This window comes from Pleurodeles waltl, chromosome 4_1 (assembly GCF_031143425.1).
Source record: "Pleurodeles waltl isolate 20211129_DDA chromosome 4_1, aPleWal1.hap1.20221129, whole genome shotgun sequence".
Taxonomy (NCBI): Eukaryota; Metazoa; Chordata; class Amphibia; order Caudata; family Salamandridae; genus Pleurodeles; species Pleurodeles waltl.
The window spans coordinates 638,414,874-638,486,962 of record NC_090442.1 but is presented as its reverse complement, the minus strand read 5'-3'; the positions used below and the strand labels follow the sequence as shown (position 1 = coordinate 638,486,962).

Sequence of the window (72,089 nt, the reverse complement as noted above, 5' to 3'; positions counted from 1 at the left end):
CCAAACAGAATTACACCAAATTCGTCAGGAAGCTAGATCGTGTTACGCAGATTGTCCTTTTTTGTGATTTGGTGTAAATTTGTTCAGTAGTTTTTGAGAAATTAAGGTTTAAATTTAAAAATAGAGTATTCCTAGGCCAATAGAGTATTCTGATTGACCTAAGGAGCTTTATTTACCTTTGTCCATCTCGCTCCCATGGGAGACAGAATCCAGTGAGAGCGAGCGCTCTGATTGACTGCCAGCATCATGAGAAAACTGTAGCTATCAACCATTACGGAACCCGGGAACTTAGGACCCTGTCCTGAAAATAAAAAAGAAATAATATAAGGGGTCAGGGTATGGATAACCTGAAACCCTAGGCCCCATGGAGGGGACCCAGAGGGATCCCCCCTTTGGGGTCAAAAAGAAAAAAAAATGGTAAAAAATGCTGCGATCCTGCAAGACTCTTGCAGAATAAAACAAACAAAAAAACAAAATGGCAGCCAGGCTGCATTTACTAACTTTAAGCCCTGGGAGCCCACCCCTGGGGCTGAATTAATAAAAGTGAGGGTGAATGTGTGGTCCACCTCCCTGTGCCCCCAGAGGCCCACAGGAGCCCACCCCTGGGGCCCAAATACAATGTTTATGTGGGGAGGGTACACACAGCTCCCCTCCTTGAGCCAGTAGAGGCCCTGCAGGGCCCACCTCCGGGGCTGAACATTTTATGTTTGGGAAGGGGGAACGTGTGCCCCCCTCCCTCGCTGAGCTAATAGAGGCCCCAGAGAGCCCCCCCAGGATGAAACATATTGGGCTTCATTTTAACCCTGGCGGTCACTGATCACCAGGGTTAAAGTGGCGTTCGTACCGCCAACAGGCTGTATACCGCCATGGTGGTCCCGGCGGTCGCAAACTGCCAGGGCACCCCTTACCGCCAGCCTGCCCATTGCGGTAGACACCACCACGGAAAGGCTGGCGGTAAGGGGACTCGTAGGGCCCCTGGGGCCCCCTCCACTGCCTATGCACTTGGCATGGGTAGTGCAGGGGCCCACAGGCACAGCCCCATCTCGATTTCCACTGTCTGGTTAGCAGACAGTGGAATGCGCAACGGGTGCTGCTGCACCCGCCGCACCGCCACATTGCCACCGGCTCCATTAGGAGCCGGCTACAATGTTATGGCCCACATCTCCGCCGGCCCAGAAGGGATGTTGAAATGCGGCCGGCGGGTTTGCGGCCGCATAGGCGGCGTTTTGGTAGTTCAACCTTGGCGGGCGGCGAAGGTTGAAATGAGGGCCATTGTCTTTAAAGAAGGGAGACATGCAGCCTCACTCCCCGGGCCATCAGAAGTCCCGGGAGCAAACCCCTGGGTCTGAAATCACTGAAGAAGGATAAGGGGCTGTGCAGCTCCTCCTCCCCCTCCCCTGCTGAGCCTCTAAAGGCTCCGGGGAGCCCACCCCCAGGGCTGATTAATTGAAGGGAGGGGGCAACGGGGCTCCCCTCCCTGAGCCATTAATGGCCCTGGGGACCCTATCCCCATGGGCCAGCTCAGATGCTATCTCCCGAGGAGCCCCCCAGGACATTGTGGATTCCCTGCCCTCAGCAGGGCGGACAGGTAAGCATATGGTTGCTCTCACTTGTCTGGAGCATTTTCAAAACTTCTACATAGCAGGAGCAAACACCAAGCCAACTTCCAGCTGGTGGGAGATTTAAAAATGGTCCTGCCAGCTGGGGGCTGACGTTTGATCTGTTTTCCTGCCTGTAGTATTGTGGGCAGGGAAAAAGATCAAAATATTGCTCCCACCCACAGGGAGCAGCATTAGTCGGTAAATCCTGCTGTATGCTGGGAGCCAGCTGGGGTTGGGGTGGTCCTCAACGAGACGATGATGGGTGCCCTGGGTGGGCACCAGGGTGCCCACCTTTAGCAAAGGTGGGCTTCGGGGATAGGGATCCCGGGGAGGAAAGTGGCCCGGGAGGGGGGCGCATGCTTGTTGGCTACATGTGGTGGGTCGGAGTCAGGGCCTGGCCACAGGCCCTGCACTTAACTCCACATCTGGATACGGCCGAAGCCCATTTGCAGCAGGGGTTTGGATTTACATATCATATTTAGGTATTACTTTTTGGTTAAAAAAACTTAGAAATTCACTGAAAAAAGACAAAAGATTAATTAACGTTATAGTTAGGTGTGATAAAAAGATTTTTTTTTTAAACTTGGAAATTCACTGAAAAAACCCAAACATTATAGTTAGGTGAACTTGTCAATGGTAAACTTAACATTTTGAACTAAAAAAAACACAGAAATTCACTAGTTACAGTTAGGAGCGCTAACTATGACTTGTGCCTTCCATGCACTACTCATGGCCCCCATATTACATCACTCATGACATGTTCTATGGCATTATTTATGACATCAGTGATGAAATCTTCAATGATATTAGTGATGACATTATTGATTAGTTCATGAGCTGCAGTCGTTACGGTTCAGAAACAGGCTGAAATGATTGCTTCTCCTACTTCTAAGCTGTACTGACAGTAAGCTTTATAGTAGCTTGCAGAATTTCTAGGTAAAGTACATTGTTGGAAGTGGGCAGACTCTATTGGGATCTATGTCAAATCGTTTTTAAAGTTAGAGACAGTTCCCCTAAAAAAACAACCCTTCCTAGATGAGTAATGCTGACTTTGAGGTGCCTCTGGCTGAAACGGAACGGACTTGGGTCTCCCGTACTATGAAGCCTAGGTAAAGGCGGACAGTGAAAGAAGAAAAAAATCTTCTTCCTAGGCTGCCTGCTATCTGAAAGAAATGTAAATGTGAAGGCTGCTTCAGAGCGAGTACATGACTTTAATTGATCAAGTCATGTGAGGTTCTAAGGTGACAAAGATTTTTTTTTTTTAGATATATTGTAAGCACTTGTATTTTAAACGCTGTGGCCATTACTACAAGCTTGGCAGAGGGGTTTGCTCCATCACAAATGGGGCGGCTGACCCATCCGCCGTATTATGATTCCATTCCATTAAATGAAGATCGTAATACAGCGGACGGGATAGCCGCCACATTTGTGATGGAGGAAATCCCTCCGTCAAGGTCGTAATAAGAACCTAAACCTCTTTGCACATTCTACACAGCCTATCTTTACTGTGTCTAATACTATTTTAAAATAGTGACTATCCTTTTCACGGTGCACTCAGTCTCAGGCTGGGACCTCCTAGCAGTATAAATGTATGCCGCTAGTCCTCACTGCTCCAATCAGGATGCAGTTCAGTGCCTGTAGTGACTGCTTAACCAAATGAACTTTCATAAGAATGCATTTCCCATCATCTACTTTAACTTTCATTTATTTTCAATTTAAGGGTGTGTGTGTTATATTTTATAACTATTTACCGGAAGGTGAAAGGCCACAAAATAGTTACAGATGTTTTGTTTCTTTTAGCCCTGACTCTGACTTTGCTCCACACTAACTGACGCTTCCCTCTATTGCAGTCAGAATCATAGTTTCCATACTACTGCATGCAGTAGAAGGTCTTCTGTACAAAGGCACTTAAAGTCTTTGCACTGACTACCTGCACACAAGTAGTTTCTGTTTAAAGGTATGTGCCTGGTACACAAAGCAATTTTTGGTAAAGCTCCCACACAGTTGAAGAACAAGATCCGCATAAATATGCCCATGAGACACATATAATCCAGTTCTCAATGATGCCTGATTCCTCCAACAATCCAACTAGAGTCAGATCTTTCCAAATGAAATATGCCAAGAAATGCAACAGGCATCTGATTAACATTCGGAGGTCTGACAACCTTAACAGCTTTAGGAAATTTCACAAAACTTGGCTTTTCAACCTTTGGGCAATATTGCTTTTTCCCTTCCTCTGAGCAAGATATTTCCTCGGCATCAGGACCAGGATTTTACAGGGGTATCAGCATATTCTGAAAATATTATTTCATTATTTTATTCACTTCAACCGTTATGTACTTTAGACACTGAAGCGTCTTAAAAATAGGTGTACAGCTCTCCTCAGGGCCAGTGCACCCATTCATGATACGGTTCAGGAGCATGCAGCATTCAGCACAGCCCTGTCAGTTGCAGAGATGATTTAAGGTGCATAGCCGCTAGTGCATTTTAGAAATCAAGTGGGACGAAGGCAGGAGTCTGGACCACTCCCCTCAAGTCCACCTTTGTAATCAATGCTTTAGTGTGGTGTAGCTTAATGAGTTGATAAGTGAAACATCTCAAAGGCTTTAATGGATGTCTGATGAGGCACCTGATATACAATTAGGTGTATGCACACATTGATGCACTCATTTACTAAACTGGTCAATCAGCACTCACTGCATCTTTATATGGGAGAAAATATGGGGACTTGTGGCACTCCAGAGGTTCAGGGGACATCATGAATAACAGAATTGAATGATCTGCAAACTTCTTCCTTATTACTTATATATCGATGCTATGGAATTAAGACAATAAAGTTGAGGCCTGGTGGTTCTTATTCAAATGAGTCAAACAGCATGACCAGGAGTTAGTCCTCCTAAAGTGTTGACCTGCTCATGTGAAGCAAAATGGAGTTGATGTGACAAGAAAGTTTTTCTCCTTAGGATTAGGACATGTGTTCTTGATGAGCATGAAGAGGTCCACAAGATATGCTCATTCTGCTGAATTTGTTGTCTTCATTTGGCACAACTGACCATTAGGACTCCAAGCAGTTTGGTATGTCAGTCCTCAGCTGGCTAACAGCTTTCCTTATTAATGTTTCCTTGAAGGTGAAGATTTGCTTCTTTTTCCACAGTCAGGTGCTGAACTGTAGGTAGACTTCCTCAGAGCCCTTAGTTATCACCTCTGTTTGCCAAAGGTTATTTGTGACACCAGAGAAAGTGACCCAGTGATTTAGTCATGGACATCAAAGAACAACCAAGTTTAGAAAGGCTCATCTGATCTTCTTGTTTCACAGTTTACCAGCTGACCATCCATGACTAGATGATATAAGATAGGATTAACGCATTAATGATAAGATAACATAATTTTATTTGGATCCTCTTAACCAACCAGACTACCTTTCTGAAGACCAGACATATTGAGTTGTTACTCTTCACCATTCACAACTAGACACAAAACCTAAATTCTTGTTAATTCCCAAATGTTCTATAATAAAGCCAACTAATTGACATGTCACATCCCACAACTGCCAACTTAATCTGCCATGGTACTTTCTTGTCATACAATGAAGGAATCTCTCACAGGGGCCTCCATTCTTTTCAGATTGATGTACACTAACATCTTTCTTGTTAAGCAAACAAAAGAATCTGTCATCATGGCCCTTATCCTTTGCAAAGTTGGTTATGGCAGCATATTTTACCTTGTTGTTTCTCATCACACTACCACTAAACTTTAGCTCATGCAGCCAGACTCATTTATAACACCAAATTTCTTGAGCACACTAAGCTCCCGTAAAGAACTCTTCTTCAGCTACCAGTAGACGGTAAACAAACTGTAAGGAAATCTGCACTTCCGCAAACTTTACACTGCAGAGGCCCTGACGAACTACTGTCAAAGATCGCCTTTTACTGGCTTCTTCTATTGCACAATACCACTCATTCCTGGATTTCTCAAACAATGGACTGTGTTGCGTAAAACTGCTTTCACTGACCTCTGAAAACGTAACTTTTAATATATACACACGAAAGAGAAGCATTCATATTCAACATGCTTTCAGAACTTACTGCATCCATTGGTTCTTTACCGCTGGAGCTGTTTCTTCCCCTTTCCTGATTCCTCTCCAGTCCTACCTGCCTCTCGCCCAACTGTCTGCCTACCCACATTTTGAACTGCTAAAAAAAACTCCATATGAGCAATACATTGTATTTTATTGTATTTTAACATTTGTATAGCATTTACTTTCCCTCTGTGAGATGCTGAAATTTGTACCAACATGGACAGTATGCTACACCTCGTAGGATGTGTGTAGGAAGTTGGCTCTGTATGCACTATTTCAAAGTAAGGAATAGTATGCACAGAGTCCAAGGGTTCCCCTTAGAGGTAAGATAGTGGCAAAAAGAGATAATACTAATGCTCTATTTTGTGGTAGTGTGGTCGAGCAGTAGGCTTATCAAAGGAGTAGTGTTAAGCATTTGTTGTACACACACAAGCAATAAATGAGGAACACACACTCAGAGACAATTCCAGGCCAATAGGTTTTTGTATAGAAAAATATATTTTCTTAGTTTATTTTAAGAACCACAGGTTCAAGATTTACATGTAATACTTCAAATGAAAGGTATTGCAGGTAGGTACTTTAGGAACTTTGAATAATGAAAATAGCATATACAGTCTTCACATTAATCACATATAGCTATTTTAAAACTAGACACAGTGCAATTTTCACAGTTCCTAGGGGGAGTAAGAGTTAGTTAGTTTTTGCAGGTAAGAAAACCACCTGCGGGGTTCCAGTTTGGGTCCAAGGTAGCCCACCGTTGGGGGTTCAGAGCAACCCCAAAGTTACCACACCAGCAGCTCAGGGCCGGTCAGGTGCAGAGTTCAAAGTGGTGCCCAAAACGCATAGGCTTCAATGGAGAAGGGGGTGCCCCGGTTCCAGTCTGCCAGCAGGTAAGTACCCACGTCTTCGGAGGGCAGACTAGGGGGGTTTTGTAGGGCACCGGGGGGACACAAGTTAGCACAGAAAGTACACCCTCAGCAGCACGGGGGCGGCCGGGTGCAGTGTGCAAACACACGTCGGGTTTCCAATGGAAATCAATGGGAGACCAAGGGGTCTCTTCAGCGATGCAGGCAGGCAAGGGGGGGCTCCTCGGGGTAGCCACCACCTGGGCACGGGAGAGGGCCTCCAGGGGGTCACTCCTGTACTGGAGTTCTGATCTTTCAGGTCTAGGGGCTGCGGGTGCAGGGTCTTTACCAGGCGTCGGGATCTGGGAAGCAGGCAGTCGCGGTCAGGGGGAGCCTCGGGATTCCCTCTGCAGGCGTCGCTGTGGGGGCTCAGGGGGGGCAACTCTGGCTACTCACAGTCTCGTAGTCGCCGGGGAGTCCTCCCTGAAGTGTTGTTTCTCCACAAGTCGAGCCGGGGGCGTCGGGTGCAGAGTAGCAAGTCTCACGCTTCCGGCGGGAAACGCAGTTGTTTTAAAGTTGCTCCTTTGAAACAAAGTTGCAGTCTTGGGTGAACAGAGCCGCTGTCCTCTGGAGTTTCTTGGTCCTTCTAGAGCAGGGCAGTCCTCTGAGGATTCAGAGGTCGCTGGTCCCTGGGGAAAGCGTAGCTGGAGCAGTGTCTTTAGAAGTGGGGAGACAGGCCGGTAGAGCTGGGGCCAAAGCAGTTGGTGTCTCCGTCTTCTCTGCAGGGTTTTTCAGCTTAGCAGTCCTCTTCTTCTTAGGTTGCAGGAATCTGAGTTCCTAGGTTCTGGGGATCCCTTAAATACTAAATTTAAGGGTGTGTTTAGGTCTGGGGGGTTAGTAGCCAATGGCTACTAGCCCTGAAGGTGGGTACACCCTCTTTGTGCCTCCTCCCAAGGGGAGGGGGTCACATTCCTATCCCTATTGGGGGAATCCTCCATCTGCAAGATGGAGGATTTCTAAAAGTTAGAGTCACCTCAGCTCAGGACACCTTAGGGGCTGTCCTGACTGGCCAGTGACTCCTCCTTGTTATTCTCATTATTTCCTCCGGCCTTGCCGCCAAAAGTGGGGCCGTGGCCGGAGGGGGCGGGCAACTCCACTAGCTGGAGTGCCCTGTGGTGCTGTAACAAAGGGGGTGAGCCTTTGAGGCTCACTGCCAGGTGTTACAGTTCCTGCAGGGGGAGGTGTGAAGCACCTCCACCCAGTACAGGCTTTGTTACTAGCCACAGAGTGACAAAGGCACTCTCCCTATGTGGCCAGCAACATGTCTCGAGTGTGGCAGGCTGCTAAAACCAGTCAGCCTACACGGGTAGTTGGCTAAGGTTTCAGGGGGCACCTCTAAGGTGCCCCCTGGGGTGTATGTTACAATAAAATGTACACTGGAATCAGTGTGCATTTATTGTGCTGAGAAGTTTGATACCAAACTTCCCAGTTTTCAGTGTAGCCATTATGGTGCTGTGGAGTTCGTGTTTGACAGACTCCCAGACCATATACTCTTATGGCTACCCTGCACTTACAATGTCTAAGGTTTTGCTTAGACACTGTAGGGGCACAGTGCTCATGCACTTGTGCCCTCACCTATGGTATAGTGCACCCTGCCTTAGGGCTGTAAGGCCTGCTAGAGGGGTGACTTGTCTATACTGCATAGGCAGTGTGAGGTTGGCATGGCACCCTGAGGGGAGTGCCATGTCGACTTACTCGTTTTGTCTTCACCAGCACACACAAGCTGGCAAGCAGTGTGTCTGTGCTGAGTGAGGGGTCCCCAGGGTGGCATAAGATATGCTGCAGCCCTTAGAGACCTTCCCTGGCATCAGGGCCCTTGGTACCAGGGGTACCAGTTACAAGGGACTTACCTGGATGCCAGGGTGTGCCAATTGTGAAAACAAAAGTACAGGTTAGGGAAAGAACACTGGTGCTAGGGCCTGGTTAGCAGGCCCCAGCACACTTTCAAATCAAAACTTAGCATCAGCAAAGGCAAAAAGTCAGGGGGTAACCATGCCAAGGAGGCATTTCCTTACAATGTGTGATTGAGAAGGTGTTGCCTTTGTTTTGAGACTATGTGGGAAGTGTTTTCATGTCTCTCATGGTGACCACCGAGGTGTTGTTATTGTGCTATGGGATGCAGCACTTGGCATTGTGGTGGATGATGATAGATGAGGGACAGACTTGCTTCTTATAATTTTGTGGAATACTGTCAGCTCTGGTTAGCGCTGCAGGTCCATATATTATACTTGTATTTTTTTTCTCATGTCAGTGCCCCCTTGTGGCTGTGGCAAAATGTCATCCACTCTGTGATCTTATGGTTTCAGGGGAGGTAACTTATAGGGAAGGAATGGAATGAGTCAGATATTGTCCCAGCAGGACTGTGTTACAATCATCTTTTATGCGATTGCCGACATGGGCATCAAGGAGCACGATTTGCGAAGATGCACTGCACTATTATCATCCTTCATATCATTGACATTATAAGATGGCAGTGGTCTGAGTATGTGACTATTGAAACCTTCAGAGTGGACTATGTTAGAGTCTTCTGGTGTACAAAGGTATAGTACATCTCTTCAGTCACATCAAACATGTTCAATTGGTATTGAATTATTATTTGTATAAGTGTCCTCCAATTGCCTTCAGAGTTCACCAACACCGTTCATGCATTATATACTTGTCCCATTAATGGTATGGATCAAGAACTTAATTGGAATATTCTGTCATACGATGACATAGAAATTATATCAGATTGAGATAAAGAGAACCTTCCAAATGATAAAGTTTCTGTCATTCTTCTTGCAGTTGGAAATAGGAGGTAGATAGACATAATTTCCTATGGTATTGGTATGTGCACATGGACTAAGGTGTCCATCTTGCCAGTCAGGAAGCAGCTATCAGGTTTTGAATGTTATCTGGCACTTTTAGTACTGGGGGGGCAGGCCTATCTTTCAGACGGTATTGCCTAGTTATTTCAATTCACCTGTATTTTCTGATCATTGCTGGCTATGGCACCAGGACAGTAATTTCTATCATGGTATGGCCATGCCTGTGTCTGTCTTCTTGGCATGGTCTGCTGGCCAGAACTTAAAGCACTGGACCTCACTGAAACTGATATGTGGGTTGTTCTTCTGTGTTTTGTTCTAGGGTTAGAGGCTTCCATAGTTATTTCATGAACAACCAGATTTTCAACTCTCTTCTGCACTTTGTGTTCCTCTGTACATTGAATCTTAGGTGGTAAGGAGTTCCAGAGCCAGGTCACATGAACAGACAAAGCGGATTCTCTTATGGATTTTTTAAAGAAAGTAGGTATTAGTATTTTACCACCCAGCCACTAGGTATCACTCATGAAGGACCTCTGGGGTTCTGCATTTATCTCTGAAAAGGATTAACTACACTTCTACAACTTGCATTTCCAGATCTACTTCATTAATCCAGTCCAGGCCTCCACATGACCTTCTTGATGCATCATAGTCCCTGTAGTCCTTTCTGATGCCAAACCCTACCAGATCAAGTCCTAGTGGAGGTACTCTATTCTTTAACTTGATTCCATCAATCCTACGCCCTTTCTGACCTCATACCTCTGCATTCTGGACTTATCTCTTGCATGGTTCTGACCCTTACTCCATTCCAAGCATTCAAATTCCCTTTCTTGTGCCTCCTGATTTCCCTGGTTTTCCTTTTCAAAGTCCCAGTTCTAACTTCCATTCATTCTTTGTTCCCTAATTCCTTCTGCCTGCTTTATTTGCACCTGGTCTCTCCTTGCACATGTGCTCTTTCCCTGAGCCTACTGCTATTTCTGCCTGGTGAGCCCATATTGCAGAGGCCTGCAGCTCACCTTGCTTCTGAGTCTACTTACGATCTGTTTGATCCTGCTGCTATTTTCCAGGTTTCCCTTTGATCTTTTTCCATTGTTTTTTTATTCCATGTTCCTGTACTGAATAGTTATGTGTGTCTGTTGCCTGTCTCTTGACCTTCCTGCCTCTTTGTTCCTGCATTTGTCTTATTCCTAGTTTTGATTGCATACATCATTATATGTCATGTATAATCATATTTCTTGTCTTGTATTCTGTGTTACTGTTCTTACTACATATTCCTGTCCTGTCCCAACTAATTTGCAGATTTACAGAGGTCGCAGTTCTGTGTGTTTCCATTCTGTCCCATACCCTTAATCCAGTCCATCTTTTCCCAGTTTCTGTTTCTATGTACCTTCCACTGTTTCCCATTCTCTTCATGTATGCTTATATTGTTATCCTGATGTTCATTGCTTCTCAGGGTGCCAGTTAGACCTCAAGGGTTGTGTCTTTGGCACAGAACACCACTCAGCCCTCCTTCTCCATAGGAGCTAACATGTGTCTACCTCACCTCTTGAGATTAATCTGCACGGTGTCTTCTTGGAAGACCTGTTTCACTGCACAGAGAAATCATTACAGAGGAGCAGACAAACTATCATTTATGATAGTATGTCTATCATTTCCCTTTTTTACCTTACTGTTATTGTACTTATATAATCTTCATAGTTCCCACCGCAGACTTCCCAGTTCCCTATTCACTGCTGTTACGTTGCCTTGTCCTGAACTCTGCTAGTGTCCTTGACAGATTGTCTCGAACTTGCTGGATCCCTGACCGTAAGATGATCCGATGTGCTAGTCTAGAGTGTAGACTCCGGCTTTGTCTGTATTATTTACATTTTCTTAGTATATAGTATTTATTTTCCAGGGGAGGCTCTGTAGATTATTCAGAATGTCTTGAACACTGATCATCTACCTACTAGTAGCCAGTGACATGCATGCAGAATTACTGCCATTTGTTCTCTGCGGTGAAAGTGGAGAAAGAGTCTTGTTGAAATGTTTTGGATCCATTGTAGTTGGTGTATGATGAAACAGAAGGCACCAAGCTATAGGTTATTTGTATCATCTATTTTGTAGATTGCAAGTGTGAAGATTGTAGTTTTTGTTGGTATCCAAGATATGGGAAGATCTGTCATAGTGTTTTCTTTGTAAAGAAGATGCGTCTAGTGTGCTTGATGACATATGATATATCAGTCCTTGATTACCCATAGGATATCTTGACATGGCTGATGGGGCATCAGTTTCCTTGGGGCATCTAAGGTTGGTATTTGTGCCATTGTTCATAAGTCATGATCTATATCTTTGTGGTGCTTAGCTTTAGATGGTTGCTCATAATCCAAGCATTGGTGGCGAAGTGGCGGTTATCAAATCTTGACTTGTAGAGGCCTTCTGGGCCACCCATTTTAAGGATACATATTGTACATTATAAACTTAGGCCATTATTAGGAGTCAGCTAGAACAAATTCTCTTTATTCGAATAACTGAAGGAAGTGAAGCATTATGTGGGCACTTATAAATGAGTACATTTGGCCGTGCTCATCAGTGAGGACGGGAACCTCAAAATGGCAGAATAAAACAGTGTTCTAAGTATACTGTGGCACAAAATGCTACAGCAGATTTCAGTTTGATTGTTGAGTATTTTTGAGTGTAGATTTTTTTGACAGATGTGTTGGAAAATGTCTGAATGGGGGTAGGGTGTGGCTCGTGTTAACATACACACAATTGAAGTCTCAATGTTTCTATAACTCTTCTGATTATCAATGAGATGTTAAGTTTTTAGACGATTGATTTACCACACCGTCAGGATGTAGTGGTTCAAGCTGTAGAGAGAATCAGCACATGAATCAGCAGTGTGTTTGCATAGGGTAAGAGGAAACATCATACACCCAAGTCTACAAAAGATGTCTAGGCTACTATTACTAATTCAGTCAACCACATCAGGCAGCACTTATGCTAGACCCCTTTTTAATGAAAGAAGGTGTCCACAACACCTGGAGAGATTGTAAACATGCACAAGCGTTAACCACTAGCACCTGGTAACCTCGCCATCTCTGATAGATCTTGGCACATCTGAAGCCAGCCAGGACACCATCAGACTGCAGCAAAGAAGGGTAAAAAAGGAAAAAAACAAGACAGAAGGCCTTTTCCATCTACCCACCCAGGAAGAGGAACAACATCCCTGTATCCATCAGGACCACCCCAACTCTGTTTCAATTTAGGAAAGAATTAACGACTTACCTCTTTAAATAACAGTATGTCACAATGCATTAACTGCCCACAACCCAACTTCCTCTCCTCTTACTCGTTGAATGGAAGCTTCTGTTTGACCATGAATAGTGCTTCATTGCCTTTTGGATAGGTCTGTACTATGGAAATACCATATGCATACATACTATCATACATACCTACAGGCATTCGGTAAGGCTGGTTGAAGGGTGGAGGGCTGAACGGTGAAGAAGGTAAAACGTTGTAGAACCGTGAAGAAGGTAGTCCCACATTAGGTTAGGACACATGACACACATGTAACTTTTGATCGACAAGTGCCTTCCTGAAATATGTTATTTGCCACTATTGCTAATAGAACATTACTTTGGGGGACTCAGTTATGACTGTGGTGTCAGATGACACCTAAAAACTGTCACAGGGGGGCGAGCCTGAAGGGCAGCAGTTGGAATCGACTAATGGAGCGCTGTGGCCATCAACAAAACATGATCACTTTCTCTGGCTGCAGGGTGAAAGATCAAAAAGCAGGCCAGTCACTTACTGGCACGGTGGTGCTCTTGCAATCCTGCACATATTCACTTTGACTGACACTTATGTCAGTCACTGTCTCTTCCGCTTGTCTGCTGCACACTGCTCAAAGCTTTGCACACCTGGGAAGTCTGTGGGTGGCTCAAGGACAGAAAATAGAGCCCTGGTGCACCTTAATGTCAAATTCAGTCATTTTCCTTTGGTGGGGCCAAACACTGGCTGGCTCCATGTCAGCTGTGGCCCTGCCACTGCCTTGGTCACAACCTCGCTGATTATGTTGATGACTTTAACCATGTGTCAGAGTTTGAGAATGTAGAGAGAGCTGGAGTATGTGCACCTAGTGGTGGAGAAGACATCAAGCAACAGATATAACTAGACCATGACAGTATTGAAAATAGCTGGTGCCAAACGTATATCCTAGTATTTAAAACCACACAAGAAGGATTAAAAAGGGGAAACAACTTACAGGAACCTGATTACAGTACCATTTATAAATTGGGTTAAATCTAGTATTAAAAACAAAGTATGAAAAATCTAGGCCCTTGGTCCGCCCTATGTTCCTAATGCATCTGTCTAACCCTGGTGGTTTCAGGTCCCAGAATCGGATTGAGATCAGTCCCTTGCAACACTGTGCTGTTGATCCAAAATGTGTGACACTCCTTCTCCCAGATAAAGGAGACCTCTAAGATATATTATATTAGTTAGACCCCCCTCAATTTGAGTCCTTTGTCTTGGGTCCTTGGTGCCCATTTTGTGCACTCATTCACTATACCTTCCCTTGCTTTTTGGTGCAGTCATAGCTAATTTTTGGAAATTAAGAAATATCCTGTCACCAGTCATAGGAAAAGACATTCCTGGTTCCACCATTATCTGGGCGGATGCTGCTGGGTCGAAAAAAAACCCATCCAAGATTCTCCTTTGTCACTCTATGGCTCCCTCTGACTTTTTCCATTTGACCTCACAACTGAGACAATGACCGTATGGGTGGGATGAGAAGAAGTGGGAGTGAGCCAAACTCACTTTTAGGTGCACATGCAGTGCTGCTTTCCGGCTACCAGTGGTGGCAGCACAGACACAAAGAAAATACTTTCTACCACCCATCACATAGCTCTCGAGCCTCCATCAATAGCATCTGATGCTATCAGTGCAGCTGAGCCCTGTTACAACTAGTGATTTAGATGTTGATGGGTGCAAGACATCCACCAAAAATTGGTAGATATCCTAGATGCTCTGTTTAGGGTCTATACCCAAGTATACATTGAATACTGTGAACAGAACATCTGAAAACTTTTAGCACATGCCCCGCATCTGCCAATCTCTAAATAACCCCTTCGTCCTCACAGTCCACCATTCCTGCTGAAGAGTGCATGTTGGAAGAATCATTAAACTAAGTTGGTAATTATAAATCATGACATCCACCCATTGCTTAATTTGTGCAAAGGTTTGCTGGTTCTTAGCACCAGCCCTTATATGTAAACACTAGCACTTTTTTTATGACAATCCACTGTGGGTGTTGTCTGTATATTTTTGAGCAGATCCCATGAACAATGTATTCAGTATACTTAAAAAGATACATGCAATGAATCCAGGCCATATTGACAGCGTTATGTGTGCTGGAAGAGTCAAAATGTCACACTTGTATGGTGTATTTGGTACTTGTATTGAGTATTCGGCAGTGCGTGGGTAGTGCCAACCACACAGGCCTCCTGAGACATTTCTAGGGCCATGGCGCTTACATTTTTACAAATTAAGCACTGCATCCACCCACAGGCATCTTGAAGCTGAGCCTAACTCAAATAGCAGAAGGATCAGGCAATCTGAACTGAACAAATGTGTTTTATGAGACTTTCTACATTTGCAGTGTTCCTCAATTTTAAGCAAGTATAGAGGGACGGTATTATATGGTGAAGAAGCCCTTACAGAGATAGTGTCCCCATGCCTAAATCTAGAAAGGCAGAATGCTGTGATAACGAAGGTCCAGAAAGAATTGTGTGCTTTGGAGAAAAGTAAATAAAGATTGACATAATCTGGGTCCAGGTTCATAAAAGGCTTTGTAAACTGAGCAAATAGTCTTATGCTGAATCCTTTGGTCTACTGTGACACAATGCATCTTCTGCCAATCAGCAGAGAATCTATAAAATTTCGTGAAATTCATGACAAGGCAAACAACCATCTTTCGCAGCCCTTGGAAGTTAGGTAGAGCGGTGTCTTCAAGACCTAAGTAGGAGGCGTTTGACTAGTCAAGCCTCGAGAGGATGATGACATTCAAATTGCAGATGTCGAAGAGTTTCGGGATGAAGGGAATGCTTTTTTCAAGATTTTCATTTGAAAACATCGTGATATCATACCACCTCGTTTACCTGGGTGGTTAGCCTAAGTTCTCTGTCCAAACAGAAGCCTAAATTATTTCCCTTAATAATTTAACTAGAGGCAAGTCACCAAGGCAAGAAGGCAGCGTCTCAGAACCATAACAGATCCTTACCAGGATGAATTACTTCAGTTTGAGAGGCATTACGCCTAAATACATTATTTCTCATACTATGTAGAATAGCAGCTAAGCACCTGGAGAGCATATCTTCAATCTCATAAAAGGGCCTGTTTAATCTCAAATCTGCATAAAGGAAACCTTTCAACCCAAAAGACGTAATTAAGATAGCTAAGAGGTGGAAGTAAATATTCAAGAAAATGGAGGGTAATGAAGAACCGGGAGGGACTTAATTATGTGCTGAATAACCTGGTCACCAGTACATTAATGTTTGTGCCTGTGAGCTTGCAAGCTTTCATGGGTGGGAAAGAGTTGCATGTGTCTCGGTGTGTGTATGTGTGCACAGGTATATGCGTAGCTCTGAGTGTCCCTGTGAGTATTTATTTATATGTCTTCACATATCATGTTTTTATGAGGATTGTTTTTGTACACGCTTGTGTAGACGAACATGTATGTATCTGTGTAAAAAATCAAATGTATTATTGCATAGTCTCCTAAATTAAATGCCATTCGTTTGGACTGCATATTTACATATTACCATAATACCAGACGTTTCCGAGAGTATTTGACATTTATTAGTTCTAAATTGCACCCTCATAGCAGAAAGTCTGACGTTGGTGTCATGGTTGCTGTAACCTCATACACCTAATAACGGATATTTGGTGCATAAAGCTATGTGAAAACAGTAAAAATACTAGAAATCTAAAATGAAACAGAGCCCAAATGAGTCAATGTCTCGGTGAGGTGCAATTATAAAACATGCATTTAAGTTTTAAAAAACGTGCTAGTCCGCGTTATAAAAAGGAAGCGTACCTATAGTTTCTCAAAGTTTATGTGGGGCATGTAAAGAATTGGGGTTTGGATTTTTATGAACTCCATCACAAAACAAACGAGATTAATTGTGATGCCGGAGTTCATTTATGAGCTTAATATAGCTTTCTGTAGCCCCACAGCCCGGCTCAGCAGTTTATTGTTGCCCACGTCCATCATGTTTAGTCCATTTCACACAATGAATGGCCTGGACCCACCTTCTACCCTACGAGAGCCACTTGCCTTATCTCAATAGAGAAGCCATTGATTCCCCTGAACTATTGCTACACAGAGTGGAGTCGCTCACCCACGGCAAGCCTTTTGAATGAGTTGTCCCCAAAACATTGAACATTTCCAATTAGCTGCTGGGAGAAGAATTGTGGATGGGCAATGAACTGAACGAAGCTGCTGACTGCCTCAAAAGTAAAAGGGGGGACTCTGCACGGAGGCCGCTTCTTCCTCGGTGGAGATCGCAAGGATGATGCCGAGCGTCGCGCCAGCAAACGGCCTCCACTTGGATGTCCTGGGATGCTCCACGTTCGTCAGGACACCGGGCTTCGGAAACTCGGGCACACGTTTTTTAATTGAGAACCTGTTGAGGGATCAGGATCAGCGCAATCCTGGAGCTCGTGCGGCTCCTGCCAATCCGCTTCCGCTCAAGCTGTGTCCGAACGCGGAACAAATCAACCCCTCGGGGGGTCCATATACGACAAGATGGGTCTTTCAGCTTGTTAACCCCGCCGACCAGCTGAGCGCTTTACCGACCGACGGGGAAAGAGGGTTTCACTGTCTAGCAGGTGAGAAACGTGTGCACTTTTACCGTTTACTAAATTCATGTTAAATCGATATTCCGCCGTGGGTAACGCTTCCAAACCCTTTAAGGTCAGTAACATTTCGGACCTGCATAGTCACAATCCACACCACAAAGGAGAGCAGTTTTCATATTATGTATTATTAGACCCACTCAAAGAATATTAATAAAAAGGAAGATCTATTTTATTTGGAGAGGCTGTTTTAATTCTCTCTTCTCATCCTTGTTTTTGTGTTCTTTACGCCTTTGAGTGGGTATATTAATATAAATGTGAAAGTATGCTCCCCTTTGTGTTAAGGATTTGTAATATATAATTTTTTACTTTTATAGGGTTATTTTTTCAAATGTCCGTTTTAAAGTTTGGTTGAACATAGAGGCCAGTGTGTGTTGTTGGAGCCGTGTATAATGTTCCATATGAAAAGAAGAATCCGAATAGAGTAAAGGTAGCGGCGCAAAGATGCAAGAAAAATAGGCAGTGTTGTGTTTTTTAACTGGGCCCTGCAGTTTACCTTCCGGGACAGAGGTAAAGGCGTCGGAACACCCTGCGCCAGATGACACCCTCGGTGGGCCATGTAGGAGGGCGGAGGGAGTGGACTGGGCATGCTCTATAACTATGTGTGTCAATAACGGGGGTGCTGCTAAAAAAAGCTAAATTAAACGAATTAAATGAGACTCTTCATGCTACACTGCGTTGGCACCTTTTCCCCACTATGATATGAGTGATGTAGGCGTCTGCACAGACACGTCTCCCAAGCAACTCAGGGACATTTTAGGGGGGGGGGGGAATGTCATCTTTTATGAAGCACGTGAGGCTACAAAGGACCATGCAGGTTCCTTCATCCAGGTGTTGGTTTTCTCCTGTCTTCTGGAATGTACAGCTCTGTTGTGGTTGTAGCTGTTTACTCCAGGCTGCCAGTACTGTGATGCCCTCTTTATGAAATGACAATATCTAATCAATGTGTCACTGGTGCGGTGATGTCTGGAGCATCTGCTATAGAGTGCTGCTTAATAATAACCAGATATTGATGAAAAAAGATTGCAAAATAGAGATGTAGGTCAGCACGGATAGGACTGTAAGTGAATACACTATACTGGGTCCTTATATCTTCTCCATAGATGCTTCTGCTACATTTTACTATTCTTTGCTGGGCAATTTAGTATTTTCCTTGCCACCTTCTTTCCTGGTGCCAACACTTTTAAGAGACCATCATATTTCATTAAAATGAGGCAGCATATGTAGTTTGTCTTATTTACCCTTTATACATTAAATCCAGCGCTTCCTGCCCAGATCCAAAGTGCGCATTTTAGCTGGGGTACATCATTCTTATCCAACCAGTGGCCCTTAAAACAGTCTTAAGCTATTACATGGAAAGCTAGAGAAGCCTGACACAACATATCTTATTTGTTCTGGTCTTTGGGAACCAAGAAGTCATTTGTTTCTGTGGTCACATCACATGGACACCGCTTTGAAGAAAATGAAGAATTTCATCGATATTTAACGCACCAAGTCTATCTTCATTTATTGATCCTAATCCATAGGTTTTCCATGATTATGGTATCACGGATGATAAAAGCTTTTTATCTTTCCTAAAACAGCGGTCTAGATTTGCATGCCACAATTGTGGAAAGGTACTCAGCCGTCCACCGACCTGCAACTGGATTCACACTAAAATAGGAACATTTTAAGTAGTGTTTTGCATAAGGGCAAACATAGAAAGGTTATACACATTTGCATAATAAGAAATACAGTGTGGGCATCATTCCTGCACGCACTGGGCTCTATTCACAGATGACAATTGTAAATGGGTTTACTATTTAATTTAATTCTGCAGATTTCTCCACTGCAAATACTTTATGTTTTTTGGGTGAATTGGGCCCATAGTTTTGCAGCAGCGCAAAAATAGTGCAAACTGATGGTGCAATGTTTTGGTAGTACCTTAATAGGAAAGGAAATAAGCTGTGGCCTTTTGTCTGAGTTGTTTACTCTTATCACTTTGGAATACCTTGGAAGATTGAAGGTCACAGATTCACAGGCCAGGAGGCCGTATTTCCAGTCAGTACAATGAGGAGCATTAAATTGGTTAACTAAAAAAATATTAACGAGCTCCTTGACTTGCTCCAGTCAGTGTATGGTATGAAAGTGAACTAAGTGAACTAAGTCACAAAGCTAAACGCAGAAATTAGGTTTGTGAAAAAGCGTGTTATATCTTATCACGTGAAAAGCTACAAAAGGGCAAAACTATTTTACTTCATTATGAAACTGACTTCTTTATTTCGTCCTAGTTCAAAACTACCTCTTTTCCCAATTGCTTTGATTTTTTAAATATATTTAATATTTTCCTTAAAAAGCATTCTTTTCACCTTCTGGTAGGAGCCCTGTCGAGCTCCTTGCTGGTGCTCACAATGCGACCTCTACATCTAGCAGGGTTACTTGAAACATAAACGTGTAGATTATTATGGTCAACATTGGTTGGTTGATCGTCAGTTGGGTTTTAATGTCATATGAGGGATAATGCCTCAGTTTACTAGCAAGCTGTCCAACTCCAGAGAGCTGACTTCAACTGTTCATGGTTGAAAGCCTGGAGGGCACGAAGCACACAACAATAAAAGTGAGCAGAGTAGTTTGACAAAAAATCTGCAAAAAATATTACGAAAAAAACCTTACCTGAAACATACATGCCTGAAAAACCTGTCTTCCATGTACGTAATTCATATTCTGACATATCTGTCCTAAAACATTTTGGGGCTCCACTGAAGACTATTCTAATGGCAATCGAGACATACTTGGATCAATAAGTTGTCACGAATGCTGAGTATGCTCTCCTTCACTATTTAAGAATTTACACATGAAAGAAAATTACGATCACACCAACAATAAAAATTATTGCAAACCCTTTCAGCATAAGAATTTCTTGCTTCTAACACTGACTATATCAGTATTATTTTTCGGATTGGAAATTCAGTTTAAACCATTCGTTCAAAATAGTAAACGAGCAATTGTCAAGATGGTAATTCTCATTCAACCTTCAGAAACATTTCTCAGTCCACTACGGGAACTTTTTTTACTCCCACCTTGAGGAAACACCCCTAAATAGGTCTAAATGGAGGATATATATCGCCTATTCACCTGTTACATCTTCAAGGAGGATGCATCCTTCTTTCCAGTTTCCTCCTGTTGTTAATGTCAGAAGGGAAAATTGCAAAAATATAAATTTAGAATGTAAAACATATAAGTATCGAAATGTAGACAATGCGATTTAGACACAATTACGACACAGAGGACAAAGTTACATTTCCAAACTTAAGCAAACTAGGCTACTTTTATGTTCTGTATGGAAAGGAAGGTCGTTTGAGGTGCATCTTACAGGGCTTGACCTTCCTGTGGCCGCATCATAAGTAATCCTCAGAATGGCCAAAACAACTCAATGTGAGAGAGGTTTTGAGGGAGCACACACACTAACCTGTCTGGTGCCCCAATGGTCCCAGCTAAGTATTTTAGGTTTGAATTTGACGAGGTGCATTGAAGGCTATGTTGTGATGAGATACTTCTACCGCTAAGGAAACTCTTGCCGTTCAAAGAGAGTTACTAAAACCTTTATATGAGATGCACATTTACCCTACACATAAGCAACAACATAAGTACATAAATGCTACTACAAACTTACAACTGTCAAGATACCAGTGACTGATTAACCGTGATCAAATCTCAAGAAAGTAGTAAAGCAATACTGTTGGTTAAGTTATAAAATCTATCTGAGATTTTACGATGTTCTATTGTAATTTTCAAATGTTCTTGTTTCTATTTTAGGTGTCTAAAGCAAAACGCAGAGTTAGTTTGGTGAATAGCACAATGTGCTATTTCGAAGTTCGTTTGATATCTGTTTCGACCTACATAAAAATGCAAGGGCATACATTTAACAGACATCAGCAATATTTAATCGCCACATGTTTATAGCGACACAATGAGCACTCTTCAGAAATGTTCTGTTAATTATTGACATTCTCTTTCATTTTTGTGTCTTTAAAACCACTGATTTTCTATTTGGATATCGCTTCACTAACACTACTAGTTCTGTTTAAGGCCTACTGATTAATTTGATCTTTTGCTACCTTCCCATCATTATAATGTTTTTCTATTTTTAGCTAAGTTATTCTACTGTTGCTTTTTAACTATTCTCGGAAGGCACATTCTTTTCGGCCACAATATGTCCTCATATTTTATTTCCAATGGTTCCTCATATTTTATTTCCAATGGTTTTTATTTGTGCTTGAAGGTACTTGATCACCTTGACCAGTTCATACTGTTCTAATTTATTTGTCTTGATTAGCGCTTGGCATGCCATTGTGCACCCACCCGAGATCCAATGAAACAGTGGTTAGTCGATAAGAATGACACTCACAGCTGTTCAAAGCTTAGGTTACTGTACCAGGCCAAGGGGGGATCTCAATTCTAAGAGCCTCGGTGAAAGTTGGGGAAGCTAGAGTTCACCCCAGAGAGGGGAGAGCCATTCTTCTCCCATGTTGCACCTTTGTTGCATCCCACGGGCGAGGTTGATTTTTGAAGCTTGTTCTCGATTACTTTCTCCGGGCTTAAGGGTTAGTAGTTTACAAATTCAAAAGTTACTTGTTAATAGCCACCGCCCTTGGGCAAGGTTGGCATTTAGACAGTTGTCTGCAACTATTTGTATCTTGCTTTTTTAGTACTCTCTTATTTCATTTCATACAACAAATAATATAAAGATGACTAACACGATTAAGTACAATAACAGAGATAAACAAGTTTTAATTTAGTAACATTAATGCCTAGCAGCACAGGCACAGCAATTATGTACTTTTCTGCAAAATATTATCCCTGCATATCACTGTCGCTATATATGCCTAAAAGGGACCAAAATAACGATAGCAGAAATATTTAGTGTGACCTGTTGTGTTTTTTAACAAGATTCCATCCATCATTTGGGACCCATTCAAATATTTATGATTCTGTTTTATTCTCATTGTTACAGATAGAATTTCCATTTCTATTGGATTTTATTGATAACTACTCTTTAGGAAACGATAAATTTCCAGTTCCAGCGAGTCAATAAATACATTTCTTAGGAAAGATTGACATTGAGGTTTTCCAGACAGAAATGTTACTTATCTATACAGACTTGTGGTAGACCATGGGTACTCACAAACTTTTTCTCGGGAGCCAAAATTGCAGTATGGTTTGCGGCCAAGTGACAGCCGGGGGGGATTAGAGGCGGGGGGCTTAGAGGAGGAACAACCACCCGCCCCCTTTTTCAAAACATTGTAACACACACAGTGCCATCTGCACACACCGCCATCTGCTCTCACCCCTACCCCAGTAACACACACACAGCGCACACACACAGCGCCATCTGCTCTCACCCCTACCCCAGTAACACACACAGCGCCATCTGCTCTCACCCCTACCCCAGTAACACACACACAGCGCCATCTGCTCTCACCCCTACCCCAGTAACACACACAGCGCCATCTGCTCTCACCCCTACCCGAGTAACACACACAGCACCATCTGCTCTCACCCCTACCCCAGTAACACACACACAGCGCACACACACAGCGCCATCTGCTCTCACCCCTACCCCAGTAACACACACAGCGCCATCTGCACACAGCGCCATCAGCACTCTCCCCTACCCCTGTAACACACACAGCGCCATCTGCACACAGCGCCATCTGCACACAGCGCCATCTGCACACAGCGCCATCAGCACTCACCCCTACCCCAGTAACACACACAGCGCCATCTGCACACAGCGCCATCTGCTCTCACCCCTACCCCAGTAACACACACACAGTGCACGCACACAGCGCCATCTGCTCTCACCCCTACCCCAGTAACACACACAGTGCCATCTGCACACAGCGCCATCAGCACTCTCCCCTACCCCAGTAACACACACAGCGCCTTCTGCACACAGCGCCATCAGCACTCACCCCTACCCCAGTAACACACACAGCGCCATCTGCTCTCACCCCTACCCCAGTAACACACACACAGCGCCATCTGCTCTCACCCCTACCCCAGTAACACACACAGCGCCATCTGCACACAGCGCCAACAGCTTGACACAAATGTCAGTCAGCACCTATGTTCCTTAACTAATGTTATGCTTAATTTATTAATTTCATGATTTGGAACTCCTAGGAGGTCCACATTAAAAACAAACGAAAAATAAGACATCACAATGAGGAAAATCAATAACAGACGAGACAAGATACAATAAAATGTAAGAATTATTACAAAGTGCAACACTATTAAAACTTCAAATATTCACTAAAATGGTCAATATACATTTAAAAATGCTCTAAATACGTTAAAAATCTGAAATCAAACCATTTCATTTGGGTTGTTATATAGCAACGTTACTCAAAGTACGGCTCGCGGGCAGCCAAGGTAGATCCGTGGGGCCGCTGGCAGCCCGCGGGCCGTACTTTGAGTAACGTCGTGGTAGACAGTATACAGACTTGTGGTTGTCAGGGCATACATACCCTCTAACTGTGGTTTGTAGCGCCTTATTTCTGTAGTAATAAACGCAGAGGCAATTCATCTCTATTTTATCCACTTTAGAGGACTGAGTACAAACAGTGATGTTTTATTTGTTATTTATCTTCCAACATGTGATTCCAGAAAAAATTATGAACGAGGAAACAAACATACATTTCACCCGACATAGCGCTTTGTGCCTTCGGTTTTCTGAAGGCTACAATTAGAACTGAAAAGGAACATAAATTCATGGAACACTATTTTATAGAAATTTTAAAAAAATGTGTGTTCACACATGATACACCAGGATCCATGCTGCCCAGACTAAAATTCTAAACCATACACTTCACCAAATGGGCGCACATTATTGTGTAGGTGGCACTATTTGGTTGAGTCTTCTATGCAATAAGCATATTGCGTGGCAGCCCTAATTTTAATTTCTAAAGTTGAAGACATTTCAAACCATGTTAAGCAAATAATGTGAAGATTGTGTAAAAAAGAAGGATTAGCAGACCACACTTCCTATGACCTTCTATGGTCACAAGTAAAATGAATGATCTGGTATAACCCTAGCCAGGATCTCTATTACCTAATATATTCTGAAATGTGAGTTGTAAACCCCAGGATGAATAAAGTATTGCCTATTTAGCACATTCATATTTTTCCATATATCTCTCAAAACATGTGGGCAACCCAGTGAGGCCCAGACCTACAGCACCAAACTGGCCTGCTCTATCTCAGCCGACTTCCATGATGTGATTAAAGATCCCCCCAGTAAGCAGGACAGAGATAAGGCTCAGGCAGGGGTGACCTAAATAACTCATAGTTTCCACGTGAAGTTTAGGTGTAGCACATAGCACATTGACCTGAGCATGGCTATAGATCACCGATCATGACATAGTGACAATTGCGATTCAACCACTGTCATGACAATGCAAGATGGATGGACCTTTGAGCATATGTCACAACCTCCCTGAGCACTCTTGTGAATATGACATGTGCCAAGAGTGAGTAAAAGGCCATGACATTCATTCACTAGCGGATGGGTTCTTAAAATGAGATTAAAAATGTATTTTGTCTAAGAGAAAACTGGAGAACCAGTCAACATTTAATTTTATTTCATACACCACTCCCATTCCACAATAATGTAGTATGGGGTAGGAGTAGGTGGTGAATTCCGCTCTGCCGCCAGAGTTGGCAGAATTGTGGCCACTCCACATTCCCTTGTAATGCAGAGTTGTGGGCAAATTCCACCAACCGCCGCAAGTTTTTTCTCGCTCGGGGCTCGCCAACAGTAAGTTGGCAAACTCGAGCATGAATTGGTGTCCCCTAGCACGATTTTCGGGCTTTAGAAGGGCAGCCGGATAGATTTTCTCACTATGAACAGTGGCGGACAGTCGGTGCCACAGTGAGAAGGCTGCTGTTTGGGTAGAAAATCTACTCGAGCAGTAGCGTCCTCTGGTGCACCAGTGACGCCATTCACACCGATGTTTCAGCTCAGAACGAACTCCAGACACTATAAATCAGCACGAGGAGTGTGAGATGCCGATTTCCAGCCATTTGTCAATCTTGCAGAGTTTTCTTGTAATTCCGCGGAATCCCACGAAGTGAAACTCCACTAGTTGCACCCACCACTAGTAAGGAGCAGGTTGGAGTCCCATCCATTTGCAGCTGCAGTCAGCCCACTGCCAATTCATAACCATTCCCAAATAATCCAGGGGTCTTCCAGTAATGGAAAGACTTGCATATAAATTCCAGTATGCTGCTAACTGGCTACCCCACAGGTAAAGTGTCTGTGACTCTAACATCCCGATCAAATAAACTGTACCAACATAATGCACGCCTGCAACACTAATAATGTACAAGCAAGCCTCAAGCAGGCTTTAAAGTGAGAAAGCCACCATTCATGTAACATCACTCGCAGCATTGGAAAAAGGAGAAGATAAAACAGACATGCACATCGATGATTAAACACTTGCAATGTTCCCCTGCAACACCCCCTCAAACAATATCTGTGCTCTCAAGAAAGTAACCAATGTATTTCATCCTGCCAGAGAATAGGAGCACAACTGTGATTCCAATCTCTTCGACTCCCAGGAGCAGGCGCAAGTTCAGTCAGAGTCATAATGCAAGCTAATGTATGTTATATGATGCCATCAGCCACCACGTGAGTGGCAGCAGATCCCATCTGTCCTTGCAGTGTAAAATCTTCTGGTTCTCCCTCAAACCTAGCTGTGTCAATGCTGAGGTCTCCAGCAGTGAGGGAAGTTCCCGTATATTATTGCTCGAGGTTGAACGAAGAGAAGTGGAACGGGACAATAGTGCATACATTTGTTCCTGAAATAGTGAGGGTCATAATTGTTGATAGCATGGAAGGTAAAGCATAGCGCTTTAAAGATTATTCCCTTGTTGACGGCAAGCAGTGGAGGTTTGCCAGATTGGTGACAGAATTATGACAATGGAGATTCATGAGAAGGTGTACAGCTGAATTTTGAAGAATTTTAAGACCCTTTAGACAATATTGAGGGGCTTCCAAATAAAGGGCATTTTCATAGTAAGACCTGAAAGAGATAAGGGTTTGGATGACAGCTTGGGCGATGACAAAAGGAGCAAAGGACCCTCGAGCAATCATCCAACACCCTCTCGGTTAAATAGGCAAGGAGGCTGCTGCTTTTTTTTTTACTCAGTGGCAAAACACTGGAATTCTCTCCTGGCTCGCATTACAATCTTGCCATCTTTCAGTTTTTTCACAAGAATTAAAAAATGTGGTTATTTTAACAACCACAAGTTTTTCTCCTAGAAGTGTCTACTAGCAACAGGAAACCATTCTAGTATCAGTGCGCTCTGCAAGACATTTCATGACATGATCATTAGTATCTTGCATAGCCATAGCTGTGAACATTGGTTGCATTCTTTCCATGACCATCTTGTGTTTGGTTGGTTGACAAGCTGTCTGAGTTCATCCTTTAGTTTCTGCCCGACCTCGGTTCTGCACAGGTGGGGCACCAACAATATTTCCGGTCGTTGTCACCATATCTCTGCCAAGTCCATTGTCACTGAAGTCTGATTTAAATAAAACTAGCTTCCTATCTGCTGTCACTTTTAGTTTGGCAGATCTCAGATCTTCTTTTCACCTGTTTGAATGACCAACACTTTTTGTTGCACCATGTGAGCATAGTCTAGGATCTGTATCTGCACACTTGTGATTCAGAATGGGCCATTCTGTCTAGCCTTCTGCAAATGGAATCACTAGCTGTATAAATCATCAACTTAGAGATGATGAGCATTGAAGCTGCTCCACGTGACACAGGAGATGCGGGAGTCATATTTGCCCTCTCAACAGGGAAAAGTTTATATACGTTTTGTGATGTATTTGCGTCAGTCCAGGGTTGGTAGTAGCTAGTGCTGCCCCAGTTGGTCTTCCCCTATTAGCAAACTTGCATTGGTTGGTCCTGAGGAGCCCAATATCTAATGCCTCTGTGTCTATTTTGTTATTTTGTTTTCCATACCTCTACACATTTCATAGACTTCCCGGAGTATAAGATCCAATCTGCCCTTCGTGTCTGGGTTTTCCAACAACATATGTTGGACCTCAGAGGATGAAGTGGTGTTTTTATTCTGCGTGTGAAGTTTAATATGTGACCTTTGGTTCCCCATTACCACAGCACTCCCAGGAGTGCGTTCGATAACACAAATCCTACTGTCCAAATGACACCTTTAACCTTCCCTCGTTGCAGTTCAGCTACCACCCAGTCAGAGATAGTGGAAAGCAGATTATGCTTCAAGCATCCATCTGAAGGCCTAAAGAAAGGTCCATTCTCCCACTTAAATCCAGACCACATGGCAGTTGAATTTCCAATTCTCCTGACCGCTGTGGCACAATTGGAACCATTATTCAACCCTAGATTAACAGAATTAGTTGAGTACGGAAACCAACACTATGTTTATCCTTTCCTCCTTAATTAGTTCCAATCATTATGTGGAAGTTTTCTGTGATGGGTCAGTTCTCCATGACCTGTCATTGCTGAATCCTCTATCGAATGCCTTTCAAGCTTAACTCACATCTGCACCGTCATCACTGAGTCCACTATCAAATGCCTTTCAAGCTTAGCACCACACCTGTCCGACATGGTGTTTCCCACTCATATAAAGACAGCAAGAAGGGCGGGTTTACCGCAGGATTACAAGGATATATCCAGTTATACAGAGCTGACTGTTGGGAGATTTGGAAATCATCTGTTGTGGCACAATGAGAGAGACTAGTGGCAAAGTACCCATACATGGGTTATATGTGCTCCACTTCCCCTTGAGTGCTTTTCATTCCACCTGCGCAGCCAGATCTTTCAAGTTCACCACTGTAGGCATCAATCACATCTAATGCCTTCATCCAGCCTGGGGATCAAGTGCTGTTCTGCTATACATAAATTATTTTCTGCTCATATGAAGTTCACATCAAACTTTGGTTTGGTTAAACGGTACTGGGGGAGCATCATAGTCTGCCTCATATGGTAAAAAAAGCTTTGAATTTGTTAGAACAATGCAGTATCTGCTAATTATGCTAGGCATATTGTGAATTACCAAGACGATCAAGAGGTTTGGGGCCCACCCATTGCTTTCCGTTGGTTGGATTTCCTTGTCACTCCCGTTTGGCTGGTTCTTTATTTGTGTCACAGCTTGTCAATCTTGTGTTTGTCCCTTCCATGGAGCATTGCCTCTTCACAATCTCTTTGATTGGCTGGCATCACTGATTTCCACTGCTTGCCTTTCAAGTACTACTATTTTGTTTTGTGTGAAGCACTCCTTTAGAGTGCTTGAGTTTTCAAGCCATCTCCCTTCTGTACGTTTCTCCCCCTGCAGTCAGTGTTGCTCTCTGTTGCCCACCTGCTTCTCCCCACCCTCAGCTACTTGCCTGTGGGCTTCTCTTCAATGCTTCCCCCACCCACTGACTCATGTTGCTTTTGCTTCCACCCTCATCTCATTGATTTTGCACTCCTCCAGCCTCCCTCCTCCATTGCTTTAAAGTTGCCTCTTGAGTTGCTTCAGTCTTCCCCCTTTTCCATGTTGCCTCACTGTTCGCCCCCCGCCATCCACTGTGTTGCTTCGTCATTCCCTTCTACCCTTCCTCCTACTGCTTCCTCTCTCCTTGCCTGCTTAAAAAAATGCCAATATATTACTGGCACTGACAGTAAAAAAAAAGTGCATACGGTGGGGTGGCTTACCAATCATGGCTGATGCACTCTCTGGCCGTCGGAGGAAGGTTTACAATGGTGGAGTAAATTTTACTCTGTCAGCATAAACCTGCTCATCTACCCAACTCAAAACTGGATAGGTGTACAGAGAGTTTAGTGGACAGGGTACTCTATAACTTTTGTGACAGAGTACTCTGCCTGCCAAACTCAATATCAAGCCCATAGTTTGAAAACATTTTGACAAAGGCTGAAGAGGTTTATGACCTGTTTGTATGGAAGTGAAGCACTACTTCAAGACATAAAAATATAACAAATATGTGAGGAAGTGGGTCTAAACTGGAAGATGAAAATAATACTTTTGTGATTCAGACAGAGTATAGCCTTGTAGCCCTCCGTAGTGGGCTATACCGGCCATTAAGGGGCCGCTTCAGCGTTAAAGGCGCAAGCCAAAGGTGAGGGCCTTTAACAAGGGATTGGGACTTTAATGCTGGTATAGCCCAGCTACGGAGGGCTATAAGGCTATTAGAACATTCCGCCACTAGAGGGCAGAATGTTCTAATAAATAAAACAAAGGCCTCATGAAGCCTGAGGGGATTGAAATCCACTCAGGCACCATGAGGCCTTTTTTCACAGCAACAGCTATGAATGAAAACATTGGAATGTTGGAGCTCCCAGCTTCTACAGACCATGAGAATCCTGGATGAACTCCATTGTTTTCAATGGAACTCCCAATACTCCAATTTTCTAATAGTGGCTATAGCACTGGCAAGGATTTAAAAGTCGATGGTAGTCACTCTGTTGATAGAAATGCAGATATGGTTACCACAGCTGATTGCAAATTGAATCAGCAGGGTAGATAACAGTTAAAAATGAAAGGCATGGTCGTGGTGGGTAATAAGAAGAGGCCTTTAGTGAGGAGATATGCTTATAAAGCATCACTGAGATTCCAAATGGCGATGACACATTCCAACCTGGGACACTGTAAATGTGGGTAACTCTGCCAGTGTACAAATCTTTACTAACTTCCAGACACACGCTCACATCTTTATGTCTCAGCTGATTTGAGCAAATATACCCGAAATGCCTGAATAAATGGATCAAAACTGAAAGATGGATATCTTACTTAACTAACTCTTCTGTTTAGAGGTAACATTAGGTAGTATATTGGCAGTACAAGATATACTCAAAAGTCAAAGATGGCTGCCCTATTTCCGCATCAAAGTACTTATATTAATCTCAATAGACTTCCAAAAGTATCAGAGAGATTTAGATCAGCGCTAAGAGGGGTGAAGGTGAGGGGCTACTGAGCAGAAGAGGTTTCTACTGGTAAATACGACTTGGTTAGTATCAACCGAGATTCCTATTGGCTCTGACAAACTATAACCGGGACTGAATAATGTGGGGTTGGTAGCTGTAAATCTCTGGGACTGAAATGACAGGTTGACTCTCAAAGTCTGTCTTAGATTTTCTTGTCATCTGTGGAAGGTAATCCTACATTTTTAAAATATCTAAAAATAAATCAACAGGTGCGCTCATGCTGAGCCCGAAAGTACCTTTCCTGTGGTGCAGGGATAGAGATGCATGAGCTGAAGCTGCGCATTCTTGCATCTCACCAGCACAGTAAATTAAGGATGTGGCGCAATGGTGGGGTGCAATAGTATACATATAAACCCCTTCCTGCACCATTGTGCAAATGTTATGCATGCACCATTGTGCAAATGTTATGCATGCACAAGTCTCTCTCTTGCGTATTTGATCTGAGATGCTCATTTGCATAACTCACTAAAGCAAGTCAATTATTTTTTTCTATTTGTCCCTGTTTTATTTCAGTGCAGGTTGCTAAAGCTATTCTCTTCAGTTTCGAAAGAAAAATATTCTGTGACATAGAGCGAGATCCTGTCTATTTAATTCTGAGTTTATTTACTTTTGAGGTATACCCTTGTGCTAAAGTTGCTGCATCAAGTATCCATGTGCGTTTCCGTGTGTTTCTGCAAGTCTAGGTACACACGTACACATTTGTGTTTTTACTTGCATATACACATGTCCATGTGTGTGCACAAAGGTGTGTTTATTTTTGTTTCCTTATTAATGTATTTAGGATACATATGTTTGTTGCGTGTATCTTCGCGTCTGCTTTTGTGACTGTGACCATTCTTGTGCATGTGTGTGGGTGAGCATTTTTCAGCACCCTGGATAAGACACATCCCCACCTGTATTCTATCTTCAAAAACATTTTAGGCACCTACATTTTAGTGGCTATGTTTTTCAGAAGACAGAACATATGCAAACATTTAGAAGTTTGAAAATATTTGCATTGTTTGTCCAGTTCATTTAATATTTGCAAAAACATGCACCCACTACATTTGCCTGGCAGAGTTGTTTTGAAGGTCACACAAAAAATGCAAAATAGGCTATACTCAGACAGAAAGGAAATGCAACCTTTTACATTTTCACATTAAAAGGGACCGCCTGCAAGAGATGGAAGTCCAATTAAAGGCTATTGACTAAGAAATGCAGCACACATTGCTCTTTGGGTCAGTTTCATGCACACTAGCTCAGTTATAAATGTCATGTCATGCGACCCGCAGGTGAATTTGGGTCCCTCTGCGTTTTGCATTCACCTCGTTTTGCCCTATTCTTGGTTTCCGGTTCGCGGCAGGAAAGCACAACGCATTCTTGTATTTTTTGTCCGAAGTACAATGAAAAATCCACATTTTTACAAGAACCAAAGCCTGCCCACCAGGAAGGCTAATATGAAGCAATTGTATTTGAACCAACTTAAAAAAAAAAATAACCCCGAAGGCTATTTTCAAAAGGTTGCCATAAATATTTACTATAAAAAGACCATCAGTTTTGTTTGAGAGCATTAAACAAATAATCGGTAGACCTGGGGTAGATTACCAACATGTTCACAAGTAAAGGAAGCAGATACGTCACATTATTACATCCTTGTATTTCTTCTTCATCCCCATCCTCAGATATATGATGAGGTAGCTACTGGCAAGTAATCGAATAGTAATCTCTAGGGTAATATTAAAGAAGAGTGCTTCACCCAAATAAAGACCGAGGAGATTGGGCTCTTTATGTGTATACCTCCGGGGCCCGCTCAGTACCTAAACTTATTTCTTAAATATGGACTGAAGCATCTTTAGTTTGTGCGTATATCAATACTATTTCTTTGGGTTGCTAGAAATGACCAGGAATGAGCAATCAAACAAACAGGATTCTTAACCAGCAAATTCGACCAATAGCAAGTCTGTTCATAAAATGCATAATGCGAATCACTGTGTGAAAATCTCAATGGTGTGCGCTGCACAAGTGGTGTCTATTCTGGTGTGAGCAAAGGTGGTACATAATTCAACACAGATAAACAACTTTGTTTGGAAAAGTAACTATGCTTTTGGGTAGTCAGTCCCAATTTTCAAAGTTGTTCCACTTCAAGGTTCCCTTTAGTTATGAAGAATTGGGGTTTTGTTTTCTGTTGCGAGTGGGTAGTTCACTCGCTCATTCTTGCCCGGGGGATGAGTATCCTTGCTCTGTAGCACAAATCATCTGATTTAAAGAAGTTGATGTGTTTCAACCTTGTACTTAGTTCAGAGGGTCTGGTCAGGGCAAAGACTGAGAAGGTAGCCTCCTAGGAAAATAACGCTTTAGCATTTTTTGTCATTCTCGTTATTTCATCATGAGTGTCAAGAACACGATGTCATCCAATGTTATGTGAATACGATTTTTTCAAGAATGCTGAAGACAAAAGATTTATTTGCTGATATAATACTTAAAATACTATTCTAAAACTATTTGGTCAGTCATTATATTCAAAAGCTGGTACGCAAACACACTAGGCTATACAGTGAAAGCGCCTGTGTTTGAGCGTTTTCCAGAGTTGAACTCATACCTTAAGTTACTGTTGATCTGAGCAGATCTAGAATCATGAATGTTCTGGAAGGGCCACCATGGCAAAGCAACGCACATTCAGGTGGATTGTTTTTGATGCAGTTTCTTCTAAATCTCTTTGAGATCCTGACTGGCTTCTTCATTCCAGAGTGTGCTAGAGATGTGAGAGGGTAACGCTTGCTTCTTAGTATTGTCTTCCGCGTCAGTCATGCACGGATGTCTGCAGGTGTACTGGCTTGTGTGTCCTTATTTCTGAATATGCATGAAAGCTGTGGAAGGTCATGCACATGATTTCATCGCACTCATCCGGCGCAAACCATGATGGATAGTGCTGCAGTTGCCTTTTTGATGTGAGTCAAATGTTTCTCTTCTTGCAACAGTTTAAATGCACCGTTGGATAAAACTACCAATTCTCCTATTGGGTGGCCAGTTGTTCTTATTATAATTAACCCAAACCAACACCAGTTTCTCTGCAGCCTGATTGGAGGAGGCAGCAGTCTGCGTTCTCTGAGGATGGGGGTACATTTTGGGCACACGCATTGGACAGGAGAGATTGATGCTGTTTGAGTGAAGTTTCAGAAAACATGGAAAAGCTGATTCAGTGGGCAGCTGGTGACGTGGGGCATAATACTTGCCCTGATTTCAAGCGAGCAAGTGAAACAAACAAGCCCAACGTTTCTTAGGAGGGTTTGTATTAGGTCCCAATGAGAACATTTTGAAAAAGTATCAAACTGTGTATTTTAAAGCACATTTTTAACTTAAATTTGTTTAATAGACTCTAAAATGACACTCAAAAGCACAACAAACTTCGTTGGCTTGCTGTGCCTGCCAGTAAATCCCAACACTCTCCAGGAATTGACCCATTTTTTTACTATGAACAGTGGGTGATCCCATGTGTCAATATGTATCTCAATTGTGCCAGGGACAGCAATTTGTTATGGATTCTTAACATGCCATGGTTCCCCTTTAAGTCAAGAATTATTTACAATATGTCAGAATTTTGCTATGAAATCATATTCAATGATGTCCATATGGTAAAAATGACCTCAATTATGTAAATGCCAGAATTGTAACGTAGTTTCCAACTCCCACCACCCCATATGTCATGGTTGTTCTCCTAATGCCAACAAATATGTCTTGTATTTTAGCATCCTCATGTTACCACGGGTGCCCCATATTTCAAAAATTACCTCTAGTGTGCCAGGAATTTTAGAAGAGTACCACTAATGCCACGAATTAAGTCAAGTACTAAGAATTATGGACAACGTAAAAGCAATTTGCCATGTAAGCTCCTTATGAAAACAAAGTATGTCTAGTCTGCCATGGTTGGAATTATGCAAAAAATGATATCCAGTATGCCACCTGCAAAGTACCTAGAATTACCTCCAATGTGCCTCCAAATGCCAGTGGCAGAAGTTTTTCATGAAAGCTCCTTATGCCACGAATTACGTTCACTATGCCAGCAACAGTAGTTTGCCACAGGTATATGTTAAGAATTACCTCTAGTGTACCAGCACCAGCATGTTGTTTTATGTCAAGAATTACCTCCAGTATGTCAGCACAAACATTTTGCCAAGGGTGCCTATTTGCAAGAATTATGTCTAGCATGTCAGCGCTGGCATTTTAACAGAGATGCCTCATATTAGAAGAATTACACTTAAGGTGCCAAAGCCAGCATATTGTCATGGGTAACTTTATGTCACAAATTACATCCACTATGCAAGCATTTTGCTATTAGTGACTTGGTAAGTCAATAATTACCTCTAGCAGCAGATTTCCAAGCATAACACACTCACATAGATACTCTCCTCACTGGTGGTCAGTTAAATGTATTCACTTATGCTCATTCTCACTCACTCACATTCCCTCACTTCCAGTCCTCCATACTCTCTCATACTGCCTCACGCTTTCTCTTGCTGTCACAAAATCTCACAGACCCAGTCTCTCAATCATTCTCACTCACTCACAGTTAACCTCACTCTCATTTATTCTCACTCAGTCCCCTCTACTTCATTCTCATTGACTCAACTTTGACTTATATACACACACACACACACACATGCACACACACACATTCACATGATCCCTCGCTCATGCTTTCACTTACTTATGCTCACTTACATTCATTCACTCACCCTCATTGCCATTCACACACAGTCAAACTCTTTCTCTCCACATTCATTCTCACTGCCTTAGTCAAATTTACCCACTCGCTTTTACTCTTACTCTGATTCACTCTCCATTACTTAGTCACACGTATTCTCACTCACTCTGAGGTTTCCATTCACATTCAGTGTTACACTGTCACTCACTGCCACTCATTCTCACTCACTTTCTGTTACTCACTTTCACCTCACACACATACACACACACACAGGGACACGCTGTCACAAACACACAGGCAAGCATACACACATTTGTGAGCGCTTACTTTCCTTCAGCTGTTTTCCCTGGTCTGCTTCAGCTGCCAGTGCTGGAGGGGCCCTCGCGGCAGGAAAGTAGATCCCTCTTGCCTCAGGCTCTGATGCAGGAGACTGGAGGCTGAAGTCTGCACTCTGCAAGCATCAGCTCTCAGCTTCTTTCTTTTTCACTTCGCCCTCTCCCTGCTAGTCATGTGGTGGAATCAGTGAGGCTCCTGACACAACCCCTACCCTGTGATGGGACCAGAGAGAGTGAGGTGAAAATCTGATTGACAGGTAGCCCTGGACACTGCAAGGCGTGAGCCTAAAATGCCCAGGACTACCTGTCCTGCTGACGCTGCAGAGTTCACTAACTGGGGGGCCCTGAGGCATGACTTCACCACCCCTGGACAACCTGTCTGATGGCTGATGCAGGTACCTCTCTGCGCCAGCACCAGCCATCGGACAGATTTACAGCATTAGGCAGCAGCGAGGGTCAATATCATTTTCCATTATACTGGTAGTGATAAAGGTATATTACTAACTATACACTACTGCTCTAAGAAGAAGGCCAAAGTACGGAGGGCAGAGCCTAAAGCCCAAATGGGTGAGCTACCACTGGCACATTCTCAGTCTTTCAAGACCACTAATAGCAAATTCACAGGACATCCCAGAAACGCTGACAGGTGAAGAGTGACACAGTCTTCCGTGCCACATGAAGACTATTGTCCTTAGAAAAATAGTGCAGCAGCAACTTAAAAGAATGTTGAGACATCTTCTATGTCGATGCCACAGTCACCTGAGAATGTTGGGCTTCAGACTACTGTACATGTATTTTAGTACAGAGGGAACGTTTCTGGTCGGCTTGTCAACTGCCTGATACCATAATTTGAACATTTCCTGGTTATTTTCACACGAATCCTTATGCAGAGAACTTTCCATTAATGTGGATGTACAACATCCTTTAGGTCAGGAGTTAATGCAGCGCACTGCAACAGACGATGCTGTATTGTGTGTTGCTGTGCTTTGTATGCTCCTGTTTTAATAAGCAATTTCAAATTATGTTAATCTTTGTCATTCGGGAGCATGTGTGTCTTTTGCAACACCACCCTTTGCAAGGATTAGGAAGAGGGTCGTGGAGGTAGCACCTAGGCTAACACCACCAATACTTATCTCTGTGGATTATAATCTTTCTCATGCTGTCCTCTTGGAGCTGTGAATGCTTCACCGCTGGTGAGCTTTGGAGCTGCAGTATCACTATGGGATTTCATCCTTTTTTATCACCCCTGCGGGAGACGAGGAAGGCCGGATACAGCATGTAGAAACAGGAGGTTTTTCCCGCCTAGGTGGTGGACTGTACCTCACTTTGTAAAGGCTATGATGAAGAAGAGTAGGACAAAAGGTATTGAACGGGTAGGAAAGAGAGCAATGGAGAATGTGGACAATTTAACGACACAATACTGATTTGAATGACCAGTTATTGTATGATAATTTGAAATAGCACTATTACTCTCGTATTGATCCTAAACCTGTGGCCCTCAGAGTACTCATATCTCTGCAAGCCATCTTCTCATCCCTTGGCGCAAGACATGAACTGACTCTGAAGTTTGACACCTGGGCTATTCAGTTTCGCCAGATTCATGCATCTATCTTCCACCAAACAATACCCTTTAACCATAAACTGATACGGGATATTAGATACGAGAATATTATATCAACAACCGGTGATACAAATACATGGTATATTCTGCGCTTCACGATTGATAATAAAAATATTTAAGATGAGTTGTTAAGTAGACAAATCAAATTTAGGAAATAAACCGTTATTGTGGCTTTCTTTATGTGCGACTCTTTGTGAATATATTGTGGAAACTAAAAGCTGTAATAATCGACTACGTGCGTGTTCTTCTGCTCTATTTCCAGCGGCCTCCAAGCCCTGCTTCCCGGGCTGCTCTCCTTTCTGCCTCTGCTGCGGTGGGTCCTGGCAGCAGCCGGCCTCCCCCACTGCTTTTCCAAGTAAGTTTTTATGCTTCATCAGTGATGCTTGAGTTGGTCTCTAAGCCCTAGCTGCAGGGTTTAATGTGCAACGGAAAGCTAATTGGGGGTGCAATGGCAGAGAGCTAATTCCTCAATAAAAATCACAGCGGCTCCCATTCAGGAGGCCTCCGAAGATTTATCAAACTTAAGTACCCTGAACAATTGGGAAGGATTTCTGCGGCTTGAGCCTGGCCCCGTCCCGCGCCAAGAGGAAGCTGCCAGATTGCCTTTCACTTTACAAGATCCCTCTGTATCAGGGTTACCCCGCAGATAAAAAGGAAAATGGCGTCTGATTTAAGGATAGCACATAATGTTGTAATTGTTAAACATTCTAAAAAGATATTTCCTAACAGACTTTAGGACATTTGAAAAAGCCCACCCCTCCCTCTCACTCCCTCAGGGTATGGGATGCAGCCGAGCAAATTTGGGTGACACACAAATTAAGCGGAAGGTCCCACTCAGTCTCACACCCACTTTGAACTACACCATACATCTGGACTATGTTGCGTACTTCATCACTGGGCACTACACTGCCACATCATTGGTGCTACACTCTGCTGCTGCACATTCCCTCCTTGTGCCTCGCTTTGTGGCACACCATAAATTGTGACCCCTGCTGTACTCTCCATCCGTGTGTCCCACATTATATCACACAGTCACTGTTACGGATTCCTCGGAGCGCCACATCATAAATGCACTCTCCATCAGTGGGCCCCACATTATACCACACTCATAGTTTGAAGAAGGAGAATTTCTGAACGATTCCCATAAATGTAATAGATAATTACAATTTGGGGATACGATGAAAATGTAGGCGTCCATTATGAAAGGCCAGAGTATCAATCTATAATGCTCTGGTCTTTCACAGTACACCCTCTGTGAGATGCATGAATGGTTGGGCTGCTGCTTCTCGCTTGTGTGGGGACTGAGGGCATTTAGGGAAAGCCGTGGGCGAGTCCAAAGGAGTCTTGTCTAGGCAAGCATTAAGTGCTGGCCATTTAATGAGCTGCAAGATTTCTGGGTATCTCTTCAGGGGGCTGACACTTTCCCACAGAGCGTTTTACAAGGACCGGGACAGCCCACAATGGAGGACAGCTCTGTGACCAATGAGCGCATTCACTTTACTCATCCACACGCGACCCCGCCACAATCCTTCACTGTGCGCATGAACTCTAGGAACCATGGCAGGCTGAAAAAGCCTGGACAAGGGTCAGCTGCCCCTTTGTGTCGCCATAATGCTGGGATCTGTGCGCTAGTCCTTTCTCTGTGCCACATTCCAAGCCAAATTCTGTGCACCATTTAGAGCGCGATGGCTGTGGAATAAAGCAATGAAAGAAAGTGACTTTTATAGACTCTTTTTAGCTCATCTTCCCATATAGCGCCGTCTACCTGAAAAGGGACTTAGTGTATGAACCGAGTGCACACAGGGACTTGCTGAATGCGCGGAGCCCATTATCGAGCCGGACATTGTGCTCTGACCAGGAGTGATACACTCCTATCTTGGGAGTGACCTATTAATTGTCCGTGCAATGGGAGGCATTGAGCCCAGTTATTAAAAGGAAACCGTGACTAAACCCGTTACTCGCTCCTTCGAGGTGGTCCCACAGGAAGACGCATGATGGCCGTTGCACAAATTAAGAAGACATTTATCACCAAAAATCGGAAAAGGACAGATTTCATTTGTTTTTCAGAAATGCATTTTAAGAAGCATGCCCTCCGTAGCGTTAATGCGAGCAGGCCCTGTACATTGCAGCATTCAGCTCAGTCCAAAAAGAGGGCAGCTGGTGTTTAAGAATTTCTGTTGCAAAACGCTTTCTTAGCCTTTCGAGATGAATTTATCCACATTTGGTGTAGCGTTGCTTCTGTATAGTCGGTGTTAGTGAACAGGATTAGTCTGTCTTTCTATCAGTTCTTGATGAAGCTTCTTTTCTGCTGGATTCAGTTTTATCATGTGGGTTTGACCCGCAGGAAAAGCATGAGAAGTTTTACTGACTCAAAAAAATCAGAACGGAATGCAATAGACACCCTTAGATGTGTGTTACATGCGTTGTATGGCACTATGCTGTCATTCTATGGTCACGTAGCACTTTCGAAGCTGTGCTCCCTTTATATTTTTGGAGCATTGATTGACTGCAATTTGGCAGTTTGTTAATGGTCTGATTTAGAGTTTCTAGTAGAAAATACTCACATTAATTTTAGGAAAATGACTATCATGATTTACTGTCAGACTGATCTCATTCGAAAAACAGGCTGAGCTGGATTGTTTAAAGAAGGTAGAGCAATTGTTGTATCTATGAGATGTGATTTTGATATGAAGGATTGTAGTGTCATTCACCACACAATGATATTGAAGGGCCCACACCAGTAAGTTGATGTTTTTTTATGTCTCTTACCCATGGGAGATGGACGCTGCGGGCCTGATTACAAGTTGCAAGGAACTTGGGTAACCGTAAAATCACATATGATTTGCCATTACCATGTGATAAATCAGTAACAGCACAGACAATTATGAGTAAAACCGCATGGAGAGGGCAAGCTCCCTTCACTAATCCCCTTCCACACACATCCTTAGCTACAGAGCAAAATAATACAAGTCATCAGAGGTCGCCACACAGACCCCTCTTACCACCAAGTTGCATGTCCTCCAAGTCTCTTGCCACTCTTTCTGATTCGTATGTTGGATTTCTGCTTCAGGTGTTGCCGGCCCAAACTCCGACTGTCAAGGGCCCAGGTACTCTGAGTGAGTGGGATCCCCCTACAGTTCCTTCCCGTAATTGTATGTGGCGAGCTATATCAATGCCTGATACTTCAGGGCTGTGGGCATGGACATCTCTATACCATATGGAGGTCAATGTAGTCATCATATTGTGATGAACCCAGCTGGTTCCAGCTTCTCACCTATGGTAATGTGGCTGTAAACCTGGTTAAACCATTTTACTTTTTTCCAGTGGAGGCCTCATTATGTAACCAAAATTCTCTCACCACTTCCTGCCAACAGGTAATAAGCTGAATGCTCATATGGACTAGGCAGACTAAGACATCTGCTGTCTATAGCACCAATAAATGGAAGAAATGAGGTATGGAGGGCTATATGGAGGCACATTATCTTTTTGTACTCTTGACTCCTCATAGATTTTAAGAGATGGATGGACCTATCGTCCTTATCAGCATCAAATGGCAGGTGGCACAAGTAGGGGTGGGTTTACCTCGTGTAATTTGCAGTAGTGTAATTATGTGAGATTACAGCAAAATTGCATGAGATTATACAGAATTACGTAGGGGTCGTAACCATTCATTTAGTTCGATTTTCTTAGCACAAAATGCACATGTGGATCCAAAATAGCCCTGAATGCAACAGAAGAGGAACAGAAGCAGTCAGCAGCCGCTCATGCTCTGTTCCTATCCTGCGCTCTTGGGTAGGCATTTTTGGTCCAAATCACGCAAACAGGCATAATCATGTAATTTTCGGTAATTTCACATCACAAGAGTAAAGTGAAATTACCAAGATTCCTCAGATTTTTCTAGAGTAGTTAGAATTTCACCCAGGCGAGGAGTCTTATCTGGGAAAAGAGGACTTTCCTATCCTTAATCTACCCACTATTTATCAGCCCTGCTAGCTCTCGTCAGTGGGCCACCGGTAGAGATGTCATGGTAATAACACATCTAATTGACTTATGATTACCAAAAGTGCATTTAATAAAATGAAAAGGTAGTCAGATGTCAGCTTTAAATTGCTTTTGTGAAATTTGTCATATTGTATTCATTGCAGCTCCAAGGTTTTATGCTTTTCACCACAATACTTATTTTAACTCGAGCCTGAAAGAGAACTTATTTAAAAAAACACATACATTGAAGAGTCCGATTCTTAAAGCAGAAACAGGCTATTTTTATGAGTGTAAAACCGCTTATGCTATTATCAAAGTTAGTTTGGCCCCTGTAAAGGAATTGTGGTCTTCAGCAAAGTCATGCTAGACTCAGCAATGGCGATAGATTTCTGTCTCAAGATACTGATAAAAAAGCGAAATCTACGATCAGAAGCCAGCAGAACATCATGAATGCCAAAACCGATTGTAGCAATTCGCTATTTGTTGGAACGTCTATGTATCTAATGTAAAATTATGGGAAAAAACAAAATCTTTTGTTTCTCTCACCCAAATTTAGCTGAGATTCCTCAATTCACCAATCATGAAAACTACATTGTTTTCCATTGTCATGTAATATGAGAATTTATGTAATTACACAATCTGGTCAGATGGTACGACATGAGGGATGAGTTCCCTGAAGAAATACCTTGTGCCATACACCCATGTCAGGCTTCCGCAACCATCAGAGAAAGGTATGTTTATCCTACTTAAGGCTGTAAGGAAGAAGTCGGAAAGTAGAGCCTTCCTGATAACTACATATTATGCTTGGTAGGTGTTACTACAGGAATTAAGGAACATTAAACAGCTTTTATCTTTTGGAAAGGCTATGAAACCTTCCTGTATTTTTTATATATTTCGCCATATAATACTTGCTGTACTTCTTGGTTACCATTTTCTGGTCTTTAATGCCATAGAAATGTCCAGATTTCTTCTGTCGAGGGAGAGGTCCCCAAAACTTTTGTTCCTGCTACCATGACAGGTGCTCCAGGTAGTAGGCGAAGCAAGGCAGGTGCAATCAGGCCTCTGGGAGCGGATGGGCCGCTGAAAGCAAATAAATTGAGTGAAAATAGGCAGAGCTTAATTTGAGCTGGTGGTTCCTGGTGCTTGGTACTGGCACCTAATTGTCAACACCAGTACTTATGATAGCCTGCCATATGGTGGAACTGTTTGTCTAATTTATTAATGAGAACAGTCATAGTTGTTTATTGATTCAATATACATTGAAAATGAATGATACATGCCACCCAACCTATTCTTATAGCTCTGGGGGCCTGTAACAGTCTCAATTGTCATGCTTGTAGGAGTGGGATGGTTAGGAATTGTGTTGGTACTGGCATTGGCAGCCTTGGCAGGGACAATGGGTGGTGCAATCTGCAGCACCCTCCTGACAAAGGCCATGGCACTTCTGTTTTTTTTACAAATTAAGCAGTGGAAGTGGGTGTGCTCTTGGAACGTTCTGGCAGCACCTGAACGTGACCAGCAGACCTGATGGGCATACTGCTGGGCCCCTCACAGGCAATAGGATCGTGAGTGATCCTTGACCCTCCTGCAGGAATATTTCTGAAAATAGCTCTGGCCCTCAGGCACAGGCTGAATGTGTTTTAAGGATTAAGGGGCTATCCTCCGAGGATATTTGAATGGGTGACAGTGACCAGAATGTGGAGGCTCTTGAAACACTTGAGTTGGTGAATTAATGGGGGGGAGCAACTCTCATAGTGAACCCTTAGGCCTCAGAGCAACTTGGCCTGCCAACATGGGGAAAGATAGACCATGAGAAGCACACAGCAAACGTGCATGGACAAGTACACAATGGGGGTAGTGTAGGCCCTGCCAACCACACATGAATTACTGCCATCGGGTTACAACTTTTGGATGCATTCCTTGGCTGGTCAGATAATGGTCATCATTGTCTCCTCCACATAAGTGTTGGAGAAAAGGATCTTTACTGAGGTCAACTGACTCTGAGCAGATCTCTGCAAAGTCATTGAAAGGCTCATGCTGATGGCCAGGCGTGGTGGCGTACTTCGGATCCTGGATAACTTGATGTTGAAGAAAGGGTGATCCCTTCTCGAAGCCACTGTGCCAACAGGGAAAATACCCATGCTAGCTAGCAGATGACCAAGAAAAAAGGAATACTTCTGAAGGAGGAAAAAAGCCTATGGGGAAAAAAAAACCTCCAGAGGAATCACAAGGAGCAGAGGATGGAAACTCTGAGAAGACCAACCTGGAGAAAAGCACAAAAAAACTAGCAGAAACACAAGGCACTAACTAGGAATGTGGACACAAAACAGAAATGTTTGTGACTCACTCAAGCCAAAGTCTCACTGTCTTACATACAGATAGTGACAGGACCAAGAAGCCCTCCCACAGGGAGTAATACACCACCCTCTTGTATTAGGAAATCCCCTAGACTTCAATGGGAAAGATCCATGTTGCATAGGGCACACAAAATGACCCCAGAGGACACAAACATGCACATTAAGCTATGGTGGAGCCTGCCTCCATTATTCTGGATCCTGAATGCTTCCTGCAACCGCCCCAGGTAAGTGCCATCACAGGACAGCTGTGGATAGCGCACTGCAGTAGCAGCGTGGCTGCTAAGGTGCATCGCGTATGGCTCCTAAGCCAAAACACGGCATGCCTGATAGTATACGTCCTCTCAGAAGCTCCTAATTTGGCAGGATCGTTAAGATAGAACCTATGGACAAGAGCAAGGGCATGCACCGCAGAGGCAGGTTCCCAGGACTGTTCAGAAACAGGATACCCTTTCCATCAAAAAAGATATTGCAGCTTCCCCCCATAGTTACAGGAATCCACAATAGTGGATACTTCAAACTCGGGTTGCCATCGACCATTATGGGTGGAGGAGGTGGTGGTACCCTAGACAATGTATCAAAACATAATGTTTCATTTGAGAAACATGAACTGGAGAACGGACTTTCCAAATATCAAGAAGGAGCAATGCCACAGTGACAGGACTAATCTTTTGAGTTGTAGAAAAAGGACCCAAAAATTGGGGGATGAATTTAGCATTCCCACCCTTTGAAGGCAAAAACTGGGAAGACAACCATACCTGATCTCCTACCTGATAATCAGGTTCAGGACATCAACGTTCATCGGAATATGCTATTATCCTGTCCCTGGCTAACTGTAGATTTTTAGCTCTTTGTTTTCTTGTTTCATCCTTTAGACAAAAAATTCTGAGACTGTAGGAACAGATGTAGATCTACTCATTATCTTAGGTCTTGATTTGGGATGAAACCCCTGAAGGCAAAAGAAAGGAGTGACCTTAGTGGCACTATGAGCACTGTTATTAAAAGCAAACTCAACAAAAGGAAGAAGAGAACCCCTATTATCAGCGGTGGCACTACAAAAACATCTCAAATATTGTTAGAGAGTTTGTTTGGTCCTCTCATTGAGCCCTTTGGTTTGTGGGTGAAAATCTGAAGTTAAAGCATGGGATATACCTAATACTGAGCAAAACTCCAGAAATCCTTCCAAAAATGAGCTATAAACTGAGGGCCATGCTCAGAGACAATCTTTTCTGGACCGCCATGTAGTCTGCAAATATCTTGAAGAAAAGTTTTGGCTGTTTCCTTGGCATAAGGCAACTTTGTCAATGCTGAAAAATGTGCCATCTTTGAAAAGGAGTTGACCACAACTATTTTGGTTGTTTTACCCTGAGAGAGAGGTAAATCCACAATTAAATCTATCCCAATAGCATACTAGAGACCAGAGGCTACAGGTAACGGTTGAAGTAATCCCATAGGTCTTTGGTGAGATACTTTTGCTTAGGTGCAGGTTGGATGCCACGTAACATAGCTCTTAGTGTCCTGTATTAGTGATGACCACCAGAAATGTCGAAAGATCAATTCCAAAGTATCCTTAAAACCTCTATGGCCCGCAAACATAGTGTCATGACATAAATGGAGAACAGTTTCTTGTCAATCTGTGGTAGGTGCAAAGAGACAATCCTTATAAAAATGCAACCCATCCTTGGTGCTTAAGGGTTTTTTCTCAAATTCTTGTGGAGGTATTCTTTGTTGCTGTGACTGTACTTGTTCAATAAATGAGGGCATATTCAGAAGCACTCTGTCAGGAGGTAGCATAGTGTGTTGAAGAATCGTAGTTCCTTCAGGGAATCATCGGGAGAGAGCAACTGTCATCTTATTTGCAGGTCCCAGAATATATGTTACATGGAAGGCAAACTGAGAAAAATAAGCCCACCGAGCCTGCGACCGTTTCAACATTGAATGGTTTTTAAAGAATCAAGATTTCTATTGTCTGTTCTAATTTTAAAAAGGAACATGGCTCTAAGCAACAGATGTCTCCATTCAGTGCATGCCTCCTTCATGGCCAATAACTTCCTTTCTAACACTGAATAATTTTGTTCAGCGGGTGCTAGGGAACGAGTGGTAAAACATGGGGTGTTGCTGAGAGTCATCATCTTGTTCTTGTAAAAGGACTGCCCCTAGTGCATTCTCAGAAGCATCAGTTTATACAAAAAGGGCTTCTCTGTATCAATATGTCAAAGGATGGAGGCACAGGTAAAGTTCTTCTTTAGAGACTGAAAGGACTTCTCAGTTCGAGAATCCCATTGGAACCCATGGATTAGATTCTCCTTCTTTAGGAGACAAGACATTTCGGAAAAATAGGTAAAACATATTTAATGAACCGTGAATAAAAATTGGCAAAATCTTGACAGTTGATAGAGCAGGCCAGTCGAGAACAGCAGCGACTTTACTAGGATCTATAGCAACACCAGTGGCATTTAGAATAAATCCTAAGTACTTCACTTCTGTCTTTTCAAGCATGCATTTTTCTGGTTTGCAGGCTAAATGATTCTTCCGTAATCTGTGTAATACCTTTAAAACATGTTAGCGAAGATCAGATTGATTCTTGGAAAAAATTAGGATATCATCAGGATATATGATGACAAATAGATTGAGTATATCAGAAAACAAGCTATCCATTAGTCGCTGGAAAACTGAAGGAGCATTACAGAGACTGAATGGCATGACCGTATATTCGTAGCAACCAAACGGAGTGCAAAAGGCCGTCTTCCACTCATCACCCTCCTTTATGCGTAACAGATGGTATGGTCCTTTAAGTTCCACATTGGTATATACACTAGATCCTCAAACAGCTTCCAAAATGTCCCTAATAGGCGGAAGCGGGTATCTATCTTTAATGGTTATCTCATTCAGCTTCCTCAGGTCCATACAGGGTCTAACATCCTTTGTCTTCTTAGGTTCAAAGAATATAGGAGCCCCTGTGGGTGACGTAGAAGGCACAATGAACCCGATTTCTAAGTTTTCCTTTCGGTACTGCCATGGGACTTCTTTCTCTGATTCGGACAGGGAGTATGCTCTGTTAAAGGGAATCTCATTTCCAGGTTTTAACTCAATGGCACAGTCACATGAATAGTTTGGTGGTAACTCCTTCACTTTAGGAGATTAAAAAATGTCAAGAAACTCTTCATACGGTGCCGGGACAGCTGCCATTGTAGCCACAAGAGGAGTCTGCATCTCTTTGCTAGCCCCAACGCAACCAACTGGTTCTTGTGGACCCTTCAAGCAGCATTGGTTGCAATTAACTGAACTCACAGAAATAGTACGAGTTGCCTAGTTAAGATATAGATTGTGTAAACACAGCCATGGAAGTCCTAGAATGACAGGATAATTGGGAGATTTAATCATGGTAAAACTGATTTGTTCATGATGATTATAGGTCGACATGTGCAGCATTGTGGAACACTCTGTAACTGGACCAGAAACCAAGGGAGTGCCATCAATCATATGAATTACTTCTATCCTATCCTTAGGATGGATATGAATCTGGCAAGTTGATGCCCACGTAACATCTGCAAAATTGATGGTGGCTCCACAATCTAGGAAGGCCATAGTAAACAGCGATTTTTCAGAACCCCACTACAGGCCAATAGAGAATAGGAATGTCTGTGTTGCATTTGCTGGAACACACCAGGAAACAGATATTTGAGGAAGCTTCCATACATCCAATCTCTCGTTTCTCTCCAGAGATGGACTAAGGTGTTTCCTGACAGCTTGGTTGGAGGACATACTGGACACTCTTTTACCAAATGGCCTTGTTCACTACAATATAAACAAAGACCATTTCTATGATGCCTTAATCTTTCCTCCTCGGTCAAGGAACCTCATGCTGATTTGCATAGGTTCTTCCAGGCAATCTGCAGGTTTTTGTATTTCATTTCGCAGAGGGGGTAGTGATCTTGAAGCAGAGGATAAAAAACTCCCTTGTTTATTTTGCCTTTCATTTTTCCTGGCCTTCAAATTAAATTCAGTGTGTAGCGTGGTTTCAATTGCATCATTTAGGGTGGTAGGTCATGGGACATGTACCAACTCATCTCTTATTTTTCCTTTAGGCCACGTCTCAACAAAATAAGAAGAGTACGTTCAGCCCACTGAGTTTCTGTAGCCAGTCGTCTGAATCGGGTTACTTCTTGAGACTTTTACTGAATCTCACATAAGGCACCCTCCGCAGAGTATTCTAAATTTGGGCAAGAAAACATCCGATCGGAATTTTTATCGGAAAATAATTATCCTGACAAGGATCCAACAAAGACACTAAAGGCATAGTCCAGGCTAAGGTGGTCTAAGACCAGGCAATTAATTATATATCCAACTTTAGTATATCCCTCTCGAATTGGGTTGGAAGGATGGCAAAATGCACAGTCATGGAATCGAGGAATTCACACACCTTCTCTGCATTGCCATCAAATCGCAGAGTTCCTGCTGGTAGTATAGGTAAATCAGTGGCATGTTGGGTCATTAGGGCTTGTCGTAGTGCAGCATTTTTGCTACGTATAGCCTCTAATTGCACATTTTGTTGTTAGATGGTCTAATGTAAATCCTGCACTGGATCCATATTCACAGATTGGATGGAAAGATGTTGGTATCACAACCTGTTGGTGGCCAGGCGTAGTGGTTGTACTACGGACCCTCGAGACCTTGATGTTGAAAAAATGGCGACCCCTTTTCAAAGCCACCGTGCCAACAGAGAAAATACCCACGCTAGCAGCTGGCCAAGAAAAAAAAGACCACTTCTTAAGGATTTCTCCTGAGACTACTCATAGGGAGTGTTCCCCTTCCAGTACTCCTGAGGGAGATGGTAACAGTGGAAACCTCAACCGCAAGACTGTACCTAGAGGTCAGCCAGACTCCTCCAGAGAAATACTAGAGGATCCAGACAGAGAACTCGACATCCTAGCCAAGAGGGTGGCCCTTGAGGTCTGACTCTTAGAAATGGAAAAATAAATAATTGATATGGGCCTAGGTCCCATCTCTGGTGGCACCAATACTTTAAATAGGGAGAAAGAGGTAACTTTCAACCCTAAAACATCCAAAGGGATTGTCCCCAAATATGAGGAAGGTGATGATATCACTAAGTGGTTCATTGCCTTTGAGAGGGTCTGTGTTTCCTGGTAGGTTAACAAAAAGCACTGGGGGTCTCTCCTTTGGGAAATGTTCTCAGGAAAATGCAGGGATAGACTCCTGACAATGAATGAGGCAGATGTTAGGTTCTATGGACTCATGAAGGGCACCCTGATTGAGGGCTTTGGACTCACCACTGAGGTTTATTGAGTCAGGTTCAGGGAGACTCACAAAACTATGACTCAATCCTGGGTTGATTTGTAAGACTTTTAAATGAAAGCACTAAGTGGTTGGTTAAAAGGAAGTCAGGTGTAAGATTATGGTGGGCTTTATAAGCTGATTATGAAGGATGATCTACTGAGTAACTGTACTTCTGAAAAGTTGCATTAATGTTAGCCTTTGTGGCTGCACTGTCCTTGGCATGGTGGTCTGACCCCATGTCAAATAGCAAGCTAGATCACCTGATCCTGTTGGTCATGGTGGGGTTACTCCATTTGTGGGCAACCTCTTTGGGTAAGCTGGGGGTTGCCCTGGCTAAGATAGGGTTAGCAGAGGTGGACACCTCCCATTCACAGAAAAGGAAAAAGCAGACAAACAGCATTCTAAATGGGGTCCTAAAACTGTTGAGGTGGGTCAGATTCCCAAAGGAAACGACCTGGGTAGTAGGATGTGAGGCAGAGGAGGCCCTGCAACCATGCATCCTGCCCCCTTACGTTCCATGCCTGACAGACTAGGAATACTCTCCCAGGTTTGGCTGAGTCTCCTGGGCTGTTGGCTGGTGGGGCTTGTGTAGGGAGCTAGGTTCTGGTTGCAGTACTCTCCCACTTTTTGTCTGTTTTTTAGATGCAACTTTGACTGAAGTGCACTGGGTTCCTGCTAACCAGGTCTCTACTGCCAGTGTTCCTTACCTAAAATGAGACACCTGGTCACTTGATCTTCAAGTGACCAGGCCCTTTAGCCCCCCTGTAAGCCCCAAGTAACTGGTACTCCTGGTACCTAGGGCATGGGTACTGAAAAGGGCCCCTCAGAGCTGCAGCACAAATTGTGCCACTCTGAGGCAGCCAGCACTAACCTTATGCAGACTACCATTGCAGGCTGCTTGACAAAGTGCTCCCAAAATTGAAAACACAACATTGACACACACTTGTGTGCTATGTCACCTAAAGCACTGTTTGCAATATCTGTAAGTCACCCTTACAGCAGGCCTTCAGTCCTAAGGCAGGGTGCGGTATATTACAAATTAGGGCATTCATGCATGAGGAAATATGCCCCTACTATGTTTTTGTCGATTATTAGATATAGTAAGTGTACAGAGAAGCCATTTTACATACTTGTGCTGGACACTGGTCACTATGAGTTACCCAACTACGTGATGGTTTCTCTGAACCTAGGGATGTTTGATACCAAACATCTCATAGTAATAAACCCTCACAAGTTGCAGTGATGTATTTAATAATACTTGCACCCAGAGGGCACCTTAATGGTGCCCCTTAAAAAACCTACTAACTGCTGGTGAGATCACTGAGCGGTTCTGGCCAGCCTGCCACCAACAATTGAGAATATGATCTCCCAGTGGGAGCGCCTTTCCTCTTGAGAGGTCAGAAACAAAAGCTTGTCCAGGCTAGGCTGTTACCTACCCATTCCCACAAGATGACCTGCATTCCAAGGCAGGAGCTTCAAGGAAGCCCACCGCCTTTTAAGTGCAGAACTGAGCTTCCTCAGAGAAAGATGCCAATCCCCTGCCTCAGGGCCATCTGGCACCGGGACAGGTGGAAAAATTAGTTATGCAGGACACGTGTCACTCTTCCAGACTGGGAGCACCCCTAGGGTGGCCAACCTGAAGTGGACACCACTTAGGGAATTCCACCATCTTGCCTGTGGTGGAATTTAGGGACTCTGGACAGGGTGATGCCCACCTCCACAGGAAGTGGTCATCTAGGGGGTGTAGTGAATCCAAGGGTAAGTAGCCCATTTGCTACTACCCTTCACTCCCCTTAACACTCCCTGATACTGATCCTCAGATCTTCACTGGACACAAAAGGAGAAGAGGAGAAGATGCCTGCTGAACCCGAGAACTGAAGAGCATGACTGACTTGGTGACAAACCTGCTGGCCTGCCTGCTGCACCCAACCCTCATGGATCAACTGGCCTGTCCTGCCGCTGCAGCCTCCAAGAAACTTGGAGAACTGCCAATGCTCTGCAAGTCGCCAAGAAAAAGTCCCTTGGAGTGGAGGAGCTCCTCCCCTGCATCTGCAGGCACACAAGAAAGAACTGTGAGGATCAGTGTAGGAAGTTGGCTCTGTATGTGCTATTTCAAAGTGAGGAATAGCATGCACAGAGTCCAAGGGTTCCCCTTAGAGGTAAGATAGTGGCAAAAAGAGATAATACTAATGCTCTATTTTGTGGTAGTGTGGTCGAGCAGTAGGCTTATCAAAGGAGTAGTGTTAAGCATTTGTTGTACATACACACAGGCAATAAATGAGGAACACACACTCAGAGACAAATCCAGCCAATAGGTTTTGTTATAGAAAAATATATTTTCTTAGTTTATTTTAAGAACCACAGGTTCAAATTCTACATGTAATATCTCATTTGAAAGGTATTGCAGGTAAGTACTTTAGGAACTTTGAATCATTACATTAGCATGTATACTTCTTACATAAAACACAATAAGCTGTTTTAAAAGTGGACACAGTGCAATTTTCACAGTTCCTGGGGGAGGTAAGTTTTTGTTAGTTTTGTCAGGTAAGTAAATCACTTACAAGTCTCAGGTTTGGGTCCAAGGTAGCCCACCGTTGGGGGTTCAGAGCGACCCCAAAGTTACCACACCAGCAGCTCAGGGCCGGTCAGGTGCAGAGGTCAAAGAGGTGCCCAAAACACATAGGCTTCAATGGAGAGAAGGGGGTGCCCCGGTTCCGGTCTGCCAGCAGGTAAGTACCCGCGTCTTCGGAGGGCAGACCAGGGGGGTTTTGTAGGGCACCGGGGGGGACACGAGTTCACACAAAAAGTACACCCTCAGCGGCACTGGGGCGGCCGGGTGCAGTGTAGAAACAAGTGTCGGGTTTGCAGTGTAAATCAATGAGAGATCAAGGGATCTCTTCAGCGTCGCAGGCAGGCAAGGGGGGGCTCCTCGGGGTAGCCACCACCTGGGCAAGGGAGAGGGCCTCCTGGGGGTCACTCCTGCACAGGAGTTCCGTTCCTTTAGGTGCTGGGAGCTGCGGGTGCAGGGTCTTTTCCAGCCGTCGGGAAAGGGAGTTCAGGCAGTCGCGGTCAGGGGGAGCCTCGGGATTCCCTCTGCAGGCATCGCTGTGGGGGCCCAGGGGGGACAACTTTGGTTACTCACAGTCGTAGAGTCGCCGGAGGGTCCTCCCTGAAGCATTGTTTCTCCACCAGTCGAGTCGGGGTCGCCGGGTGCAGTGTTGCAAGTCTCACGCTTCTTGCGGGGAGTTGCAGGGGTCTTTAAATCTGCTACTTGAAACAAAGTTGCAGTTCTTTTGGAGCAGTGCCGCTGTCCTCGGGAGTTTCTTGGTCTCTTGGAAGTAGGGCAGTCCTCTGAGGATTCAGAGGTCGCTGGTCCTGGAGAAAGCGTCGCTGGAGCAGGGTTCTTTAGAAGGCAGGAGACGGGCCGGTAGGACTGGGGCCAAAGCAGTTGGTGTCTTCTTTCTTCTTCTGCAGGGGTTTGCAGCTCAGCAGTCTTCTTCTTCGGTAAGTTGCAGGAATCTAAATTCTTAGGTTCAGGGAAGCCGTTAAATACTAAATTTAAGGGCGTGTTTAGGTCTGGGGGGTTAGTAGCCAATGGCTACTAGCCCTGAGGGTGGGTACACCCTCTTTGTGCCTCCTCCCAAGGGGAGGGGGTCACATTCCTATCCCTATTGGGGGAATCCTCCTTCTACAAGATGGAGGATTTCTAAAAGTCAGAGCCACCTCAGCTCAGGACACCTTGGGGCTGTCCTGACTGGCCAGTGACTCCTCCTTGTTATTCTCATTATTTCTCCTGGACTTGCCGCCAAAAGTGGGGGCTGTGTCCAGGGGGCGGGCATCTCCACTAGCTGGAGTGCCCTGGGGCATTGTAACACGAAGCTTGAGCCTTTGAAGCTCACTGCTAGGTGTTACAGCTCCTGCAGGGGGGAGGTGTGAAGCACCTCCACCCAGAGCAGGCTTTGTTTCTGTCCTCAGAGAGCACAAAGGCTCTCACCGCATGAGGTCAGACACTCGTCTCTCAGCAGCAGGCTGGCACAGACCAGTCAGTCCTACACTGAACAATTGGGTAAAATACAGGGGGCATCTCTAAGATGCACTCTGTGTGCATTTTTTAATAAATCCAACACTGGCATCAGTGTGGGTTTATTATTCTGAGAAGTTTGATACCAAACTTCCCAGTATTCAGTGTAGCCATTATGGAGCTGTGGAGTTCGTTTTTGACAGACTCCCAGACCATATACTCTTATGGCTACCCTGCACTTACAATGTCTAAGGTTTTGCTTAGACACTGTAGGGGCATAGTGCTCATGCACTGGTGCCCTCACCTATGGTATAGTGCACACTGCCTTAGGGCTGTAAGGCCTACTAGAGGGGTGACTTACCTATGCCACAGGCAGTGTGAGGTTGGCATGGCACCCTGAGGGGAGTGCCATGTCGACTTACTCGTTTTGTTCTCATCAGCACACACAAGCTGGCAAGCAGTGTGTCTGTGCTGAGTGAGGGGTCCCTAGGGTGGCATAAGTCATGCTGCAGCCCTTAGAGACCTTCCCTGGCATCAGGGCCCTTGGTACCAGGGGTACCAGTTACAAGGGACTTACCTGGGTGCCAGGGTTGTGCCAATTGTGGAAACAATGGTACATTTTAGGTGAAAGAACACTGGTGCTGGGGCCTGGTTAGCAGGGTCCCAGCACACTTCTCAGTCAAGTCAGCATCAGTATCAGGAAAAAAGTGGGGGGTAACTGCAACAGGGAGCCATTTCTTTACACAAGCCCCCCCCCCAGCCCACAGGCCATGAGACTCAGCCAAAGCTGGGAGAGTCTTCCTAGTCTGTCAGGCGAGGAAGAGTAGAGGAAATAGGCTGGTTTGTTGCAGGGCCTACTCTGCCTTACATCATCCTATTAAGGTCATTCCCTCTGGGGAACTGACCCACTTCCACAGTGATAGGACCTAGTCTGAATTGCCTCTTGTCTGTGTCTTTAATGTCTCCACCCATTCTCTCTATTTTGGGGTTAGAGGTATCCACCTCTGCTAATCTTATCTTAGCCAGGGTCACCCCTAGCTTACCCAAAGAGGTTACCCAGAGCTGGAGTAACCCCACCATGACCAACAGGGTCAGGGGGCCTAACTTGCTATTTGGCATGGGGTCTGACCACCATGCCAAGGATAGTGCAGCCATAAAGGCTAACACCCAGCAGAGGCCACTGACACCTGTCAGTGCCCAGAACCACACCTTTAGCTCTTCGCCTACAAGGGAAGGGGCTAAGTTACAGGCTTCTTTGGGTTCAGGGTGCCTGTCTGCTGTATTAGAGTGGGGGGTTACCACATCTTGTAGTAAACACCCTTCTTCCACTCTTTCTTCTGTTAGCTGAGGAGCCACCCACTCAGACTTAACAGTTGCCTGACTAGCCAGGACTTCTTGTGGGTCAGGTTGGACTTTATCAGAGCCACTTTTGGAGTTCTCCCCTACTGGAGCAGAATCTCCTTGGCTTGCTGGAACCTTGGCTAAAGGTTGTCCACCTTTCCTACTCTGTTTCCTTTTCTTTTTCTTCTGGGGCCTACTTGCATTTACTGCAGAGGCAGGAACTCCAGAATCCTTGGGAGAGGACTGGCACTGGACCAGTTCCTCTCTTGGGCTCTGACTAACCTCTGGGTAGTCATTTCCAAGGAGACAATCAAGGGGGAGGTCTGTACTGACTACCACCCTTCTCCAGCTAAAAGTCCCACCCACTTCTATGGGCACAAAAGCCACAGGCCTATCAGTGACCCTGTCTGGGCTAACTCTTACTCTGGCCATCTCACCTGGGATGTATTGGTTTGAGAACACCAGCCTGTCGTGCACAATAGTGTGACTGGCACAAGTGTCTCTCAGGGCAGTGGCTGGGATTCCATTCACCAGTAGGTGGTGGAAGTGTTTACTTCCCTCTGGAATCTCCAACTCACCTGTTGGGCCCTTTTTCCAGTTGAAGGCTATGAAGACCTCCTCATCTGAGGAGTCATCTCCAATGGCTACACTGGTCACCCCTGGGATTTTGCTAGGGGGTTTGTTTTTGGGACAAGAAGTGTCCTTGGTGTGGTGCCCTGTCTGTCTACAGTTATGGCACCATGCCTTAGTGGCATCCCAGTTCTTACCCTGGTACCCACCTTTGTTTTGGGTTGTGTCTCGGGGCCCACCCACCTGGTCTGGTTTTTGGGGGCCTACAGAGGACTCTTTTTCTTTGTTTCTAGTGTCACCAACTTTCTCCTGAGGAGGTTTTGTAACCCCTTTCTTTTGGTCACCCCCAGTGGAAGTTTTGGTTACCCTAGTCTTGACCCAGTGGTCTGCCTTCTTTCCCAATTCTTGGGGAGAAATTGGACCTAGGTCTACCAGATACTGATGCAACTTTTCATTGAAGCAGTTACTTAAAATGTGTTCTTTCATAAACAAATTATAAAGCCCAACATATTCATGCACTTCATTTCCAGTTACCCAACCATCCAGTGTTTTCACTGAGTAGTCTACAAAATCAACCCAGGTCTGGCTCGAGGATTTTTGAGCCCCCCTGAATCTAATCCTATACTCCTCAGTGGAGAATCCAAAGCCCTCAATCAGGGTACCCTTCATGAGGTCATAAGATTCTGCATCTTTTCCAGAGAGTGTGAGGAGTCTATCCCTACACTTTCCTGTGAACATTTCCCAAAGGAGAGCACCCCAGTGTGATTTGTTCACTTTTCTGGTTACCCAAGCCCTGTCAAAAGCTGTGAACCATTTGGTGATGTCATCACCATCTTCATATTTAGTTACAATCCCTTTAGGGATTTTCAACATGTCAGGAGAATCTCTGACCCTAGTTATGTTGCTGCCACCATTGATGGGTCCTAGGCCCATCTCTTGTCTTTCCCTTTCTATGGCTAGGATCTGTCTTTCCAAAGCCAATCTTTTGGCCATCCTGGCTAACTGGATGTCCTCTTCACTGGTGTTATCCTCAGTGATTTCAGAGAGGTTGGTCCCTCTTGTGAGGGAGCCAGCATCTCTGACTATTATGCTTGGAGTCAGGGCTTGAGAGGCCCTGTCTTCCCTAGATAGGACTGGTAGGGGGGAATCACCCTCCAAGTCACTATCATCATCCTCTGAGTTGCCATCCTCAGAGGGGTTGGCCTTTTCAAACTCTGCCAACAGCTCCTGGAGCTGTAGTTTGGAAGGTCTGGGGCCCATTACTATTTTCTTTATTTTACAGAGGGACCTTAGCTCCCTCATCTTAAGATGGAGGTAAGGTGTGGTGTCGAGTTCCACCACATTCACATCTGTAGTAGACATTATGCTTCTAAAAGTTGGAATACTTTTTAAGAAACTAAAACTAGTTCTAGGATCTAATTCAAACTTTTACCAAACTTTTAAACTCTAAAAGGAAATGCTAACAGGGACTAACACAAGGCCCTAGCAGGTCTTTTAAGAATTTAGAAAAAATTTCAAATTGCAAAAAATCAATTTCTAATGACAATTTTTGGAATTTGTCGTGTGATCAGGTATTGGCTGAGTAGTCCAGCAAATGCAAAGTCTTGTACCCCACCGCTGATCCACCAATGTAGGAAGTTGGCTCTGTATGTGCTATTTCAAAGTGAGGAATAGCATGCACAGAGTCCAAGGGTTCCCCTTAGAGGTAAGATAGTGGCAAAAAGAGATAATACTAATGCTCTATTTTGTGGTAGTGTGGTCGAGCCGTAGGCTTATCAAAGGAGTAGTGTTAAGCATTTGTTGTACATACACACAGGCAATAAATGAGGAACACACACTCAGAGACAAATCCAGCCAATAGGTTTTGTTATAGAAAAATATCTTCTCTTAGTTTATTTTAAGAACCACAGGTTCAAATTCTACATGTAATATCTCATTTGAAAGGTATTGCAGGTAAGTACTTTAGGAACTTTGAATCATTACATTAGCATGTATACTTTTTACATAAAACACAATAAGCTGTTTTAAAAGTGGACACAGTGCAATTTTCACAGTTCCTGGGGGAGGTAAGTTTTTGTTAGTTTTGTCAGGTAAGTAAATCACTTACAAGTCTCAGGTTTGGGTCCAAGGTAGCCCACCGTTGGGGGTTCAGAGCGACCCCAAAGTTACCACGCCAGCAGCTCAGGGCCGGTCAGGTGCAGAGGTCAAAGAGGTGCCCAAAACACATAGGCTTCAATGGAGAGAAGGGGGTGCCCCGGTTCCGGTCTGCCAGCAGGTAAGTACCCGCGTCTTCGGAGGGCAGACCAGGGGGGTTTTCTAGGGCACTGGGGGGGACACGAGTTCACACAAAAAGTACACCCTCAGCGGCACTGGGGCGGCCGGGTGCAGTGTAGAAACAAGCGTTGGGTTTGCAATGTAAATCAATGAGAGATCAAGGGATCTCTTCAGCGTCGCAGGCAGGCAAGGGGGGGGCTCCTCGGGGTAGCCACCACCTGGGCAAGGGAGAGGGCCTCCTGGGGGTCACTCCTGCACAGGAGTTCCGTTCCTTTAGGTGCTGGGGGCTGCGGGTGCAGGGTCTTTTCCAGCCGTCGGGAAAGGGAGTTCAGGCAGTTGCGGTCAGGGGGAGCCTCGGGATTCCCTCTGCAGGCGTCGCTGTGGGGGCTCAGGGGGGACAACTTTGGTTACTCACAGTCATAGAGTCGCCGGAGGGTCCTCCCTGAAGCATTGTTTCTCCACCAGTCGAGTCGGGGTCGCCGGGTGCAGTGTTGCAAGTCTCACGCTTCTTGCGGGGAGTTGCAGGGGTCTTTAAATCTGCTACTTGAAACAAAGTTGCAGTTCTTTTGGAGCAGTGCCGCTATCCTCTGGAGTTTCTTGGTCTCTTGGAAGTAGGGCAGTCCTCTGAGGATTCAGAGGTCGCTGGTCCTGGAGAAAGCGTCGCTGGAGCAGGGTTCTTTAGAAGGCAGGAGACGGGCCGGTAGGACTGGGGCCAAAGCAGTTGGTGTCTTCTTTCTTCTTCTGCAGGGGTTTGCAGCTCAGCAGTCTTCTTCTTCGGTAAGTTGCAGGAATCTAAATTCTTAGGTTCAGGGAAGCCCTTAAATACTAAATTTAAGGGCGTGTTTAGGTCTGGGGGGTTAGTAGCCAATGGCTACTAGCCCTGAGGGTGGGTACACCCTCTTTGTGCCTCCTCCCAAGGGGAGGGGGTCACATTCCTATCCCTATTGGGGGAATCCTCCTTCTACAAGATGGAGGATTTCTAAAAGTGAGAGCCATCTCAGCTCAGGACACCTTAGGGGCTGTCCTGACTGGCCAGTGACTCCTCCTTGTTATTCTCATTATTTCTCCTGGACTTGCCGCCAAAAGTGGGGGCTGTGTCCAGGGGGCGGGCATCTCCACTAGCTGGAGTGCCCTGGGGCATTGTAACACGAAGCTTGAGCCTTTGAAGCTCACTGCTAGGTGTTACAGCTCCTGCAGGGGGGAGGTGTGAAGCACCTCCACCCAGAGCAGGCTTTGTTTCTGTCCTCAGAGAGCACAAAGGCTCTCACCGCATGAGGTCAGACACTCGTCTCTCAGCAGCAGGCTGGCACAGACCAGTCAGTCCTACACTGAACAATTGGGTAAAATACAGGGGGCATCTCTAAGATGCACTCTGTGTGCATGTTTTAATAAATCCAACACTGGCATCAGTGTGGGTTTATTATTCTGAGAAGTTTGATACCAAACTTCCCAGTATTCAGTGTAGCCATTATGGAGCTGTGGAGTTCGTTTTTGACAGACTCCCAGACCATATACTCTTATGGCTACCCTGCACTTACAATGTCTAAGGTTTTGCTTAGACACTGTAGGGGCATAGTGCTCATGCACTGGTGCCCTCACCTATGGTATAGTGCACCCTGCCTTAGGGCTGTAAGGCCTACTAGAGGGGTGACTTACCTATGCCACAGGCAGTGTGAGGTTGGCATGGCACCCTGAGGGGAGTGCCATGTCGACTTACTCGTTTTGTTCTCATCAGCACACACAAGCTGGCAAGCAGTGTGTCTGTGCTGAGTGAGGGGTCCCTAGGGTGGCATAAGTCATGCTGCAGCCCTTAGAGACCTTCCCTGGCATCAAGGCCCTTGGTACCAGGGGTACCAGTTACAAGGGACTTACCTGGGTGCCAGGGTTGTGCCAATTGTGGAAACAATGGTACATTTTAGGTGAAAGAACACTGGTGCTGGGGCCTGGTTAGCAGGGTCCCAGCACACTTCTCAGTCAAGTCAGCATCAGTATCAGGCAAAAAGTGGGGGGTAACTGCAACAGGGAGCCATTTCTTTACAATCCGGACTTCCAAAAATCTGATGCCAGACATCACCACTGCACCCGATCCGCCTAGCCTAAGCTGAAGAGGTCCAACGGTGTCAAAATGGTTCCCAGGCCCTCCAGAGAGGAAGCTCACCCGAGCTTGCCCTCTGTGGACTTCCTGGCGGCATCTGCAGCCTGATTCTGCAACTGCCTCTGGAGACGGTAAACCCGACAATCCAATCCACCTCTGCACTCAGAGACCGCGGACAGAGGAGAAGAGGGCCACTGGTGTCCCTGCATTCCCCAGGCTCGTGAGACCCAATCCCACCTGTTGCTTTGGCCTTAAGGCCCCTCCAGTCCACTTCTGCAGCCTGTTTCTGTGGGCCCCCTGCACTGCGACTGCCTCCAGTGATGGTAAACCAGACGGTCCAAACTGCCTCTGCAGCCGGATAACCTGGACCAAGGAGAACAGGACTACTGGTGTCCCTACTTCACCGAGCATCGCAAGAAATCGCAAGAAATGAACCCCCTCGGTGGTTCACCCAGAAAGGACTCTCAGTCCACCCCTGCAGCAACTTTGTGACCGGACCAATCCCCATAGACTTACATGGCACCCGACACTGAACTGTACCACTACACCCTGCTACCCCTGTGCCGCCCGAGGTGACCTGTTGATGTGGCCTTGAACCAGGCCCCATACTGACTCTAAGTCCAGGAGATTGGTCCTGTAAGTCGCTGTACTATACCTGTATGCAGTGCTTGTTCTTCCTCCATAGGATCTGAAAAATGCAGTGTCTACTTTTAAAAATTCAAACAATTCATAGCTTGAAAAGTACTCACCTGACTCTGGTGATCTTGGTATCAAAGGTTATATAAAATATATGGTATTTTTATCAATTGGTGTTGGATTTCTTTATTGAGTGTGTGTCTCACTTACTGCATGAGTGTATGCCTAGCTGCTCCACGACACTACCCAAAAAGAGAGTATTTGGGATGTCAATTGGGCCTCAGTGATACCTCTGGGAATTGCTTGGACACTTTGCACTTTGTACCTCTGTTTATCCTATTATATAAAGAGCCACCTCCCCACAAAAGTCCGGGGAGATGGCTGTGGCCAAGAGCCTGTGGGACATCCTTTTGTAGATCAGCTGGTTATATGGTCACTACAACCACTCAGACCAATAGGTAATGACATCTCAGTGCGTAGATGAAGGGAAGTTGTGTTCCCTGAGGGATCTTTTTATTACATCTGCACAAGCACATTGTGACTTTGGGATCAGCACTGGGCAGTTCCTGCAATGTGCCAAGCTGCCAAACACTGCCAAGGGGTTCTTGACTGGGTTCCGTGTTGCACCTGATCCTTCGCTGATATTGCAGACGTTGCTCTGTCCTGGGAGGGGGCTAAGACTTGTATCCCAGTTCGACAGGGCTTTAAAAACCAGACAAACACCCTACAAAGTTTAGCAAAGTTTGCATGAGGGTATACAAGAACTCATCGTGGATAAGAAATTGGGCTATGACATGCAGGCTAGCAAAGCTCATATTGCAATGCATGATTTAAGATAAGTCAATTTAATCATCTACAATGCATTTTCATAGCGCTGCAAAATCTGAGTGAAATATACCCTGGGAGACTCTTGGACTGTCTGAGATGCAGGAATAAGGGTAGCTCATCCATTCATATGTTATGAACATGCACAGTGATAGGGTGATATTGGAGGAAAGTGGTCGACGCCCACACAGTGTCTCCATATCATAAGCACAATTTCTCAATAATGGAAACTAAGAAGCAGGTTTATAAGTTTGGAACTGGTCTTGGCAAGGTGTACGATCACCATACAATGGCTCCGTCCACAGAGTCCGACAGCAGCGGAATGGGAAAGCGATCTCATTGAATGAAAGAAATCTAACAGAGGAAGTCCGTATGAAGGAGACTAGATGGGAGCCGAATGCAGTGGAAGATTCGGTTTACTGGGTGGAGAAACTGGATAGGTTCCCCTGTCCACAGCAATAGCCCCCTTCCCGTAGTCGTTTGCCCTCAAGATGGGGCTAAGATCTACAAATCTGAGGGGTGGATAGAACTGAAAAACCTTGCACAGTGATGTAGGGTAGTGTAGAGGAATGAGTATTTTTTCTGAATGCTCATTCTTTTTATCGCATGTGAAAATATATTCTTGTTGCGAAAATGAAACATAAGAAACACGTTTTCCACCTGTACACCTGAAAACTTACGAGTCACAGGAATTACCTGGAAAATGTTTGAGTTAAAAAAAATAGGAGAATAGCCCCCACGTGTATTGAGAAAGCCGAGGGTGGTATATAAGTATTCAGACAACGGTGTCTGCTTAATGGGTAATTCATTGAATGTAGCAAAGAAGGGGTATAGTCCCGAGCTTCTCTGCCTAACTAAATTGTTTGTTGCTGAGAATACAACTTTACCATTCCTTGTCTCGCTTTAGGTGCTAAAATTGGAAGTGCCCCCAAATGGGCTATATAAATCCTAGACATATAAACTGAGCTCTAGTTATATTAAAAAAACAGACCTTGTTGTTTTACCTATTTTACTTAATCATTCACTTTCTTTACCAAGAACTGTAAGAGAGTTCTAAGCTTTTATTTTTGTTACTTAAATTCAGACTGCAATTTGCACAGATTTCGATCACTTATTATCCATGTATAAAATAACACTGTGGGCCAGATTTGTGAAGAGTGGTGCACCATGTTGAGATGCGCTACTTTTTTTGCACCACATTGCGCCCCCCTAGCACCACCATGTGTGCGCCGTATTTATGAAACGGCGCGCCATGGCACACATTAGGGACCTACCGTCAAAAATGTTGATGCTAGTTTGGCGCTTTGAAGGATTAGTGCCAAAAAAGTTGACGCTAATCCTGCAAAGTGAAAGGAGGCCCATTGAAAACAATGAGAGCCTCATTTTAAAGCCGGCGTGAAAAATAACGCAAAAAAAAGCGCAATTTTTCTGGGCCTCCTAACACCGGAACGCCCCCTCGCATACATTATGCCTGGAGCAGGTATAATGTGGTGCAAGGGTTTACAAAGTGGCGCAATGCGTTCATTACGTCACTTTGTAAATATGGCACTTCATTTTTACCAACCTAACGCCACATTAGCATCAGTAAAATTACGCTAATGTGGCGCAAGGTGGCACAAGGGGCTTCATAAATTTGGCCCTATGTCTACTGGGCTGGTCAGATTTTTGTGCTCCACAAACGAGGAGGCTACATTGAGCCACAGTTAGATTTACACTTTGGCAAGTACCCCTCACACATTGGTGTGAAAATTGCAATGGCTTCCAACTATGAAGACATTTTTTACCAGAGCAGCACAGTTACAAGATGTCATCATGTCTGGTAGGTCATACATTCAACACGTGGTCTTATGTACCCCGAGCTTCTTTTAATTTTGGGGATAAATAATACCATGCCTAGAGATTTATAAGTCATTACATTTTTTGAAGCCTAAATCATTTCAGGGGATAAATGCATTCATTAAGGGCTTTCCATGACAAAATGAAGGTAATAGTTCAGTGATGTCCTGGGTGTCCTCCTTCTGTACTCCAAGTGTGAAGACAGAGCTCAAAATGGAAGGCAGAGCAGTGAATCGGATTTGTGAAACATCAACCTGCCCACCAGGGTGGATGGAAGCTGTCAATGGAAAAGCATTCCATCAGCCCGTTTCAAAATATTTCTCAGTTTTCACACCCGGATCTTATATTTTAAACACACTAAAATGTATTGGATTATTTGACGTAATAGCCTCTGTTGTTTCTGTCTTTACAAATGTTCATAAAAGGCTTTACTGAGGCGCATCAGTACTCTGCATTTAGTTTTTTTTACATGTAGGCAATTTTTATTTTTCTGGTTCACCCAGGAGAGGAGATCCTGTTGCCACTGTTGACCCAAGAGGTAAATTCTAAAGCAAGAAGAGGCATTTTACGAAGGGCCGTATTTTCAGAAGATCAAAGAAAAGCGTTGGAGAGAATGTTCCAGAAGCAGAAATACATCAGCAAGGTTGATAGAAAGAAGCTTGCAAGCAACCTGGGCCTTAAGGAAACTCAGGTATGGCACTGTAAAACAAAGAATGAATGAAAGAACAAGGAAACTTAGATAACACAGGACTGCGACTAGGCAGACATTCCGTTGACCCGGTGTAAATGTAAAGATGTAGATTGGATCCATTTGTAACGGATGGGTCACGTGTGCTTTCAGACATTCAGCTATATACGTCTAGTGGACAAAGCAAGGAAGCGCTGATAAATATCTGTCGATGTCAAGATAAAAATGTTAAGTTTGTAAGTGTAAAGAATGAGTTTAACTTCCAGTTAAAAATCCTGATCAAAACTCAAAAAGACTACACAAAAAATCATTTACACATTCTTCTCAGGTAAAAAGGGCCTTTAACATAAAGCCCCCCTTTCTCATCTTCTCTCGGAGTGGAAGGCCTGTTGGGAAAATGGCCTGTATCTATAAAGTGCTTTCCTCATAGCAAAAATTATCAGAAAGAAAAACTGACACGGGAATGTTGAGTGTGCAGGATACAACTCGTGATCTCATGACTACATAGTTTCTGCACCAAACCTACAGTAAATAGGATTGTTTTTTATCAGCCCACACACAGGAAGTGCTCCTCTTTCCACTTATTTTTCTCTCTCCAACTTTTATTTCTTCCCATTTAACTGCTTGCAAAGTGACTGCCATCTTATTCTTAGAAGTGGGCAGATGGCCTTAGGTGCACCACTTAGGCTCAGAATCAAATAAAATATAAGACATTCAAGAAACATAAGCATATATACATATTTTTTCACTGAAAAAACAAAGGTTACAGAGACGTTATAGTTAGGCTCACATTTTAAACGTACAAAACCATAGAAATTCACCTGTTATATTTATAGTTATCTAAAGTAATTATAACAGGTGTCCTAAGGTAAGTAGAACTCGCGCCCCTGCCATGCACAGTTTTTTTGTAATTTTTTTTTTACTGCGAACATTACATTGTTAATATCAATGATGTTATAAAAGATGTCATGAGTGCCCTAATTTGTGGTGCAATTAGCAGTGTATGGTGAGTGATAGTTACCATAGGGCACGAGTTATAGTTACTCTAGATAACTATAACAGGTGAATTTCTATGGTTTTGTACGTTTGAAAATGTGAGCCTAACTATAACTTCCCTCTAACCTTTGTTTTTTTTCAGTGAATTCCTATGTTTTTTTTGTGGGTGTGTCAGCAAGTGCATGTGTATTGTATGTTGTATTTTTACCAGTGTTCCCAAATCTGTCACAGCGTTAAACGGGGGTGGCTAAGCGTGATGCAACAGCGTCGTGCCTCCATGATAGTGGAAAAAAAAGAGTTTTGAACCATTTCAAACCCATAAGGGGTCCCTCAGACACTCATTGGTGAACCTCACAGGGTCAGAGTACCTCTACCGTGACCTCTTTTATTATTTACAGCCCCTATTTCCATCCCCAGGGCTGTGCACCATTGATAAGATGACAGCCGCAACTTTCTCCTCAGATTGTGACCAGCCAATCACATTGCTTCCTTCTGTCACGCTTACCGTCCAGACCTTAACATTTTTGCACAGATGCAGAGGTTTAACTAGCTCCAAATATATTTTTAACATTACATCCCACAAATGCAGCTCTCCTTCTAAAATGAATTCCCGTTCTAGTGATTGGCATATGACTTATATATTTAGTAAAAGTGACAGTGGCTCATCCTAAAATTATTTGTCACCCTGATCATGTTCCACTTAATCAATAATTGTGACATATGTCATGGAGATATGTCTGATAGGGGTAAAAGCACTGTAAAATATCTACAATCGAGATAATGCAATTCCATTGGTATACCTGGAATAAAACTCTATTTTTTATGTTCAACAGGTGAAAATCTGGTTTCAAAACAGAAGGATGAAGTGGCGAAACTCCAAAGAAAAGGAGGGACTTGCAAGCAAGTACTTTTTAGAGGAAGACATTCTAGAAAAAGACTTAACCAACACTGCATTAAAATTGTTTTCTCCGTGTCCATCAACAAATAAAGTGCCGGAAAACAGATCGACCCCTCAAAGAAGACAGCATCCTACCACAGCATCCGAAATCCTGAACTATGGCAACCCCATCAGACCATTTCAAAGAGCGGACTTGGGCCAGCAGACAATTTATTTATGTCCAGAACAAGGTCTTGGAGACAAGCGAATGCCCACTTTATTACAAACACATAACAATATTTCTGTGGACTAACTGAGCAACATGAACATCAAAAAAGAGTTTTTTCAATGTTCACAACAATATGTGGACGTACCTTTGTGAAATACTTGACATTTTTGGAATATATGAAATTTAAAATATAACGAACAAATAACTTCTCCTTTCGAAACTGTTGCCTAGTGCAGACGCTGCCTTAATTTTGCCTGATAGGTAACTCCTGTTGAAATCGCCAGGAGAGAGGAGCAATATCCGATGTCATATTTCACAATGTAATTTCGAATCCGTCCTTTGTCTCTGGTAACAGTTGCTCAAAATTGTACTAACTGACCGTTCTTGTAATAGATTCCTCTTATGGATGTGCATACTGCCTTAAAATGCATAATATTAGATTATAAGGTTTCATTACAATATTGTTTTTTATCTGTAAATACTTGTGCCTCGGACATAGATTCGTAAATAAAATCTAAATAGCAAAGTAGCCTTTTTGACCCTAGATGAAGCGTAAATGACTATACCTTGATGATGAAATAAGTGCCTCTCAAAGCTGTGGTTCTTCCCATACCCATGCGAATTACTTGTTCTTGTTAATTCATTCATAATAGGTTTTAAAGTGTCCTTTTTAATGCTGTAAATTGAGTCTGAAACTGGTTATGTCATGCGCTAAGCTTGATCGTGCTTCATTAAGTGCTGGGTAACCTCATTACCTTATATCTATCAACTCTCTCCTCAGATACATACCACCAGTTAACAAAATTGATGCACGCACGTTTTAACTTGGTTTAAAATCTACTTTACTGGGAAATATATGTAAACAAAAGGTTGGACGTCCTCCTGCATTTCTTATCTCATAGCTTACAAGCGGTAGGAAGTTTCATAATATCACTCTGTGCTCCTAACATAGTTATGCCATGAGAAACAAGAAAGACAAATACGGTCCTGTGGTGTTTCTATCACTATCAAGAGATATAGGATTCTGAGTACCAATAATAATTATGATTCCTTTTTGCCCCAAGATCCAGCATTCACCCTCCGATATTTTGACCAAAATCATTCAGTATTGCAACACTTACAATAAACTGTTGACCCTGAGTTTCATAGGAATTGTTGATTCCTATCACCCCCTTCAGGACATACATTTCATAGCCATCCTGTGTTGGGGCAAATGACTGAAGAATTCGGGGGCTATTTACAAGGTGGTTGCGTTGCTCTTGCACCACACACCGTGGTTCAAGAACGACGCAAACCTTAAGTCAGATTTATGAAGCCATGCAAGGCCACTTTGCATGCCTCTGAGTGGGTTCCATAAATCTAGAGTAAGTCAACGCAGCGCAAATCGCTGCGTTACCTTACTCTGCCATGGGAAGGCATTCCAAGGGAGCTGATTGGGTGTTCCCATGCAACTCCCTTGGTTTTTGACACATTTCAGAATTTATCAGAACTGGTAAACCTGGGAATGCACCAAAAAGGTACACCTTCCTGGGAGAGGCGCAACGAGGAGAAATGTGTTTATTTCTCCTAGTTACTTCCTCATTCTATGTGTGCTACATTTTGTGCAGGAAGGTGCCTGCATTGGCGCTAGGTTGCCAAAAGGGCACCAGCACAGGGGAAAAGGCAGGAATGCGCCGTATTGCCATAAACACAGCGCGTCACTTGCTGCCCTGCACTGCATGGTTTTTTCGTAAATAGGCCTCTTAGTATCTAAGGTATTCAAGGTCTGCAAACATCTTCCTGCATCTGAAAAACTAAAGACAGATTTTAGGAGATTTTTTTCCTTTTGTCGATCCAATCAGTCTTCCACTTTTACCTGCTTCTCCAAGAACTGTTACACAGAGATGCAACATTATTACAAAAAATCCTTTAAGCATTAAACCTGACTATGCTGGGGTTCTTAATTCTTTTCTTCTTCTGATGGGTGGATAGATCAGTCCCATCGCCTCGCCGGACTACATCCTCCTAGGCGACCTCAACTTCCATCTGGAACACAACAACGACCCCAACACCACCGCCCTGCTCGACAACCTCGCCAACCTCGGCCTCAAGCAACTGGTGAACACCCCCACCCACATCGCCGGACACACGCTTGACCCCATCTTCTCCGCCAGCAAACACGTCTCCTTCAGCCACGCCTCCGCTCTACACTGGACCGACCACAGCTGTGTCCACTTCACATTCCGACGCGAGACACGCCACCTCCGCACTCAACCCATCCCTCGTCGACAGTGGAACAAAATCCCCGAAGAACAGCTCTTCTCCGCGCTCACCGTCAACCAACCTACCCTCACCACCGACGACCCCAACGACGCAGCCCTCAGCCTCACGAACTGGATCACCAACTGCGCAGACAACCTTGCTCCCCTCAGACGCACGCATCGACAGGCCAACACCAAAAAACCTCTCTGGTTCTCTGACACCCTTAAGGAATCGAAGAAAACCTGTCGCGCCCTCGAGAAAGCCTGGCGCAAGGACCACACCGCTGACAACATGACCGCCCTCAAGAACGCGACCCGCGAACACCACCACCTGATCCGCGCAGCCAAAAGGAATTTCTTCACCGACAGACTGGACAAAAACAGCCACAACAGCAGAGAACTCTTCAGCATCGTTAAAGAGTTCTCCAACCCCAACGCCATCACGCCCTCACAAGACCTGTGCAACTCCCTCGCCACCTTCTTCCATCGCAAGATCACCGACCTCCACGACAGCTTCGGACACCAGACCCAGCCAAGCAACACCGAACCCACACCCCCTGCTATCACCCTCAACGTCTGGACCCACATCAACACTGAAGAGACCAAAACCACCATGAACTCTATCCACTCCGGCGCCCCCTCGGACCCCTGCCCTCACTTCATCTTCAATAAAGCCGACGACATCATCGCCCCGCACCTCCAGACCATCATCAACTCCTCTTTTTCATCTGCTACCTTCCCCGAAAGCTGGAAACACGCCGAAGTCAACGCCCTACTAAAGAAACCTACGGCTGACCCAAGCGACCTGAAGAACTTCCGCCCCATCTCGCTCCTCCCCTTCCCTGCCAAGGTAATAGAGAAGACCGTCAACAAACAGCTTACCAACTTCCTGGAAGACAACAACCTTCTCGACCCTTCACAATCCGGATTCCGAACTAACCACAGCACTGAAACCGCCCTCATCTCAGTCAAAGACGACATCAGAACCCTGATGGACAACGGTGAAACAGTCGCCCTCATCTTCCTCGACCTCTCGGCTGCCTTCGACACCGTCTGCCACCGCACCCTAATAACCCGCCTCCGCTCCACCGGGATCCAAGGCCAGGCCCTGGACTGGATCGCCTCCTTCCTCTCCAACCGCTCTCAAAGAGTCTACCTCCAAACCTTTTCGCTCACACCCCACCGAGATCATCTGCGACGTCCCTCAAGGCTCCTCGCTCAGCCCGACACTCTTCAATGTCTACATGAGCCCCCTCGCCGACATCGTACGCAAGCACAACATCATCATCACCTCCTACGCCGACGACACTCAACTTATACTTTCCCTCACCAAGGACCCCGCCAGCGCTAAGACCAACCTACAAGATGGCATGAAGGACTTCGCAGATTGGATGAGGCTCAGCCATCTAAAACTGAACTCAGACAAAACAGAAGTCCTCATCCTCGGCAACACCCTGACCGCATGGGACGACTCCTGGTGGCCCACGGCCTTTGGCACCGCACCAACCCCCTCAGACCACGCCCGCAACCTCGGCTTCATCTTGGACCCTCTGCTCACCATGACCAAACAAGTCAACGCCGTGTCCTCCTCCTGCTTCCTCACCCTCCGCATGCTCCGCAAGATCTTCCGCTGGATCCCCACCGACACCAGAAAAACCGTGACCCAAGCATTAGTCACTAGCCGCCTGGCCTACGGCAACACCCTTAATGCTGGGACCACCGCAAAACTCCAAAAACGTCTGCAACGTATTCAAAACGCCTCCGCCCGCCTCATCCTCGACGTACCCCGCAACAGCCACATCTCCGCACACCTGAGACACCTGCATTGGCTCCCAGTCAGCAAAAGGATCACCTTCCGACTTCTCACCCACGCACACAAAGCCCTCCACGACAAGGGACCTGACTACCTCAACCGACGCCTCAGCTTCTACGCCCCCACCCGTCTCCTCCGTTCCACCGGCCTCGCGCTCGCGCTCGCTGCCGTCCCTCGCATCCGCCGCTCCACGGCGGGTGGGAGGTCTTTCTCCTACCTGGCAGCCAAGACCTGGAACACCCTCCCCACCAGCCTCAGGACCACCCAGGACCACTCCGCATTCCGGAGACTCCTCAAGACCTGGCTCTTCGAGCAGCAGTAACCCCCCTTCCCCCTAGCGCCTTGAGACCCGCACGGGTGAGTAGCGCGCTTTATAAATGTTAATGATTTGATTTGATTTTCAACACCTGGTGTCAGTTTTCTTTGCAATATCTATACACAGGGTTCCTGTTTTCTCAATGTCGCGAGAGCCACTGAAAAGCTCTGCACAGAAAGCGCAAGTTCTCGAACTGTTAACCAAGAAAACAGGGGTGCAGTACCACAGCAAGAATTAAATGATGTCTTTTTCTCAAGAATGCTCATGGTCGAACAAAACACCACCATTTTTTGGGTAATTATAGACCTAAAAGCAGTGCTTTAAATGGTGGGCAGGAACGGTCTGGAACTGAGTACCTGCACTTCTTTCATTTGAAAGGGACAGTACCTGCACTTCTCAGCACTGGTACAATACCTTTAATGGGAGAGTACCTATACTTCTCAAAAGCAAGCAGGCACTCTAGAGACTGAGTACCTGCACTTCTATATTTGCATTTCAAGCACTGCCTAAAAGAAGTGAACATTACCCTTCGCCACAACTCATTTTCGAATAGACTTGTTACAACCGAGTCTTTGGATATCACCTGGGGAAATTCTGACATCATTAGATCTATGAGATACGTATCTTCACATTCCTGTGAAAGTGAAAGATGTGAAGTTCTTTGTTTTGCTTTTCAAAGCCCACAGTACAAATTTGTTGTCTTTTCCTTTCGACTCAAGTCCTCCCCAAGAGTGTTCACAAAGGCAGTGGCTCCCGTGGACCCCATTCTTCGCAATCAGGACTGAACGGTACCCTATATTTTGACAATTGATTAGTACATACAGCCACCAGAGAAGACACAGAGGTCATAGCTCTAATGTGCAACTTGCTTCAGAAGCACAGTTTCAGTGGAATTGACAAGAGGCCTATCTCGTTTAGTACAAGACTCACAGAACATAAGGCCAAGCTTCAGAACAGGCCTGCGTCATCAAGGTTTTTTTTAATCACTGGTTAGAATTAAAACAATCAAATATTATTTGCTGAGGACCACAGCTCAGTCCAAATCTCTGGCTCTTTGGTGTCTTCAACTACAATGGCTCATCTGGCTTGCTTTCATCTGGGTGCTCCTATGACATATTAGTGAGATAAAAAAAATCATGTTTCGAAAATATTTCCGAACAAATATCATGGACAAAAATATTGAGGAAGAAATATCATGGACCTTAATATTGACATCACATGCAATGTAAAGTACACAAATATTGAGTAGAAAATGTTGTGGACAAAAATATTAACATTACATGACTAAGTACGTATATTTAAAAGTATATAATATCACAATAGCTTTAAAAATACACAAATAAACATACATAATATACATTTGTAAAAATAAATGTAAGTAAATTCAGAAAAATGTCTATGAAAAACTAAAGCGAAATAAAAACCAGTACTAAAAAATACTAACATAAAACATTTTGCAAACAATAGAAATAGATGCAACTAGAAAAAAGCAAAACCTTACCACAATTCAACCCACAAACTAATAAAATTTGAAATAAATAACAATTATTCTCTGCTAAAACAACACTGTAAAACACAAATAGAAAAATAACAATGAAACCTCAACATAAAACGTTAATAAAAACTGCTATAATTTTGGGGGAATCAAAGTCACTATTCACTCTCCAACCTAAGCAACAGTAGGGAAAGAACTGGACTTTGGAAGAGCCAGCTTTCCTATTTCCAGGTCAACCTAAACAACAGCAGGGAAAGTGTTGGAGTAGGAAGGGGTCAGATTTACAATGCAGTTTTCTCTGGCAGTCAGGAAACGTTCTTTAAGATCTCATGATTATCTTTGGTTCACCTTTCGATTTTGCTGCTCAGGGTCAGATGCACTTTCTTGGGATTGTGACGGATGTGTGGTTTTTCAAGTTTACTCAGATGGTTTTAGCGTAGGCCTCCAGAGGGTGCAGTGATCTGCGATCAAAGTCTCTGGAGAGCCATGAAACTCCTTGAAGCTTTTGGTGCCTTATACCCATCACATATTAAATGTTTGGCATGTAGCCAGACCAGTTTCCAGATCTCAAGTACATCTGTGAGATAATACTCTAGTGCCCAGGGCTCTTCATAGTCGTCTCCTATTCCTTGCTCTAGTGAATAGATAAGATCTATCCTTTCCATATCTTATGCTTCAGAAGGTTCAGATATTTCTTCAGCCACTCAGGGGAGGCCCACTAGTAGTATGGCTGGTTCTTGAGCAGATGTTCAGGGATGTCTATTGTTGATATCTGCAAAACGGCCTCCTGGGCTGTTACTTTTACTTTTATTATTCATTACCCTTTTCAAGTGGAAGGTAAATAAGAATTGGATTGGGATCCTGGATGTTGTCTGTTGATTCTCTGGGCCTTAAAATTCCTATGGAACCAAAATGTCTATAAAACATGTTCATTAAACATGTTTGAATATAGGTGCTGCACCGATAGTGATTGAATTTATAGTTCTGGTCATCGGCACCAGCTTGGCATTTTCTCAATACCCACAGAAGGGGAAAATGAAGAGCCCACAGGCAGTAATAAACAGATTAGTTTCTGATAATCCTCATCACTCTTGGAGTCATCTTCCTTGTGCCATCCTTCAGTTCCCACACTTCCCTCCCAGAGTTATTCTGCCTTCTGATCAAATATTTTTTGGGGCTCACCTAGGAGAGAAGGTGCGGGGTAAACCAAAAATGTTAACAAGCAAAAAAAAAAATGTAGAAAAGCGATGGCTGCCTGTTTTATGATTACCTC

At 44.3% G+C, this 72,089-nt stretch overlaps 1 protein-coding gene across 1 annotated transcript; it reads left to right on the top strand.

Moving 5' to 3' along the window:
- Nucleotides 1–16,798: 16,798 nt before the first annotated feature.
- DBX2 (developing brain homeobox 2) lies at nucleotides 16,799–65,496 on the top strand. Its single transcript, XM_069230078.1, has 4 exons — nucleotides 16,799–17,257; nucleotides 37,194–37,286; nucleotides 62,666–62,853; nucleotides 64,680–65,496. The coding sequence occupies exons 1-4, from the start codon at nucleotides 16,939–16,941 to the stop codon at nucleotides 65,034–65,036; spliced, it is 957 nt and encodes a 318-aa protein (XP_069086179.1). The 5' UTR covers nucleotides 16,799–16,938; the 3' UTR covers nucleotides 65,037–65,496.
- The last annotated feature ends 6,593 nt before the right edge of the window (nucleotides 65,497–72,089 follow it).

Coding starts and splice junctions, on each gene's coding strand:
- DBX2 (XM_069230078.1), top strand. CDS start 16,939: ATGATGCCGAGCGTCGCGCCAGCAAACGGCCTCCACTTGGATGTCCTG. Junction 17,258..37,193: donor AGGGTTTCACTGTCTAGCAG/GTGAGAAACGTG, acceptor CTCTATTTCCAG/CGGCCTCCAAGCCCTGCTTC. Junction 37,287..62,665: donor CTCCCCCACTGCTTTTCCAA/GTAAGTTTTTAT, acceptor TGGTTCACCCAG/GAGAGGAGATCCTGTTGCCA.